Source organism: Octopus bimaculoides, chromosome 16 (assembly GCF_046866305.1).
Source record: "Octopus bimaculoides isolate indiv1 chromosome 16, ASM4686630v1, whole genome shotgun sequence".
NCBI classification, from domain to species: Eukaryota; Metazoa; Mollusca; class Cephalopoda; order Octopoda; family Octopodidae; genus Octopus; species Octopus bimaculoides.
Window position 1 is genome coordinate 24,126,281 of NC_142943.1, and position 72,089 is coordinate 24,198,369.

The following is a 72,089-nucleotide window of genomic DNA, read 5'->3' on the forward strand; positions in this document are numbered from 1 at the left end:
TTTTATTATTGCCAGTAATAAATACAAGCAATGGATATGATTGTTCACTGGTCTCTGGTTTATATGGTCAATCCTTCAATATTGATCTAATTTTTCTGTGTATTATTGCTATTGTGCAATCCTAAATCAACCTCAATCCAACCATAGCCATTCGATCCTCCTCCTCCTCGATATTGCATATCTAGGACTACCTTCTCCCCAATGTCCCTCTCTTTTCAAGATAGCAGGGTGAATTTGGCTGCTATTTCTAGCCGATCGAACACTCACAGTCTTCGCCTTTGACTCGTCTCTCTCTCTCTCTCTCTCTCTATATATATATATATATATATATATATATATATATATATATATATATATATGGCGGTTTTAATTATTTACTTATTCATGTTTAATTTATTGTAAGCTAACGTGTTGGTAATACAAATGTCTGGTGATTGAGACTGGGATGAGATCGCCAACATTGGTTTAGCTCTTTTTTTTTTTTTTAACTTCTTCCGATGTATTTTCGGTTTCTCTAACTTTCGTTTTTGCTGTATTTGATCTGTTGATGAATCTGGGTGATATGATTCATCTACAGTTCCCGCGCTTCGAATTTTCTTAAATTTACCATATAGACATTACAACCTAGCAGAAGACGTTTCTTATATCATAATAGCTACCAAGCTGCTCGCTGTTGTTTAGGTTATCTGTTAATTTATAACATACATACTAGCTATTATTATATAGGTTATTAGCCGGTATGTATTCTAAATTTTTGTTTGCTAATGTAAAAGGCCTACGTGCATCTAGACCATGCCTTCATACTATATTAGGTTCATCCCTTAAACTTCTACTATCAACCTTTACTATACACCCCTTAAGGGTAACAGTCGGCACACCAGCACAGACATTTGTGTATGAATAACAAACATATGTTAAATTCAAATTAAACACTATATATATATATATATATATATATATATATATATATATATGTCATTAATATGTGTTATTTGTATGTATGTAAATATATATAGAGAGAGAAGAGATCATTTATGTGCGTGTGTGTGTGTATTTCTCAGTTATTCGTAAGTCTGGAAAAGTTCACCCAACACGAGAAAGCGAGAGGTTATATTTGTATACCGCTGAGCTGTATATTACTAGTTATGATATATAACTGATCAGAATGTTACCATTAATTTCATATCAACTACTGCACTTCACAACAGCTGGAAGCGCTTCTGGCCAATATGTCTGAAGAATTGTCGATATTGCAAAGTGCAGTAGTTGACATGAAACCAACAGTAACATTGTGACTAGTTATATACCATAAACAGTAATATACTGATCAACTATATATTTGGTTTTTATTGACTCTAAACTTTAAGCACTCTAACAAGTAACTAGCTTCAGCCTGTCCCTTGCACATAAACACTTGTTAGTAGATACTCGACACTTCAATGTAGCTCGACACGAACTCGCAACAAAATAGGTATTTTGTGTGTTTGGGATCACCCTGAGAATGGAGAATCAAAATGAACATTATGAACACCTCGTGCTTTTTTTTAATTTTTAAAAAGGCAGGAAAGCAGTGGAAACCTGCAGGAAGATATGAACTGTGTATGGAGAGGATGCTGTTATTGATGTGGTTTTCAAGATTTTGATTGGGAAGTTTTTCAGTTCAAGATGCACCTCATTTTGGTCAGCCGAGATTAACAGTGGTACCATTATACAACTAGGATAATCACAGATATTCCCTAAATATCGATATCAAGCGTTGAAAACCATCTGTATCAACTTGGTTATGTCAGCAGGCTCAACGTTTGGATCCCACATTAATGAATTGCAGAAACATGAATAAAACAATCCTTTTTTAAAGTAAATGGTGACGGGATGAAAAATGGATCATCTATAACAATGCAAAACACAAACAAACGATCATGGAGGAAGTGCTGTGAACCACTACAAACAACCTCCACAGCAGGATATCACCTGAAGAAGGTTATACTTTCAATTTGGTGGTATTGGAAAGGTGTTGTCTGTTATGAGCTTTTTGCCATGAACCATCAATTCAGGTGTATTGTGTACTGTGACCAGCTGAACAAATTAAACACAGCAATCTACCAGAAGCATCTATTACTTGCTAATCATAAGAGCATTGTCTTTCATCACAACCATTTACCACTCACTCTATTTGATTTATCCTATTATCTTTCTATTATTTCTTTTCTTGCTTATCTCCCCCCTCTGAAATTTCAAGGGAACTTCACTGATCTATGGTTTTCCCTAAGTTTTTCTCCTTGAATTATAATTAGCTGAAATTTCATTGATTAGAACTAATACTCTATTAGTTCTTCAATAGTTAATCAGAGTACTTTTATCAAGATTAATTAATCAAGTGAATAATACAGGAATTTATTAACCATGACAATCCTTAGTGTAGTTAACTCTCTAATGCAATATAACACTGTAAATGTCTTCTTTTTTTTTTTTTTTTTTTTAGATTAAAGTCTGCAGCTATTCTTTGACATGTTTCAACAGAGTTAGATGTCATGCTTAGTGCTTACCATCCACTGATATACAAGCATGTTCTGCCACTACTAGCCTTGATGAATGAGGTTGCTAAGTCTAATGACATTTTTGGAATAGAAATACTTTTAAGCCTTTAACTGTTCTTCATATACATTCTCATTCTGCTCTCCACCATCATTGAAGTGACAGATTGTAGTCCCACCCACTTTATATTTTTTAAATGTTGGTTATTCAGATTAGAAATTTCATTTATTAATAATCTGTTGATTAATCCAACATGTCACAGCTCACTTGTTTGTTTGGTTAGCCTGATGAGTTGAGAGTTGCACAACACATGTAATGGATGTTGTGCATATTGCACAGCTGACTGTATTATGTTTATGTTTCAATACAGACTCTTAATGAAACAATTGTAAAATACCACATAACTCATTTGTCTGTTTTTATTATGCTTTTATGCCACACTTAAGGTTTCATTCAGCATGGTATACTTTTGGATACTATTGGAGCTGTGGATTACCTAACAGCAATGAACTTCCCTTTATCAAATGCATCACATGTTATGATGATGGATTAATTAACTGTCTGTTTTGCATCATTCTGTCCAACCAATTCATGGTATGCATAGTTTTGATTTCAGGGGATTCATAAAGTATCGAGGCACATTAATCCAACAGGTCACAGTTCATGTGTTTGTTTGGTTAGCCCGATGAGATGAGAGTTGCATAACATATATAATCTTATGGATGTTGCACATATTGCAGAGCTGACTGTACTATGTTTATGTTTCAATACAGACTGTTGATGAAACTATTTCAAAATACCACATAACTCATTTGTCTGTTTTTATTACAAAACCATATACTTTGCATGAAGCATTGTCTGATTTAGATAAAATGATTTTGATTTTTTTTTTTAAGCCAAAACAATGCAAGTTATAAGAAATAATACAAATTAATGGTTTGTACTTTTACCTTGTATTTCAATATTTTGGGGTTAAGATCCCTCTTCAGAAAATCATTAGAAGTATGATGCTGTAAGCTGACTTCTCAGAACAGTATTATTTGGGTGGAGTGGGTTCATAAGTCACAGAAAAAAAAGCACATTCAGTATAAAGTAATAGCAGAATAATGTTCAGTCAAGCAGAGTTAATCACATGAAATCCTGTTTCTCTAAGCAGAAAGTATGATTAAACAACTACCAATCATGGTTGCCTGAAAAAGTTGTTCTGGCTGTTTAGAGAAACAGGATTTCACTTTGCTTAACTGAACATGGCCCTTAATTTTATAATACTGTATTAAAATCACATTCACTGATATTAAAACTGGGTGTTTCCTCTACCGAGGTCAATTAAAGGTCTTCTATAACAGAATGTTGAAACCAATTTCAAAAGACATCATTCTAGCTTGACATCCAGCATGGACTTTACACTGCTCAGTTGACTAGTTTGTCAACAAATGCCACAATGATTTAAGTATTCTTGATTTGAAAAAGTGGCGCAGGAGATTAAAGTATTCTCCATTAGAACTTAACACTACCTGGAAACTCTGTAACTGGGATGTTATCATTATCAAACTGAATGACATCATAATGGTTTGCTGGACCAACATTTTCAAGTAAGAAGCAGTCCACCAACCCTCTCTTCTACAACAAGCTTCCTAAGGACATTAACTGCCACAATAAGAAGCACGCTCCACAACCATATATAAATAAATTTCTTCTGTCAACCTAACCACACCCAACATTTCCACCATTTACATCCTCCCCCAAATCCACAATCCCGCCACTCTCTTATGTCCACTTGTAACTGTCTCACTGAACTGCTCTCATGGTGCCTCAACAAATGCTATCATTACTCATCTCTGCCTTACTAACACACATTAAGGACAGCAACCATACTCTAAATTCTTCAGCTTGTGTTTTTTTTTCTCCAGGACATTCCAAACTTATATTCACTCCCTCATGGCACTGCCTCATAGTAACAGACTATTTGTCTTTAAGCACTTCCTAAACCACCACCGTCAATACATACCCTCCTCTACTACTCTAAATTCATCTTCACATCCAATTGGTTCACTTATTCAAGTGAAGCTTTAGACATGAGTCAATGAAATTGCTATAAGTATTAAGAAGGAACCAAATTATGCAAGTATCTTTGCAAGCCACATTGCGGCATAGTCGGGTGGGGGGTGAGTGCCAGCAGGTTGATTCCAGCTATTCGTGTGTGAATAATGTTATTGACAAAATTCTTGCTGCTGGCCAGCAAAGAAATGAAATAAACAGTTTCTGCCTTAACCTTATCAATATTCCTTCCCTTCCTTCTCATTCTAATCCTTTCTTTCTTATGTCCTTCTTATTTTCTCTCTGCTTCCAAATTCTCCTCCTCTTACTCTCTCCTATAACTCTTCTCTCTCTTGCCACTTTCCTCCTCTGCATGCAGAACAGCTAATTTTCAGCTATTTCCCAGTTCTTCCCCCCTCTATATTGATGCTCTCATGGATTTAGGACAAGCAAAAACTTTCCTTACACTCTGACAAAGGAATTTGTCTAAAATATCAGCACACAAACTTAAGTAACTTTGCACTCACCAGTAAATACAAAATATCACTTAATACAAAACATCACTCATCTTCCTGGAACAGGGTTTTTGTTATATATTTGTTTTTACACACATCCTCATCAGCTTGGAGGAAGCCTTTCACTGAGTCATTTACTTTGTGGTTTGGTGGCATATGAAGAAGCTAAGGGGTAGATGTACAGGGATGTTGCAGTAAGGTGAGAGTAAGCCACAAGTGCAGCAATGAATTTAGAGTGCAGGTAGGAGTTCACAAGGGATTGGTTCTCAGTCCCCCCTTGTTCATCATAGTCCTCCGGGCTCTAACAATAGATGTGCATGCATGTGTGTAATTGGTCAATTGCAGAGTCATTAGAGTACTGGTAAATTAATTGCAAACTTTCTTCCAACTCTCTGCACACTGAGTTCAAACTCCACCAAGGTCAAGTTTACCTTTCATCCTTTGGGGTTGTACTGGCTTAATGCTGGTATATTTTCCTTTCATGTCTTATATCCTGGATGTTCTACTGAGCTAAAAGCAGAGGGATTGAGAAGATGTCTATGTTTGCTTGGGACTATATGAGCACTGTAACTATGATGATGATATGATGTGTGTGTGTGTGTGTGTGTTGGTATATTACAGTGTCCACATCTGTTTTTATGTTTAATACTGTCTGAAAACATGTCGTCTGGGTTATGTCTCATTACTTACCAATATGATAAAAAGAAAGTTCCTAACTTAAAATAAGGTCTGGGTGTCAATGTAATTAACTAAAACCCAGCATAGCTACAGCCCAAACATCTATCATTGCTCCATTGACCTCATTAAGGCCTTTAATTCATTGAACTGTGTTGCATTATGGGAAATTCTCAGCAAAGTTAGTTATCCTGACAAATTTTTAAGTACAATAACAGACCGAATATCCTGCAAGCTAGGGACCAGAAGTGACAAGGAATTTTGCATTTTCCCGTTTCTTGAAGACATCTTAAGTATATACTTAAAATATAAAATTAGCTATGAAATGTAAAGAACTAAATTGTATTTATTTATTTTTTTTATATATACCCAGGCCTATTCCCCATTTTCTTTAGGAGTGGGTAGCCACAACAAGATACACACCAAGCATTCCATTCATTTCCCAGCTCAAAGAGGTAAGCCCTGTTCTATGCTTAGGCCAAGGCATAGAACGCACCCCCAATATCAGCAGTGGGGCCCAACAGCATATGCTGGTTTACTTCCGCCACATCATGCTGGTTCCATACCCTTTTGAACAACATCAAATTCACTCATCCATCCACAAACACTCCAAGTTTTCCTATCATTTATAAACTCTCTTGTCTCTCTCACTCCAACACCTCTAACTACCAAAGCTTTCCTCACTCTACCCATCAACACAAACCGAGGTTTGTCTCTAATTCTGCTGCCCACTACTTCAGCCTTCATCATCCACCTTACCATCCGCTCCTCATCTATCCCTTCCATCTATTAAATTGTATTTAATAGATTCAAATTAATACTCCTCTAAAGCAGTATCTGCTTGATATTTACTAATCCACTTAAATTCTTAAAATATATCATACTGTATCGTGTATACAGTGTAATGTTTATAGAGTGAAAATTAGATGAAAAATAGTAAAGAACATGATTTCATTTAACAGATAGGCACAGCTGTGTGGTAAGAAACTTGTTTCCCAACCATATTGTTCTGGGTTCAGTCCCACAGCTGACAAGTGTCTTCTACTATACCCTTCGGCTGACCAAAGCCTTGTGAGTGGATGTGGTAGATGAAAACTGAAAGAAATCTGTCGTGTATATGTGTGTGTGTATAACAACAAAAATTTGGATAGAGAAAATCACATCTTTAATTGTAAAATTCACCATATAAAGCCAACAATCTCTATCCACATATTTGTTGTCTAATAGTCTGAATTTCTAGAAATGCTTCTAAACGATATTTGAATCTACTTGTCATACATGAGGCATTACCTTGGATGTGTTTTCTACTTGCATTTATTGGTGTCTGGTTGTTGGATATAGTTAACCAAATTCATTTAAAACTGAGTGCTTTATAGATATCTGCCTGAATTTTTTAGTCTCTTTTTTTCTTCTTATATACATATGTGTATGTGTGTCTGTCTTTGTCTCCCATCACCACTTGACAACTGGTGTTGGTGTGTTTACATCCCAGTAACTTAGTGGTTTGGCAAAAGTGACTGATAGAATAAGTACCAGGCTTAAAAAAGTCCTTGAGTCAATTTATTCAGGGCAGTGCCCCAGCATGGCTGCTGTCAAATAACTGAAACAAGTAAAAGATAAAAGATACATGCACAAATTAATTTTAAAGCAGAGTATTTTTAATCTTTATCAATTTATACAAAAAAAGTAAAGAACAAAATTATCTTAACACACTGTATGCAAATTAACCAACATCAAAAACAGGGTTTATTTACTCAATACAGGGTACAGTATATATTGAATGATATTGCTCAGTATTCTTGAATTTCTGGAAGCCTGATAAGAGGTCTGGTACTTTTCCTGATGCGATGAAAGTATGTGTTGCAGATGGTAGTGAATGTTCAGGCTCATTTTCCAATAGTGGTGGTGGCATAAGCAGTTTATATAACAGTCTCAAGTAAAACTTGGAAAATATATTTTCCTTTAAATATTTTGGTAGCATATTGAACACACATGCAAATGTTAGTGATGAAATTGCTCATGGAATTCAGAAGTTACTAGACCACCTGTTACCCGTTGGGTCACCTGGAAAGTCTGAGTTTCCTAGCAACAGAATTTTGATTCGTGGGTTTTTTCTTCTTTTCCAGGTTATTTCTCATGCTTTCAACAAATGTGACATTGAAATCATGCGTAAACGGCTCCTTTCCCCAGAAAAGGAAAGATTTGGCTGCTATTTATTTCTTGCATGCCCTGCTACCACATAACAGGTATTTCAGGTCCTTTATTGCAAATAGCTGTTACCTGGTAGCAGGGCGTGTAAGAAATAGCAGCCAAATCTTTGGAGCTGAGATACATTGAATGCACTTGAAAAATTCATTGTTATGGTATTACCTTGAGGCGATCTTTTGCTCTGACTCTCAGAACTGTCATCCGGATCAGCTGGTTTTATTTGTTAATTTCCATAAAAAATTTTTTACTTATTTACTTTTGTTTTAAAGTGAAAGATGTATGAATGTGTATATGAAATGGACGTGTGTGTGTGTGAGAGAGAGAGAGTGCCACTTACACGTACATGAGAACACACACATTCACTCACTCTCTCTCTCTCTCTTACACATGCACACATACATACAAAAAAGATGTACGCATATGTATTGATGTATGTACGTATATGACAACACACCCCTTCACTCACACTCTCTCTTTTCCTCTCTTCCTCTCTCTCTCTTTCACACACACGTCCATTTCATATACATGTACATACATCTTTCACTTTCTCCTCTCTTTCACAAAAGTAAATAAATAAGAATTTTTGTCGGAAATTAGCGAACTCCAGATGATAAGCAACAGATCACCATTCACTTGAAAATTTTTTTTTTTTAATTTAATTATTGTCTGTTTAAAGAAAGCTAAAATATAAATACTTACTGTACAAATAACATTTTTGAAATCACATTCAGTTAAAAATATTTCTAAATGATAACAAATGTTGTGTACGTCAAAAAGTCAAGGTTTTTTTTTTCTTAGTGACACGAAGACTATGTGTGTGTATATGTCACAGATAGCAGACGTGTGTTTGTGTTGATTGACATGCCATGACATTCATTATATGTACATGTGTTGACGTCACGGCAGTGAAGTTTGTTTTCTTCATCAAGAAATAACTAACAAAAATTGTGTTTAATCATTTTCCTTAATAAATAGAATCCCAAATATCACAAAAATTTGTACTGCACTACCAAAGGTAAGTATGAAAATAAATATGCAAAAATAAATTGAGATAAAAAATACTATTTCTGAAATATTTCAGGTACACACAAACATCTCTAGAGTTTTAGTATTATCAAGATGAATATCTTTCGAAAATTATAATCTTCATTATGGTTTTAACAATATCTAAAAACAAATAACACTAAAATATCTATTTTCAAAACATGCATTTAGTTTATTTTCTTTTGTGTCTCTGCAACATGGATGCTATACTGAAAACATGTTGTTAAAGAGTTGGAGTCTTTTCAACAAAAGTGTTTTTAACAAATTTTGCTTATATCTTGGTGAAAAAGTCGGTAAGGAAAATGAAAGGATTCTAGAAAGAAGTATGTTCTCAGAAAACAACCCTTCTCTCAAACCAAAGTTAAGGAAGTAAAAACAGCTTAAAATCTAATCTAAAAAAATTGGTAATATTTGAGTGAAAAGTTGGGAAACAAATGCAATAGATTATGATGGAGAAAAAAAATTCAATGCATCCATACAGAGAATCACATTGAACATACAAAACATGTTGGTTTCAAATTTTGGCACAAAGCCAGCAAGTTTGAAAGGACAAAAGGCAAAGCTGACCTTGGTAGAATTTGAACTCTGAATGTAAGGATGAACGAAAAGCCACTGAGCACTTCACCCAGTGTGCTAACGATTCTGCCAGCTCACCACCTTAAATGCGCAAAAGTTATTAACAATCAGTATAAGTGTTCAGCTTGCAAGTAAGTTTGCTTTTCTAAGGCTTGTTTTGTTAGCCACCCAATGTTAAATGAAAAAAAGCTAATTAACAACATAATAAGCAGTGATTTGGTCACCACTGCTGGCCTACCAATGGGAGGGTGTTATGGTTCAGGGTTGAAAACACCCAATGGTCGCTGGATACCATTTGATGATATCAATTCCTCCTGGCCAAAGCTCCATTCACTTTGGTTAGTGGAAAAATAGAATTTTCTTCTACATGTTATCAATGATAATTATCAGAAAAGGCAGTGAGCAGACAGAATCGTTAGTATGCTGTGCAAAAAACGCTTAGCAACATTTCATCCATCTTCACATTTTGTGTTCAAATTCCACTGAGGTCAACTTTGCCTTTCATCCTTTTGGGGTTGATAAAATAAGTACCAGTTGAGCGCTGGGGTTTGATGCTAATCCACTTAGCCCCCCTCCCCGAACTTGCTGGCCTTGTGCCAAAATTTGAAAACAATAATAATCCTCACCATCTGAAAGTGCATATGTCTGCTAATTGAGTAACAAATATTGTCTTTCTATTGGTCATCTGAAAACTCACATCTCTACATAATACCTGTTGTCGTGACTCTGCATTGCTTTTAAATGAAAAGAGATATTTATCTAATAGTTATAGTAAAAGCTGCAGGTGATTAGGATCACTATAATGAAATCATTTATTTTTATTAAAAATATATTATAGTTTTACTTTGGGTAAACAATGGGTAGGCCTTATCTAACTAGAGGACATGTTCTTCATGTGTGTGTGTGTGTGTGCTCTTTATGTATCAAGTTCTTCCTCTTTGTAAAAAACAAACTCACATATGCATATATGTATGTATATTAATAGTTATCGCCAAGCCAACATGGCAGTCCAAAATATAGGACGAATGCTTTACAAAGAGGAAGAACTTGATACATAAAGAGCACACACACACACACATGAAGAACATGTCCTCTAGTTAGATAAGGCCTACCCATTGTCTACCCATTATGTAACACACAAACCTGTGTCCTTTATAACCATTGACAAGGGGCAATACCCCGAAACTAGTCTGTACATGCCAGACCAGCAAGGTGAAGCGGCTGACCTCCCCTGTTCGAAGGTTATAATGGACACAGGTTCGTGTGTCACATAGCTAGCCAGAGGCAATGGCCTCTTGGAGCTAATCAACGGCAGCATTCGTCCTATCTTTTAGACTGCCATGTTGGCTTGGCGATAACTATTAATATCCAGTACCACTGCCGTAGTCTCCTTTAGAGAGACTTAGAAATATTAATATCTTTATGTATGTATATGAATATATATGTATATGTATGACTGAATAGATACACACATAAGCATATATATATATATATATATATATATATATATATATATATATATATATATATATATATATATATATATATATATATATATATATATATATGGTATAGTATAGTACATAGCATATGTATGTAGCAGATATACTCAGGAGAATAAATACTAACAATGTACAGGAAATAAACATTCTCAAATGCTCAGGAAGTTCTTTAGAGGTGGTAGATAGCTCCTATTACCTAATTAGCAATGGAAGAGAACATTCTGAAAGAACAAGAACAAGCTGGAGAAAGTCCAGAGAACTTTAACCTCTATTGGTAACAAAAAGTCTCTCACTCAGAGTGAAAGGTAGTTTGCATGATGTTTGTGTATGAACTGCAATGCTACATGATACTAGAACGTGGGCTGTGAACATAAAGGGCTTGTGAAAACTAAAAAGAAATAAAGCTAGCACAAAATGCATGCATGCTTGGACAACAAAGTACAAACATGTCGAGAGAAAAATTGTGCATAAGAGGAATCAGATATAGTGTGCAAGAAAGAATGTTGGCATAGTCTTCTTTCTTGTGCTGGGACACAATGTGTTGTCCTTTTTTGGTTTTTTTTTTTAGACATTATGATGTAGTTTCAAACATGAAGCAGGTATTGAACAGAGTGAGAGTCAAGATACAACCCTGATGGACCACAGATCTGACAGGGAAAAAGTCAGATGCTGAGCCACAAATTTAAACTACATTAATTGTCCTAGCGTACAAGGCCATCATCAGCCTGATCAGTTGAGAAGGTATACCTTGCAGCTCCAGAATCCTCAAAGTACATCCCTGTCCACCAAGTCAAACATTTTGTGGAGGTCAACAGAGACTGCAAGCAGCTCTTGCTGAAAGCTCTGCTTGCATACAATGAGTAAACAAAGAGCCAGGATCCTATTGGTAGTTGACCTCTTTGGTGTGAACCTTGACTGCTCCAGCCACTGATGATCTCCAAGTGAGACCCTTCTTACCATGTTCACTTCACTGAGGATCCAGTTGACAATTCATATTGGTTGATCACATGCCACATGGTCACAACAGATAGGGAGATATCTTGTGGAGATGGGGACTGACTATGATTCTGCTTGACAGATGACCTGTGAGGACCTGGGAATATACCAACAAATGGTGAATGCAGCAATCTGCTGCAATAGCACATATTCCCATTACTAACCTAACCAGATTGTGTAGTTTAAGGAAGATTTAGCTGCAATTTCTTGCAGGACATAAAACCATGCAAAGGTTTTGAGTGTGCTACTCTCATAGGGACAAACAGTCACAACTTTCAGTATATTCAGCCATCCTCGCTTGCAATTCTATATTTAAGAGATGAGGAATTATTTACATTATTTACATTTGACGGATATTTGTCCTCATCTTGTTTGTTGTTAACACGTTTCGGCTGATATACCCTCCAGCCTTCATCAGATGTCTTGGGGAAATTTCGAACCTGGGTTCTCATTCCTAAGGTATTTTTTGATGTTGTTATTATTATTATTATTATTATTATTATTATTATTCAGGTCACTGCCTGGAATAGAACTTGGAATCTTGGGGTAATAATAATAATAATAATAATAATAATAATAGTAATATCAAAAAATACCTTAGGAATAAGAACCCAGGTTCGAAATTTCTCCAAGACACCTGATGAAGGCTGAAGGGTATATCAGCCGAAATGTTGTGTTAACAACAAACAAGATGAGAACAAATATCCGTCAAATGTAAATAATATCACAACTTTGATTGCCTAAAATCATATAGTTTTAAATGCTTGTAACTATTCTATTATTAATTTCCTGAGAAAATGAATATGATCTTCATCAGCCAGCAAAACTACATTAGAACTACATTTTTTGAAAATAATCTGGTGAAAATTTGAAGAAATTTGGAAGAAATCTGACAAGATCCAGGAAGTCAATTACATAGATCCCAGTGCTCAACAGCTACTTATTTTATCAATCCCAAAAGAGAAAAGGCAACGTTGACCTCAGTGGCATTTGAAGCCAAAAGAAATACTGCTAAGCATTATGCCTAGCATGATAATGATTCTAAAACTAATAATGGTCATTTTTTCTACACAGGTACAAAGCCTGAAATTTTGGTGATAGCAATAATAATAATGTTTCTAATATAGAAAGAAGGCCTGAGATTTGAAAGAGAATAATTGAGATTAAGTATATTTTCTGTTGCTGTCACAGATTTTGAAATTTTTAAATAAAGTGAAAATTTTAAAATTTTGTAATATTAATGTAATTTTTCATCTGATTTTGTAATTTTTTTTTTCTAGAAAAATTTTAGAAAATGGTTTCAAGTTTGATTACCCGATCAGAAAACAGAAATTTGGAAGCTGGCATTTTCACAAAGTGAAAGCAAAAACATTACGAAAAGTTTTAATAACCAAAATGAAAGCAAACATTACAGCGATGAAAGTTATTCTAATGACTTAAGTCATGTGAAACAGTTGAACAAGTAAGTAAATAATTTAAAAAGGAAAAAAAAATCCTCAATGAAATATTTTGTGAAAAATTACAAAAGCAACGGATCTTTAGGGTTTGACGGCCAACATTTTTTTATGTAGTGTTTTTGGTACCGAAACACTTTCAAACTTTGTATACTTGTATATTTTGTGGTATAGAACAGATAAAAAATTTTGTATCCGAAGTTATTTCACGTTAAAAATTGTCTTATTTCGATAATTTCAACTAATCACTGACGTCTATTCAGTTGAATACAGTTAGTGCTGTGACGGTGTATATGGTATTAATCCCCGTTAGTTCTGACATTTCCGATTAACTAGACTGTTCGTAAACAAAGGGGAAAAAGCCATCAAAATACTTGAATATTGCCTGCACTTGTTATTGGAGCTGGCAGAATTATTAATGCACCTCCAACAAGTGCTTCATTTCCTAGAAATAGCAGTTTTAGTTTTAGGATTACGGTTAGGGTTATGATTATTTTTGCCATAACCTTAACCCTAACCCTATAACTCATAACCATAACCCTAACCCTAACCCTAACCCTAACCCCAACCCTAACCCTAAAACCCAAACCCTAACCCTAAAACCCAAACCCTAACCCTAAAACCCTAAACCCTTACTAGGGAATAATGATATAATTAAACAGGGAATAACACACTTGACACCGAACAGCACTAACTGTATTCAGCTGAATAGACGTCAGTGATTGGTTGAAATTACAGAAATACGACAACTTTAACATGAAATAACTTGCGATGTACAATTTTTGTTAAGAAGGCTAAGAGAAGTTGTTTTGTATGACACATTCTACCAGTGTTCCAAGTTTGAAAGTGTTTCGTTAAGAAAACAAGTGTTGGCCGTCAAATCATAAAGATCCAAAGCAACAAACTGTGTTAGAATTAGTGGTAAGGGTTAGAGTTTAAGAAAAAATGTAGAGTTTTAGAGAAAATACATAAGGCTAGAAAAAAAAAGAAAAGAAAAGAAATACACATGATGTTGATGATAGTTCGGGCAGTACACAACAGCTCGTTACTATGGAAATAAGCACCTATGCGTCTGTGACTTTCAATTGGCTAAAATTACCCAAAATTTGCTAATTTATGGCAAAAATGAATTTCAATTTCATAATTAACATACAAAACTAAATCGGTACACCAAATTTCAAAACAATTGGAACAATTTTTTTAAAGAATTGAAAGCTGTAATGGCAACAGAAAAGATCTCATATCTATTCCCCCTCCTCCACACAAAAAAAGTGTACTCTAATTTTATACATGAGAGCATGGATAGGATATTTTAAATTGAGGGAGTGGTCATTCCTAAATCATTATCTGCACTATATCGTATCCACACGGAAATCTCTTTATTATCAATAAATATGTCTACCTAGTTATTTTTATATATAAGGCTAGAGATGAGAATGGTGATTTCCCTTCGGACACAGTTTGTCGTTAGCCAGCTGGTGGAGATGTCTTCCTGGGGCTATAAACAACAGTAGCATCGTCCCCTATGGGCCTGCCACATTTTGGTGGCAAATATACTTTACGATCCCGTGCTGCTATTATTTACTTCTCGGTCATAGATTTTATCATTGTTTGTCAAACACTGATTATTTAATTTACATTAGCGAACGATTTATTCTATATATTGCTGTTACCTAAATCTAAGAAAACATGCTTTCTTCTAACTAGAACAAAACTAACGAAATCCAATTAATACAAAATAAGAACCTTCCACTGTTACATTTACATCTCTCGAACTAGCAGTCTTCACACAGCAGCCTGTCAAATTTTCTTCAAATCACATCCTACTGTCTTAAAAAAAACATAATAAATAGCATAGTCATAGATATACCATGTCAAGATAAGACGCTGATTAGTTAGTATCCTCTAATAAAGCTAACCTGTGGTCGAACATGTTCTCTATCGTTTTCAAACAAGGATAGAAATACTTCCTTATAGAGAACAACACACACACGCATTATCTATCTATCTATATGTGTGTGTGTGCATGTATATATATATATATATATATATATACATATATATTGTTGTCTTGGGGAGAGTCATTCTCTTTTAGTGTCTTATAATTTAACTTTTACCGGTGAGTGTTTTAAATTATAAGGCACTAAAAGAGAATGACTCCCCAGGCACAACAGAATATGCTTCAACACACGAACTCAAAGAATCATGCAAACCAAATCCAAAAACGAAATATACATATATATATATATATATATATATATATATATATATATATATATATATATATATATATATATACACACACACACACACATATATATATATATATATATATATATATATATATATATATATATATATATATATATATATATATATATATATATATATATATATATATATATATATATATGTGTGTGTGTGTGTGTGTTTGTATATATATATATCGATTTTATTGAATGATACCAACATTTCTGAATCATACTGATATTAAGCCAACTTTCTCTTTCAGCTTTCCTTCCACAATAAGCCGTGGTGCTTACATGACAAATGACAAAAGTGTAGAAACTATAACATGGCGACGTCATTTCCGCATCCATGTTTTAACAGTCGATAATAAGAGTCACACTATTCTTTTCCTTGCAGCCGTGAATAACCTTGTAATTACATGAATATTTTCGATAAAGAAGGAAGACAGTAAAATGGGAAATTAAAATAAACATTTAAAAAAACGAAGGGAAGAGAATAATGATATACAACTGGTGAAAGAGGAAGCTTTTATTTTGACTGCGCTTACTAATGGCTAGCAGTGCATGTTCATTCACGCCGGTATCGGAAATATTTCTGTCGTTAATCAGACATGTACATAATGAAATTAATATTCGTTTGTAGACAATTTTCGTGATTAAAGTACAAGATTTTAAAAAAATAGATGAGGTTTTAATTAATTATAGAAGTCAAGAAAGGTAAACTAATTTGAGTTTAAATATGTCTGAAAGAAGACTGTCGTTTCTGTTTTTATTGTTTAATAGGAAGAAAAGTTAATAGGTATCTGATAAGTGAGAAGATTTATGGAGGTTGATGTGTTAGTATTTAAATTGAAATATCAGCGTTCACAAGCCTTGTCTGTTATGAGAGCCCTGTTTGAGTAATACTGATGTAGATGTGAAAATTACAGTGAGCCGGTTTCGATTTGCCAGTTCACGTTCTCTTTACACGCTATTGAAAAGGAAATAAATCATGCAATCCCATATTCCTTCCACCATTCCGTTCAAATGCTCAAAACCGAATGTTCTCAATATTTCTGTAGGAAACGTATGCTTTCAATCAGATAATAAGGAAGCGGGAATATTCCGCTTGACGCGTTTGTAGGATTTTTTTCTTTTTTTTTTTAGTACCATCGAGGTTCATAAATCCCGGTCAATTATCATTCAGTTCCAATTTCATTTAGACGTTTCTTCTTTCTGTTAGCTAATTTGCGCAGACCTGCAAATTTATAAGTTATTTATATACACACACAATTTAATAGAGAATTTTACAAAATGCATTCCAGAAGTTTTGAAACTTTTTCAGGAGAGATATTAATTAATTTCAAAGAATACAAAACTCTAATCTCCTTCAAATTAGGATCCTCTCACTTCAATGCACATATTGTAGCACTCCAGTCACTTCAGGAAGTCCTCTAAAGTGAAGGTGTTTAGGATACTTGTCACAATTTCCTTATCTTCTTCACCTTTGGGGAACAACCAAAAGTCACTGGGAGCAAGGTCTAAGGAGGGTGAGAGAGTTTTGACGATCATCTTTACCAAGTAGTTCGTTACAAGGATAGAATTGTGGACTGGGCCATTTTCCTGATGTAGGTATCTGGCCTATTGTGACAAAATCCCTTCCTCAAAACCTCCACAAAGTACTATTTATTGACTGTCTGTTCAGAGGGAACCCATTAGATGTAGTTGATGCCCCTGCTGTTCAAAAAGTGGAACATCGTGAGCTTCCCAGTGGACTTGTTTTCCTAGTGGACTCTTGTGCCAGCAAAAAAAAAAAAAAAAAAAAAAAATTCTCATGTGTGGTAAGTACCTTGCTTACCAACCACATGGTTCCGGGTTCAGTCCCACTGCGTGGCACCTTGGGCAAGTGTCTTCTACTATAGCCTCGGGCCAACCAAAGCCTTGTGAGTGGATTTGGTAGATGGAAACTGAAAGAAGCCTGTCGTAAATGTGTATGTATATATATATATATATATGTTTGTGTGTCTGTGTTTGTCCCCCCACCATCGCTTGACAACTGATGCTGGTGTGTTTACGTCCCCGTAACTTAGCGGTTCGGCAAAAAGTGACCGATAGAATGAGTACTAGGCTTCTAAAGAATAAGTCCTGGGGTCGATTTTCTCGACTAAAGGCAGTGCTCCAGCATGGCCGCAGTCATAAATGACTGAAACAAGTAAAAGAGAGCTCATACAAGTTAATGCCATAAGGAGTCTGAAGTTTCTTCCAAATTATCTTCACATCATGATTGAATTCTGCAAACTAGTCAGCTAAGACAAGTAGTGTTTAGTAGGGTGTGTTTAAAGTATTGTTGCAACTGTCTCCTTCAATTTGGAATAACAAAAGTTGGCAGGTCAGCTTATTAAATGTATAGTAATGATATACTGAAATTACAATAATCTAAGACAGTTGGAATGGTTTTTCCTAAAAAACAGTTCCAAAACTTCTAGAAATAAACTTGTACATAATTTACATTTATTAATTCATATAAGCATGCCATATGCATTTACATGCTTTGTGTACATTTCACACATTTTTGTATGTCACATGCATTTTGTGAGCAAATACAGCAATGCCTACATATCTATGTAGATGTTTAGAAATGATATACATACATACGTAGTAGATAGGTTGTGGGTGTATACACACTCATATATATATATATATATATATATATATATATATATATATATATATATATATATCATTATCAACATCATCATCGTTTAACGTCCGCTTTCCATGCTAGCATGGGTTGGACAATTTGACTGAGGACTGGTGAAACCAGATGGCTACACCAGGCTCCAATCTGATTTGGCAGAATTTCTACAGCTGGATGCCCTTCCTAACGCCAACCACTCCGAGAGTGTAGTGGGTGCTTTTACGTGCCACCAGCACGAAGGCCAGTCAGGCGGTACTAGCAACGGCCATGCTCAAAATGGTGTATTTTACATGCCACCCGCACAAGAGCCAGTCCAGGGGCACTGGCAACAATCTCGCTTGAAAGTCCTTACACATGCTACGGGCACAAGTGCCAATATATATATATATATATATATATATATATATATATACATGTATGTATGTATGTTCATTCACGCCGGTATCAGAAATATTTTTGTCATTAATCAGACATGTACATGATGTAATTAATATTCATTTGTAGACAATTTTCATGATTAAAATACAAGATTTAAAAAAAATAGATGAGGTTTTAATGAATTATAGAGGTCAAGAAAGGTAAACTAATTTTGAGTTTAAATTTATGTCTGAAAGAAGACTGTCATTTCTATTTTTATTGTTTAGCTTTTAAGCTAGCTCCTGTACAACATTGGAAGACATTTATAGATTGTAAATTTATTCTGTCCAGTTACCTATCGGTATAGTTGTCATTTGCAAACTCCAGAGGTGACACTTTCATTTCCCCTTAGCCCTCACGTCACACAGTTGTTAATGTTTCAGTTGGGTCTCGCTTTTCCAATTGCTATAGATTCATATTGCATCTTACGGCTGTGCCTGTCACCTGTATGGTGAGGAATCTTACACTGGGGAGTATTAACGACTAGGGTAGGGTAGCTGACTGCGTATTGTGATCATTCGTCTTTTGGTTTCCTGTAGCTTTGCTTTCTTTTACAAACCCAGTGAACATACATATATTTCCTATCTCAAACAAATTCGAACAATACATATATGCCCCAACTTAAAAAGATTCTCAACAATTCAACTTCTCTGGTTGACATTAAGACACCCACCCCCAATAGGGGCCTTAACTCCCACATTTTAGAGCTCCATGACCTCCATTTTTCAGGAGCAAAATCTTTTAAAAGGTTCCATAAGATTGGAATTTTGGAATCTACACATAAAGATCAGTAGTATGTGTCATGATTAGAATTTTTTTAGGGTGTGTAAAGAGGGAAAGAACCCTCATCTGCAATTTTGATGAAATTCGAATCATAAGTATTCCAGTTCATTAGAGAAAATATAACAGAAAAGTCTAATTCTTCAATTGCATGTAACATGGGCAATGCCGGGTATCTCTGCTAGTATATATATATATATATATATATATATATATATATATATATATATATATATATATACACATACATATACATACATACATAAATATATATATATATATTAACGTTAGCGTCTTATGAATCTAAATATATAAGTTCTAAAATTGCAGAAGAATTCGTTGCTGGGCAGTTTAGTTTAATGGTAAAACATTTGGCACGTAATCACAGAGATGTGAGTTCGAGTCTCATGGCTGGCCAGTAACGTATTTTTCTGCAATATATGGATATATATATATATATAGTTCAAAAAAACAATAACAAAAAAACAACAAAGTGAGGACGTGATATGGATAGTATTATTGGACGCTCAGGAAAGGAAAGAGAGAGTGTATGACGTTTCGGGCGTAGCCCTTCGTCGGAAAGATGGAAAGTTCGGAGAATGGAAGAACGGAGAAAGAGGAAAATGGTACCTATGCCCACGAGGTTACATTATGAAAAGACCGGAAGAGGAGGTGGTGGGGGAAAAGTTCTTTCTAAGATAGGAGAGTGAAAAAGGGAGATGAATATCGGTGCGCGTGCGAAAGTCTGCGAGTGTGTGTGTGATAACAGAACGTGTGTGTGCGTATGTATGTGTGTGTGTGTGTGTGTGTGCATGGTTTGGTGGTTTATCTGTTAGTGTGTTTGTGTGTGTGTGTGTGTGTGTGTGTGTGTGTGTATGACGTAGTGGAAGAAATTAGTAGCAGGACTGGTTAGTGGACGCTGTAGACAGTGTAGGTAGAAGGTCAACAGGTGGTTATTTGGGTGTGTGTGGGGTTGTCGGTGTTAGGTACGTGTACGTGTGTGTGTGTATTTTGTATGTGCGCGTGTGTGTATGTGTATGTTTTCTGTGTGTGCGTGTGTGTTTGTGTGTATGTCTATGTTGTGTGTATGTGCGTTGCTGTGTACGTGTGTGTGCGTGCGTTTGCTATTGTATATGCGTGTGTTGTTTATGCCCATGTGTGTATGATTGTATGCGTGTCTGTGTGAGTGTGTAGTGTTGGTGAGAAGTGTGTGTGTATGTGGGTGTGTGCGTGTGTGTGTATATGTGTGGATGTGCGTGTGTGTGTGGGATTGTGAGTGTTAGGTACGGGTGTGTGTGTGTTTATGTGTTTCCGTGTGCGCGTGTGTGTATATTTTTTGTGCGTGCGTGTATGTGTATATTGTGTATGTTTTCGTGCGTGCGTATGTGTTATGTATATGAGTGAGTATTGTGTATGTGAGAGGTGTGTGTGCATGTGTGTATATGTGTATGTGTGCATGTGCGTATATGTGTATGTGTGTCGTGTATGTGTGTGTGTGTGTGTGTGTGGTTTTATGTATGTGAGGGGTGTGTATGTGTGTGTTTATGTGTATGCGTGCGTATGTGTGCCAGGTATGTGTGTTATTTTGTGTGTGCACTCCTGTGTGTATGTGTGTGCATGTGTATGCGGCTGTGTATGTAGGCGTGCGCGTATATATGGGTGTGTGTGTGTATATATGTGCGTTTGGATATATATATATATATATATATATATATATATATATATATATATATAGGTTATGAGAGATAATGGTGTCAAGAAGACCCAAAGGTGTCAGATAATGCTTAGTAAGTGCTATAGACAAACTACAGTTAAGCTCCAGGTTCGGTGATTATGTGAATGAAGAGTCCAACGTAGGTCATATATCAGCATGTGTATATATATATAAAAATTAACAGAATGAGATAAAAATCCACGGCTATGAAAGATTTCAGAACATTTATAAATAGAAGGTCTTACAGCCGTTTCCGGGATATTTTATATATCTCTTCATCGGAGATGGATGAAGGAAAATATAAAATATCCCAGAAACAGCTGCACCTTCTATTTATAAATGTTCTGAAATCTTTCATAGCCTTGGATTTTTATCTCATTCTGTTAATTTTATATGTATATATATATATATATATATATAAAAGATAATAAGAGTGAAAAAACTACAGAAGGCTTGTGTTACATGGTTAAAGTATATATTTAAATTATGTCAGAAAAATGTTAGAAAAATGTTAGAAAATCTTTTTGGTATATAAACATTGTATTTTGAGAAATAACTGGTTTCGTGTTGTCTTTTCAAATTTCTCTACTTCATTGTAACGTGTTTGCTCCAGTCTGAGATAGTTGGAATTTACAAGAAAACAAAAGATAAAGACAGGTGTATAAACAACAAACAGGTGTATTAGTTTAAAGCTCAGGAAGGTGAGTAAGTCTTTTATATTTTGAGCCTATACACTTCAACAGAAAGGAGCGTGAGAAAATAAACAGAGAGAGAATAAAAAAAGCTTTAGTGGCTATATACACACACACACACACACACACATATATATGCGAAGGCACATGGCTCAGTGTTTAGAACATCGAGCTTATGATCGTTAGGTTGTGAGTTCAATTCCCGGACCGGGCTGCGTGTTGTGTTCTTGAGCAAGACATTTTATTTCACGTTGCTCCAGTTAACTCAGCTGTAGAAATGAGTTGCAGCATCATTGGTGCCAAGTTGTATCGGCCTTTGCCTTTCCCTTGGATAACATCAGTGGTGTGGAGAGGGGAGGCTGGTATGCATGGGCGACTGCTGGCCTTCCATAAACAACCTTGTCCGGACTTGTGCCTCAGAGGGTAACTTTCTAGGTGCAATCCCATGGTCATTCATGACCGAAGGGGGTCTCCTCCTCATATATATATATGTATATATATATATATATATATATATGTATATATATATATATATATTTATATATATATGTATGTATGTATATATATATATTTCGTTTTTGGATTTGGTTTGCAAGATTCTTTATGTGAGTTTGTGTGTTGAAACATATTCTGTTGTGTCTGGGGAGAGTCATTCTCTTTTAGTGCCTTATAATTTAAATCACTCACCGGTAAAATTTCCACGTATTTCTTATTTATTAAAAAAATTTTTGTTGTATCTTGCAGCCGTTTCAATAGTTTTGACTCTGTCCGTTATTCACACTGCGTTCCTTTTTTTTATATTGCGCATGTTGTGGGTTAGTGTGTGCGTGTACCTACACATGCATGTATGTGTGTGTGCATATGTATAGATGTATGTATGTGTGTATATTTGTATGTATGTATTCTGCATATTCATGAAATTGCGTGTCCATGTTTGTATGTTTTTATGTATGTATTTGTATACGTGTGTGTGTACCTTTGTCTCCTTGTGTGTGCATGTCTGAGTGTGTGTGTGTGTGTTTGTGTGTGTGTGTGTGTGTGTGTGTGTGTGTGTGTGTTTTGCAACTATGTACCATGTTTGTATGTATGGATGTGCATCTCCATATGTGTGGATGTGTGTCTCCATATGTGTCCTTGAGTGAAGTATAGTGTGTGTGTATATATGGTCATGTGTTTCAGTCTCTATTTGTGTATGTGTGCTTGTCTGTTCATATAACCTATGTACCTATCACTCTGTATGTTGATCTATTTACTTTCATATCCATATGCTTATATACATGTGCATATGCATATATATACATACACCCACACACTCACTTATACATACACCTATCTACATAACAGCCCACTAATTATTCTACTCTACCTGTGTAAACTGTGGGTATGGGGGTATGATATCTACTATGTACATTTCCTATTTAGTATTGGGGAAGTCTCATTTATGAGGATGTACTCATATGTAGTGAAATTTGGCAATCAAGGATCGAATCCACGCTCTGCCTGCATGAAGCCACTACAAATACGTTGTGGAATAAAAATTTATCTACTGTCATGGAAAAAGTGTAACCCATACCACCTGCAGATTTTAGCGAAGTGACCAAATTTCTTATTCTTTACTTTACTAGAAGTAATAGTTTGTCCTATACTTTTCCAGGTGTAATAACTTGTCCTGTACTTTTCCAGGTTTATAATCTTAAGAATATTACTTTTCATACTCACATTTTTCCATGTAATCTGTGATTTTTCCAGGCATTGCTGTTATAAGATAATTAATATTGTGTCAATTAATAATTTAAGATTTTAACTTATAAAATACTGAAAGATAATATTTCAATTTTTCCATGTAAGTGATGATAATATTTCAATTTTTTTCATGTTTAATTTAAATATATATTGTGATTGAATTATTTGATATTACCCATCCACACCAAATTAATGGCAGAGAATTTTACCATCTTGTTGGTTGCACCATGCTCACCATCAGTTACCAGGCTCACCTTAAGTAACCTAGATTTTGAGTTGGTGATAATAGCACTGACTGCTGCTTATCTAGATCTATCGATAATTATTCAATACAACAGTAATTATAAAAGCATATCAGATATGCACAAGTTAAAATTACCATTAATATAAATTTGATTTATGAAAAATCCCTTTTAATTAATTTTGAAATTTAAAAAGTAAATCTAGAATATAAGCACTTTTAACCAATGCCTTTTCTGGACAGCCTTACTACATGCCTTCAGGTTTGCCCATAGAGACACAACCAAAAAACAACTATATTCCTGCCCCAATAAATTTAGATGCACATATCTGAAGCATATAACATATTAATGAACTAGCTTGATTAAATAATTAACTAAAAAGAAAAGGAAAGTAACTAAAAAGGAAAAACAAAAAAAAAAGCAGAAAGCAAATTAATTAGAGCTGAAAGAGAAAATTAATAATAAAAGTTAAACTTACTCTAATTCAACAGCATATTAAAAATAACTTTATTAAATACTTAATTAAAAAAATAAAATATACAAAAGGTAAAGTCAACCTTGGTGGAATTTGAACTCAGAACAAAAAAACAGACAAAATACCACCAAGCATTTCATCCAAAATTTCTGCCAGATTGCCATGTTAGAATGTAAGCATTCATTTTAGTAATATATTCTTATCTTAACATTATTGCTTGCTGCGTTATTTACTTCCTCACGTACTGACATGAAATTTCATGACATTTCACTTCATAACTTTTATCTACTAATTTTTGCTCAATGCGACTAACGATTCTGAATCCTTCATGCATTATTCTATCATTTAAGCCTAAGAAAAGTATACTTTTATTTTAGAATTAAAAAGTTAATGTTAATTGAAGACGAATATCTGCCTTACTGCCCCCCTTTAGACCTCATATATTTTGATGTAACTTTTTTTCTAGTGAACCAAATCTCAAACTATTTATGCCAAAGTATAGCTGAGGAGGTGTCCTCTTTAAAACTATTAACAGTTTGCAATTTAGTTGAGAACTGAATTAGTGGTGAAGCTTGGAAGCTGCTGCGATTGACAAAATGGTGGACTTAAAAATATATTCAACCACTACCGTGGTTGAATGATATATACATACATATATATATATATACATACACACACACACATACATATATATATACAGAGAGAGAGAGGCAATTATGCAGATAAACAAATTAGATACATTAAATATATTGAATATAATAGTTTGGGTATGAAATACAAAATATATATATATGTATACATATATGAAGCATCAGATGTGGTGTACAAAGAGATGACTGCACTGGTATGGTCATGTGTTGCGTATGGATGAAGAAGTATCACACCCTAACAGTGGAGGGAACCTGTGGAAGAGGTAGACCCAGGAAGACATGGGATGTGGTGATGAAGCACAGCTTTAGAACATTAGGCCTCACAGAGGTAATGACAAGTGACCGAGACCTTTGGAGATATGCTGTGCTTGAGAAGACCCTGCAAGCTAAGTGAGATTGTAGCTGTGGCCAATGCCAGTGTCTGGCCCATTTAAAAGCACCCTTCAATTGTTGAGCAACACACAGTGCTTGTGAAGACCTGTTGAACCAAGTGAAATCAGTCATAGCCGATGCCAGTGCTGCCTGACTGGCACCCATGCTGGTGGCACATAAAAAGCACCATTCAAGTGTGGCCAATGCTAGTACTACCTGACTGGCTCTCATGCTGGTGGCACGTAAATAGCACCCACTACACTCTTGGAGTGGCTGGTGTTAGAAAGGGCATCCAGCTGTAGAAACCTTGCCAAATCAGATTGGAGCCTGGTATAGCCACCCAGCTTGTCAGTCCTCAGTCAAACCATCCAGCCCATTCCAGCATGGAAAATGGACATATGATGATGATGTTATATACATATTTTATATTTCATACCCAAAATATTATCTATCTATCTATCTATCTATCTATATATATATATATATATATATATATATATATAAAATCCTATGTATCTCTGTCTGTTCCCAATGCATTCTCAAACGTCTCTAACAAATCAAATCGGATTTCTGTTGATTGTTTTCAACCATCACCATTACCAGTACCACCACCATCACCACTACAATTCCCATACACACACCATTCAGACTTCTGACACCACCACCAATACCTTTGACTTTGTTGCCTTGCCCTCCACCACCATCATCACCATCACCTCCACTTCTATCACATTTACAACATGAGCAATAGTAGGAGTGTCAATGAATAGTGAGAGAGGGGGCTAAAGTATGACACACTGACAAAGAAATTAGTTTTCACATTTATTATATTAGATATATGTACACACACACACACACACATATATGTATATGTATTTATGTACATATATATATGTATGTATATATATGTGTGTGTGTGTTTGTGTATGTATATATATATATATATATATATATATATATATATATACATACACTATAGCCTCAGGCTGACCAAAGCTTTATGAGTGGATTTTGTACATGGAAACTGAAAGAAGACTGTCGTATATGTTTAGATTTGTGTGTGTGTGTGTGTGTGTGTGTGTGTGTGTGTCTGTGTGTGTGTCTGTATTTGTACCCGCAGCATCGCTTGACAACTGATGTTGCTGTTTTTCCATTCCCGTAACTTAGCAGTTCGCTAAAAGGCACTAACAATATAAGTACTAAGCTTACAAAGAATAATTCCTGGGGTCGATTTGTTCCATTAACAGCAGTGCTCCAGCATGGCCACAGTTACATGACAGAAAAAAGTAAAACAATAAAAATCTATGCCATTTTAATACCGAGCAATTTGATATATCTAATGTATCTAATTTGTTTATCCACATAATTGCCGTAAGATGCATTACGGATCTATAGCAATTGGAAGGTTGTGACCGAACTCAAATAAACATTAACAACTGTGTGATGTGAGCGCTAAGGGGAAATGAAAGTGTCACCTCTGGAGTTTGCAAATGACCACTATACCGATAGGTAACTGGATAGAATAAATTTACAATCTATAAATGTCTTTCAATGACCAGTCACTCATCTGGAAAGGCCTTGAAATCAATGTTGCCATTGGGGGACTATGTGTGACCCAGTGATAATAAAAAGATTGAAAGGAGGTCTGCAACCAAATAACTTTACTCAACTCTTTGCAACTGAATCAGTGGAGGCAAAGATGCCTCTCATTTACTTGACATTTTATGCACCACATTGCAGAAATCATAATCTAAATATATCTCAAAGCAAACTCTTACAGTGTTGTACCATTGAATTACAAATAACACTGATCTTTTATGCTCGGGCGACCCTACAGCTTCCAAGAGTACAACTGTATTCATCTTTGTTTAGATAAAATAACTAAATTGTGGGTGTTAAGTCCCCATGAAGGGGTCTTTCTAACTTCTAAGAAGATGGAATTTTAGAAATATTACTTCATTTGTGTCTAATATCTATGGTTAAAATTTCATCAACAGCCAAAATATATGAATTTTCATGGAGGTTATGGCCCTTATGCATAGAATATAATTTCCAAATTTCATAAAGATCCATTCAATATTTTTGACCTAGTTTTGGATAATAAAAAATGACTAAAATTTGAGACTTAAGGCCCCCATTAGGGGATCTTAGAATCTTCATGAGAAGTGGAAAGTTTGAGAATACTTCTTGATGTATGTCAATTACCTATGGTTGAAACTTCATCAACATCGAAATTTTATGAATTTTCATGGGGGTTCTGCCCTCCTTTAAGCCATCTCAAATTCAAGCCAAACATATTGCATTATACCCGTAATATGATTGGTTTATCCAAATATCATAAGGATCCATTCAGTAATTTTGCTCCATGAAATTGTATGAAGCACACAGTATTACCCTTCTCCCTAGGCTTGGATTTTGTGTTCTAAATTTCATTAAGATCGGTGCAGTAGTTTTTGAATGTATAACTAACACACGAACACACATAAAGACATTGACTTTTATATAATAGATATGAATATGCACATATACATACATGTGTGTGTGTGTGTGTGTGTAATCTATATATAAAGATGAGAATGTGTGTCTGTCTGTCTGTCTGTCTGTGTGAATCCCTAAAACTTGAGAACTACACAACCAATTTCATTTAAATTTTACACATGCCTTACTTAGGGTCCATGTAGTGTCATAGGCCAAAAAACTTTTTTAACTTCTTGCCTAGTGCGAGCCCAGAGCAATATCATATCTCCTCCACTATTCCAGTACTAGGTATCAAAAGTGAAACAATAACATTTCTCTATTGTAATGTCAGATATTTTCACTTTAATAGTTTCACTTTAATACTGAAACTATTAAAGTGAAACTATTATCTCACATATATACAGGCATACATACATATATACAAGTATATCCGGCGTTGCTCCTGTTACATGCAATTGAGGAATTAGACTTTTGTGTTATATTTTCTGTAATGAACTGGAATACCTATGATTCAAATTTCATCAAAATTGCAGATGAGGGTTCTTTCCCTCTTTACACACCCTAAAAAAATTCTAATCATGACACATGTATCCCATACTACTGATCTTTATGTGTAGATTCCAAAATTCCAGACTTATGGAACATTTTAAAAGATTTTGCTCCTGATTTGAAAGAGAAGAAACTTATAGAATAAGTGCAAGGCTTATGAAAATTTAAAAAAAGTACTAGGCAGTGTCTCATACTTTTCTTTGCCCACTCAGTTGAATCTATCTTTTTGTGTGTGTATGTGTATATATATATATATATATATATATATATATATATATATATATATATATATATATATATATATTACACACACACACACAAAAACACATTTATACATGTATATATGTGCATATTCATATCTATTATATAAAAGTCATTGTGTTTATGTGTTGTGTTTTGGAACCAAGTTTCTTACCACACAGCCACACCTGCACATATGTATATAAGTGTGCGTGTGTGTGTTTGTGCTTGTGTGTATGTGTATAGGTGTATATAAGGATGCATGTATATATATGTGTACATATTACATGTACATCTATATATATATACATCAACACAAATGTATACATATACATGTATATCTATATATATACATGTATATATACATGTATATATAAATATATATATATATAGATGTATGTATATATATATATATATATATATGTATGTATATATATATATATATATATATATATATATATATATATATATATATATATATATATATATATATATATATATATATGTATGTATATATATATATATATATATATATATATATATATATATATATATATATATATATATATATATATATATATATATATATATATATATATATATATATATATATATATATATATACATATATATATATATTATATATGTGTATGCCTGTATATATGTGAGATAATAGCTTCACTTTAATAGTTTCAGTATTAAAGTGAAACTATTAAAGTGAAACTATTAAAGTGAAACTATTAAAGTGAAACTATTAAAGTGAAAATATCTGACATTACAATAGAGAGATGTTCTTGTTTCACTTTTGACAGGTAATACTGAAATAGTGGAGGAGATGATATTGCTCTTGGCTTACACTATGAAGCAGTTCAAACCTTTTGGGGCTATGACACTACATGGAGCCTAAGTAAGGCATGTGTAAAATTTGAATGAAATCGATTGTGTAGTTCTCAAGTTTTAGGGATTTACACAGGCACACAGACAGACAGACACACATTCTCATCTGTATATATATATAGATTAGAGGAAATCAAAACCAAAGCAGAATGAGTATCTCAAGTCAGTTACATTTATTTTATTAGGGTAAGGTGAATTTGAAGTCTCACAGCTGTTTTTTGGATAACCCAAGTGGTTGGTTAGCATGTCCATGCACTGGGCATTCTGTCATCAGAGACAAGACAAGACAAGGTATGAATATTTTACCTTGTGTCTGTTGACAGAATACCCAGTGCATGGATATGCTAACCAGCCACTTGGGTTATCCCAGAAACAGCTGTAAGACTTCAAATTCACCTCAACCTTATTAAATTTATCTAAATGTCTTGAGATACTCGTTCTGCCTTGGTTTCAATTTTTCCTCCAATATAATGAATATGTATATACATATATATATATACACACACACACACACACATATATATATATATATATATATATATATATATGTGTGTAGGGATTAATCTTCTCTCTTCCCTCCTTTGCTCCACATGGGCTCAACTATCCTCTCCTCTTCATCTAACCTCCTCCCCTTGCCTTTTTGCCTCTCTCCCCCTCCCTCCTACTTCTTTTCACCCCTACTCTCTTTCTCTCTTCTCTCTCTCTTTCTCCCTTCTCTCTTACTCTCTTCTCACATACCCCCCTTCCCCTTCCCCTTCATCATCAACTTTCCCTCATAAGCCCACCCCACCCTACACCCTCTACCTACCCACATAACCCACCTACCCAACCTCTGCCCACCCACATACCCCCCACTCTCAGCCTAACCCACACCCTACCCGTGCTTTCCCCACTCTCACCTCCCCCACCTCCCAATACCATCACACCACACCACGCTACACCATACCACACAACACATCACATCCCAACACACCACCATGCACACACCAGCACTGACCAATTCCCATCCCCACATTTTCGCACCTATACATACACACATGCACATGTCAAAATCACCAGCACTCTCTTACACACGCGCACCTTCGTTTTGAGATCACTACTACTTTGTTATCTCCCTTTCTTCTTAACTCTCCTTTGTGACCCTTCTGTCTGGCATTCGCCATGATAGATTGCTAACCACTACACACATTTTTTTCTCTCCTTGTTTCTTTCTGTGGAAGAGCATAGGCTCGAAAGGTTAAAGACTTTTTCAATTCCCAAGCGTTATACTAATACATCTGTTTGTTTTCTACACCACCTGCCTTTGTCTGTTGTTTTTTTGTGAATTCTCCCAATATATATATATATATATATATATATATATATATATATATATATATATATATATATATAAAATATAATGTGTCTTGAATGGCACAGCAATGCCAGGCCAAGTTTGCAACCGTTAGGGATTATACTGCATTGCTGTGCCATTCAAGACACATTATATTTTACAAACAATACACAATGCTCCAAGCAAACTACAATACTCTCCTATATATATATGTATGTATGTATGTATTGGTTCAATCCATAAATAATGCGGTTTTTTATACTTCTAATTTTCAAGATTAAGATAAACAAAATTCTTTTTTAATCATTTTCTACAATGCTCATCCAGCTATCTCGTAAACTTGCAAGGTCCTTCTTCCAAAATTCACTTGTCCATGACGAAAAATACTCCTCCAGTACTGTTCTGACTTCGTCTACAGAATTCATATTTTTTCCATACAAATGATTTTGAAGACTGTGAAATAAATGATAATCAGATGGGGCAATGTCCAGTGAATATGGTGGGTGGGGCATCGTTTCCCATTCAAACTGCTCCAGCCTTTGGAATGTCATCTTCATTGTATGTGGCCAAGCATTATCCTGATGGAATAACACCTTTCATCTTGAAACCAAAGATGGTCACTTTTTGATCTTGCACTGACTTAAGCTTTGTTACCATTTGGTTTGTAACCCTTTGTTATTGTTTGGTTTATGTTTAAAAGTTTAAAGTGGACTAAACCTTTCATATCCCATCAAACAGACAACAACACCTTACGTAGATGTTTTAGCCTGGAGTGCTGGTGTTTCTCTTTTCCCTACCCACTGTCTTTGGTGCTTGACATTTTTATAGAGAACCCATTTCTTGCCACCAGTCACTATTCAGTCCAAAACAGGTTCATTTGTGGGACATGACAGCAAAGAAGAGCACACATTCACTCTCTGTGTGATTAGACTTGAAAAGTTCATGAGGAACCCATTGACCCAATTTGCTGACTTTTCTGATGGCATTCAGGTATCGATGAATGGTTGAATGACCAAATCCAAGCTTCAACAGTTACAACAGGATTTTGTTCCACCAGGGTTTGCAGGACATCCTCATCGAGCTCTACAGATCATCCAGATGAGGCTCGTCTTCTAGGTTGTAGTTTCTGGGTTGGAATTACTGGAACCACCATTGACATTGGTTTATGCTTATTGTCCTATCCCCATATACTGCAGTAATATTCCTCACACTTTCCATTGCGTCATTGACTTTATTGAACTCATAAAGCAAAATATGCTGGATATACTCCCTTGTTACTTCCATGATAGCTTTGAAAAAATAGCTGCTAAAATCGAACTGCACTCTTCAAAACTTGTACTAAGAATAAGGACAAAATTAAAATTTCTACCTGCTTTTATAGCAAGTTGATGCAGGTAGTTTATCCTGTCCTCCTCTGACTTTTAGTTCATGCAGCTGAAAAAACTGCATTATTTGAGATGACCTAATATATATTATGCCCAGGAGACCCTCTTGAGGTTGTAGATAGTTTCTGCTACCTAGGTGACCAAATTAGCAGAAGTCATGCATAGACTAGAGAGAAATGAAGGCAGTATGTGCCATTGGATGTGCCACATCAGTATACATGTATGACAAAGCGCAAACATATTCATAAAAAAGTTGGGCATAAGAGTACTGTGTTCCACCTACATGTAACAAGAAAACTTTTTACACATCCTGCCCCAACAAACCAAACTATATCTTCTCTTTTCCTCACATTTCCTCTTTCAAGCATTATCCTTATTTCTCACTCCTCAGTCCTGTTCTCACAGCTCTGCTCACTGTATCATTGCTATCAAGTAGCCTTCCACCCTCTCTATATACCCAGGTTTTCACCACTCACTGCATCCCCCACCCCCACTCTCTACTCATGCTTCTTTGGCAATACCCTGCCATCTATATTATGACCACCATACCTCCAGGGTATGCCCTGGCACTTGCCACCATCTATCTTTTGCTTCTTTTACTCTACCATCCCATTTATATTCTGATCCCCATACCTTGTGAGTATGCCCAGCACTTTGCCACCATCTCTCTCCTGCACTCTTATCTACTCCCACTCTCTCACTCCTCCTTCTCTTCCCTCAGGCTGGGTAATCACACATCTCCTTTACAACAGCACACCTGTTTTTGTCCCCCCCCACTCTCTCTCCCATGGCCAGGTAACCATGTACTTCCTCTACAACAAGACACCTATTTCTGCCTCTCTGTCTCACTATAACCTTTCATTATCTGACATAAGACCACCTCCTTCAATGTTCCCCTCCCTTCTCAAAGGATCTTTGTTTTGCAAGTTACTTGGTGACCCTACCAGTGCTGATGCCACGTAAAAAGCATCCATTCTATACTGTAAAGTGTTTGGCATTTGGAAGGGCATCCAGCTGTAAAAACCATGCCAAAACTGACCTTGCCTGTGCTTGTGCCATGTAAAAAGCACTCAGTCCATGGTGATTGGTATTAGGAAGGGCATCCAGCCATTAAAACCATACCAAAACAGACACAGAAGTCTGGTGCAGGAAAGAAAGATCCTGGTCTATTAGGAATTACCACTAAGATGTCTTAAATATCTAGTGGTGACAAGGATCTGGCATATAAGCATGATAGTTGTAAATGAGTGTCACAGTAATGCAAGCAGTGTCCTTCGTTCCCAGAATTCTTAGAAAGCATGTTTGGTCATGAAGAAATATTACTTTATCTGGAAACAAGTGAAGGTTGGCAACAGAAAGGGAAACCAACCATAAAGATATGCCTTAACAAATTCTGAACAACCCATGCAAACATGTAAAAGGGGACATTCAAACAATTAATGTCAGTCTTAGCATACGTAGGACAATTAGATAAGCAATAGGATTGTATTGAGCTCCAATGTCTGCTTTTGCATTGTTTCTATGGCTGGGTGCCTTTCCTTATGCCAATCTCTTTGCAGAGTGTACTGGGTGTTTTTTCATGGCATCGGAGCTAATGAAGTCACTATGTAACTTGTAAGATTTAAAAAATGGCTCCTAGACCAAATAGGTGTGTAGTTGAGAATGGGGTGTCTTTATGCCAAGTTTTATGGAGCTACATTATGACAGAGGGACAGAAATAGGTATCTTGCCGTAGGCAAGATACATAGTTACCCTGCATTATATAAAGATGAGTGGAAAAAGCTGGAAATAGCTGGAAAAAGCTGGAAATGGCTTTGACTGTCTTCCATTTTGTCTTAGCATTCCATTTACAAAAGTATTTTCTATGCACTCAATAAATGGCAATGCATTTTTAGGTGCACTTTTTTTTTCAAGCATTGCAGTCCTATTGGTACAACAGCAACTGGCAGAAAAGCCAAAGCATTCACTTTTTGACAGAATAAAGAAAAGTCTATATCATTATTATAAAAATTTACAAGTCCCAATTGCTGAATTTTTCTCCCAAGTCAATTGGCAGAAATGGAAAAAAACAGAAATGCACAGCACTGTCACCAAAAACATGTAAAAATGCATTTTGAACTGCCAGTTCAAAGTCTATGCTCACCTCAGTTATGTCATTTTCAATTCCATGAACTTCCATCCCTTCAACAAGAGCATATAACATTTTAACATAAATTTCTTCCGACTTCCCTGGTAGCAATACAAAAACAAGAGGATGTATTTCACTGTGGATTTTGGCATGAATTGTATATATTTGGGAAAAGATGTTGGGACATGTTTCAAAAATTCCATCACCAAACCAGTGTTTTGATGAACCTAGCTTTTGCAAGGATGGTGGTGCTGCAAAAAATCAAAATTCTTTCTTGATCATCTTCTCCAGTATCATGTACTGGCCAATTTTCTCCTCTCATGGTTATCCTAAATCTGCCTTGAACATCTACATCAGCCAATGATGTTGGAAGCTTGGGCAGCTGTTTATTTCTTACTTTTCGAATATTTTGAGTGATGCAAGCACTGGTAGGAAGCAGTGGTTGGGAACCTTTTGGAACCTCACTAATTGCATCAAATTATTCCTGCAGGTTTTTCTGATGTTGTAAGAGCTTTTTCATTAATTTTGTTTAATGCTTGGAACACATGCACTTTTTCACTACCACCCACATGGTTGTGTTCTGAAGTCTTCATAACTTTATGATTTCTGCTTAAGATAAAATGGGTGGGACACTTTCGATCTGCACATCACCAATAAGTAGCACTTTTAGCTGAGTTATTCTTCATATAATAGTAGCCATTATAGCAAAGTTTATCTTTTCCCTGAGTTGTTTTCATGAAATGTATAGTACTTTCCATGTTGGGGTTTAATCTGTAACTAAAATACAAAGAATGAATAATAAGCTTTACAACTCAAAAATAGAAATATATCTAAAAGACTTAAAGAGGAAACTGAAATCTATGTAGTTAGTGTCATAAAACAAAGAAGTCATTATGCCAAAATAATCATCAGGTGATAGTTCTTTGTACAAAAAGGATTATTAGGAAACTGAAATTTATCCAGTTAGTGTCATAAAACAAACAAGTCATTATACCAAAATAATCATTAGGTGATAGTTCTTTGTACAAAAAGGATTATTAGAATATAGTTATTTAGAGCTTTTTACATTTTTTTTTTTTTGAGATTCTATAAGCAAAATAGTTATTAGACCAAAGTGAGTTTAGACATAAATGTATTTATACTAAAGGGCATTTAGACAAAAATGCCTTTAGACACAAAAATCACTTTAGACCAAAGTTCTTTAGACCATAGCGCATTAGACCGAAGTGTTTTAGATGAAAAGTCCTAGATCCATATATATATATATATATATATATATATATATAAGCAATGTTAATTCTCTAAATGAAGTATTAACAGTAACTGCACGATAAAGTGTAGTATATTGCCACTTAAGTGTGGCTGACCCCTAGGGGTGGATGTTACTGTTGCTTTTAGCCCCAGGAGGACATCTCCTCCAGCTGGCTCATCGACACACGACTGTGTCCTGTTTGCCAAGGGAGTTATCCCTCTCACCTCGACCAGCAGCACGAACGTATCCGGATTTCAGGGTTATTTCCCTTCGTCGGCGTTCGACAGCTGATGACCTTGGTGAGAGAGACGAAAACCTGGCAAACCTTATATCTTCTTTTCCAGTGACATTCTTCACTGATATTGAAAAGGTGAAAACAAGCAATGTTAATTCTCTAAATGAAGTATTAACAGTAACTGCACGATAAAGTGTAGTATATTGCCACTTAAGTGTGGCTGACCCCTAGGGGTGGATGTTACTGTTGCTTTTAGCCCCAGGAGGACATCTCCTCCAGCTGGCTCATCGACACACGACTGTGTCCTGTTTGCCAAGGGAGTTATCCCTCTCACCTCGACCAGCAGCACGAACGTATCCCTTGGCAAACAGGACACAGTCGTGTGTCTATGAGCCAGCTGGAGGAGATGTCCTCCTGGGGCTAAAAGCAACAGTAACATCCACCCCTAGGGGTCAGCCACACTTAAGTGGCAATATACTACACTTTATATATATATATATATATATATAATACACATAAACACACAAGAGATAAGTACAAGACAAAATACCAAACAAATACATATTAAATGTACATATACGCATATATAATATATATGTGATATGTAATATATAATCTTTTATTTGTTTTTGTTTTTTAATTGTTTCAGTCATTAGAATGTGGCCATGCCGGGGCACTGCCATGAAGAATTTTATTCTATTAGTCTCTTCTGCTGAGCCTCTAAGTTATGAGGATGCAAACACACCAACACTAGTTGTCAAGCAGTGGTGGAAGAATAAACGCAAACATGCACATGCACACACACATACACACACACACACATACACACACAAACACACACACACTCACACCCATACACACACACGTGCGCCGGGCTTCTTTTAGTTTCTGTCTACCAAATCCACACACAAGGCTTTGGTTGGCCTGAGGCTATAGTAGTAAACACTTGCCCTAGGTGCCATGCAGTGGGAGTGAACCTGGAATCATGTAAATGGGACAAGAAAAAACAGGGAGATGTCATTCAGAGTTTTCTTTCATCAGTCGAGTTCCAGATTATCTTTGCAGGAACTCGACTGACGAAAGAAAATTCTGAATGACCCGTCCCTGTTTCTTCTTGTCCCTTTTTGTATCATCTAACTGTCTGGATGTCTTGTTGTTGCCTGTTGCATTCTTGTCCCATTTTTTGTATTCTTTTTTATATACATATAGCGGTGTACGTACACTTTGGTCTCTAATATATATATATCATCATCATCATCATTTAACATCTGTTTTCTATGCTGGTATGGGTTGGACAGTTTGACAGGAGCACACCAGCCCAGACTCCATGTCTGTTTTAGCACAGTTTCTATGGCTGGATGCTCTTCCTAACACCAACCATATTATAGAGTTCTTCTAGGGTGCTTCTATGCAGCACTGGCATACATGGGTATGGGTGCTTTTTATGTGGCACCAGCACCTATTAGCCTGCAAGATTAGGAATGCTCAGCTGGAGAGGGATGCAGTGGACAATCCTGTAAAACATTTAAGAATGGAGTTCATAATATTCTTTTTCTTACATTGCTAACAATTGTTTCATCAACTCACATTTTAACCAATCTTGTGTCATTTTGTTAACATGTCAGCAATTATTGATTTATTCTCTGTCACTGTGTAAATCTTCTTTCACTGCACTCATTGTAAGTGATTCCTCAGAACTTCACAAAAAGTAATATGCTGACTGATTAGCCAATCTCGCTAGTAAGTACTCTCATACCATTCTGAAGTGGGCAGTTCCTACTAAACATGTACATTCAAGGCAAATATAGGAAGAGAGAGAAGAAAATTGATGGAGGAGAATTAGTAGGATTTGACAAGGTAATTAGCTTCATTTTGGCTTGACCATTTGGTTTATCAGTACAAGAATGTATTACATTGTGTAACCATTTGTAAAGATGCTTGGCAGCTGACTGTGACGATCGAGTATTTTCCAGTCATCGCAGATATAAATTGTCACTTGATCAGCAAAGTTATTGTCTGAATATCAAAGGGCAAATTTTCAATGTTTCCGATAACCTAGATGAGGCTATCCAAGAAAAAAAAATTAATTACATCCATTTTCATGCACATATATTCTTACACAAGCACACGTATATTGTGATAAGTATTTTATATATGCACAGACACTTGTGCTATTTTCTTTACACTCATATTTAATTATACATACATAGTCACATTTTTACAACCCTAAATACATGAATAGATTCTTATCTGCACACAAGTATGTGTGTATATATATATATATATATATATATATATATATATATATTCTCACGGTGGTGCACCAGCATGACCGCAGCCACTTGGCTGAAACACATAAATAAATAAATATATATATATATATATATATATATACATACATGTATATATATATATATATATATGTGTGCCCGTGTGTGTGTGTATATATATATATATATATATACACATGCACACATACACACACACACATACACATATATGTAGATATGTAAGTATGTATGAATCTGTATGCATAAATATGTAGAGGAGTAGAAGAACAAACACCAAAATATTGAAATTTATGTGTCAAGCGAGAGCAAGATGACTAGTACTAAGTTGACTGCAGGTTTTATATCAGAGTATCCTCTCCTAGGCTTTTCCTCAAAAGGAGACTGCAAGCCAGCAGTGGTAGATCAATTTGAATTCGGAGTTTTATTCTCCTATACTGGTTGTCCTAACCACGACCTCAAAAAAAAAAAAAAAAAAAAAAAGCCCAGTCTGACTGCACCCAATGGAAAAAGGGGCTTCATTCCCAGAACCAGGACTACATCTACAAAAAGTTATGTTCTAGGATATGACTCTATCATGAAGTATTGAATTATCAAGAAGTATTAAACCAAAATGCAACAGTTAATGCAGATAAGTAGTGTTGTCATTTGAAAGCATTGCACAAACATTTACAGAAAAAGTGCCCATGACGAGTCATTTGTAAAAAGCTGTTGTTCTTACATAGCAATGAAAGACCACATATTACTCAAGTCCTTCAAGAAATGATTATGGCATTAAATTTGGAAGTTTTGCCTCATCCACCTAATTCTATTACTTTTCAGATCATTGCAACATTATTTTGAAGGAAAACAGTTTGTCAAGAGGTTAAAAATGATATTGAGTGTTTCTTTGGCTCCAAATTTGAAACAACAATTTGCCAAATATATGGGATTACGTAATCAATAATGAGAAGAAATATTATCTTGATTAAACATATTAAGACCAAAGAAGCATTTGTTTCTTACCCAACTGATATAAGGGTGTAGTGAATAAACTGTCGTCTAAATTACAAAAAAATGAAAATAACACACACATCTCATTTTAACAGGTATATTTACCAAAATTACATAAAAATATCTTGAAATATTAAAGAGTAAATTTATTCAATAAAATCGCCACTGGCTTCAACCATGGCCTCTAGACGACTTTGGAATATAATCCTTGCCTTCAGTTCATCTTTGGTGTTACAAGGAGTTTTCTTGGTTTCTCGCTCAACTGTGCCCCAGCACCATCTGATTGTGGTCGATGCCAGCTCCTCTGGCTCCTGTGCCGGTGGCACGTAAAAAGTACTCACTACACTCTTGGAATGGTTGGCATTAGGAAGCATGCAACACTATGTCCAGAGACAATAAACAGCTGTAGAAGCACTGCCAGATCAGATTGGGGCCTTGTGCAGCCTCCTGGCTTCCCAGACTCCAGTCGAACCGTCCAGCCCATGCCAGCATGGAAAACGGATGTCAAATGATGATGATGATGATGTTGCAGTCTGGAGTTAGCTGGCCAGATGTTAGGGGTGATGTGGCTGCAGAAATTGTCTGACAGCCATGACTAGGTTCTCCTGTTTGTGTGGCATGGTGCAGAATCCTGTTGCCAAATATAGAGTGTTCCAGCAGCCACCCTCTTGACCCAGGGCAGCAGTACCTCCTCCAGGCTCTTGATGTAGGCCTCCATGTTGAATCTGAGGCCACGTGGGAAGATGAAGGGAGGCATAATGTTGCCATCACTAATGATCATTCCAAACACCATGACTTTGACTGGATGTTTGGTTTTTATCACTCTTAGTACATGTCCTCAGATTGACATCTGAACACTCTGAAATGTTCATATTGGAGCTTCGGGCACAAATTCCAAGCAGTACAGCATGTCATTTCCAAATTTCTGGCAGAGTGAATTGTGTCATGGTGCTGTTTTTCTCACAGGCAGTGCCCAACTGACCCTACTATACTGTGTAGTCAACAAAATCAAAAACAAACATTAAAGCATTATAGAATTTTTAGTATTACTGAAGTTATGATGAAAACATTTTTTAAACAGATAACACTAATGGGGATTTCTTATTGTCTTATTTCTTATTTTCCAGATGCTATGAAGTGTGGAATTCCATTGTTTTGGTTCAGAGATGGTGGCATGCATGGAAAGGTAGGCATCCAACACTATGTCCGGAGACAATAAAAAGTTGTCATGCAAAGCTGATGACCATGGGCTCTGTGAACGAGGCAAGAAGTGGCCATCCAACCACATTGTGATCAGCAGAGATCATGGCAACAGTGCAGAAAATGTTTAATCGCAGCCCACAAAAATCAACACATCAAGCAGCTTGTGGAAGTGTACTAACACAATACGTACGGTGTTGCATAAAGAATGGAATATGGAATGGTTTCTAAGAAGTCCAAATCTCACACCATGTGACTTTTACCTGCGAGGTTACACAAAAGAAGAGGTGTACAACACAAAACCTCACACACTGGAGGACTAGGAAACACGGATTCAGGAGGTTCTCAGTGATATCCCAGATGACAAAGGTTGTTCATTCCATCCCTGGTCGTTTGAAGAAACTGGTTGACGCCGCCGGTTCTTACGTTGAAATATGAAGATTTACCTTCATTTTCCAATGTAATATAGAACATGTATCATTTGTTTCAATAAATTTGTAAAAGAAATATGGATTTTATTACCAATTACTTACTTTTCACCCACCCTGTATTATCTTTGCAAATTATTTTTTCTCATGAATTATTTGCTCCATATATATACACACATATACATATATATATACATACATATGTATGTATGTATCTATGTCAGGTCGCTCTTATAAGTATTCCTGAGCGCTACTGGTAACATGTAATCCAGTACAACCTGTCTCATGGTCGGGTCGTCGGTGACTAAACTGGCAACCCCACCAAGCTCGCTTGGTGAGGAGGGTTGGCATCCTGCGGGATGTAAAATAAGACTCGTCGAAAGGATGTAAGAACTACTGTGTAGTAACGTCCACCCAACAATGTTTGTTTCTGTGTGTGTGTTTAAATTCTGTGTGCGCGTGTTGTTGTGCTGTGCTGTGTGTGTGTATATTTTTGTATGCATTTCTTTTTATATATATATATATTTTTTTTAATTTTTACTTTTTATATATATTTTATATTTCATATGTATCTCCATTGCATTTACTTTTCTCCTTTCATATCTACATCTTTTATATTGACTTTTCTATGTATTTTCTATGTACTTATTATATTCTGTTTTTTTTTTTTTTTTCTAATATGTGGGGTAGATGAGGCCCATTAGCCAAGTGAAGGCAACTCTTCTAGGAGAAGGACACTCTGACATAAAACCAGGTCCATGATTTCTGTGGGAGCAGACTGGGCTTTTTTTTTTTTTTTTTTTTTTTTTTGAGGTCGTGGTTAGGACAACCAGTATAGGAGAATAAAACTCCGAATTCAAATTGATCTACCACTGCTGGCTTGCAGTCTCCTTTTGAGGAAAAGCCTAGGAGAGGATACTCTGATATAAAACCTGCAGTCAACTTAGTACTAGTCATCTTGCTCTCGCTTGTCACTGGATTATACTATTTTGACCCAGAGAGTGGCAAAGGTGTTGTACAAGCGTTTGTCACTAAAATCCAATGAAGTACAGATGTCCCCAACAAGACAAAACACTGTCAAATCACAGTCATCTTAGTATGACCCCAGAAAAAATTAGGGAAAAGAAAGAGAGAGAGGAGGGGGAAGAAAAAAGGAGTGAGAAGGGCAAGAGAGGAGAGGAAGAAAGAAGAAAGGAGGAGAGAAAAGTCCTGTGGTGATGGAGGAGTGGCGACGTATACAGACTTGACCAGTTGGAAGCATACAGTTACAAATCTGCACATAAGGCGGCAGGGTTCTTATCTTAACATCGCTAACATGTCTTCATGGACAGGGGCTGTTTTCGGTGGAGAATCCTGTGTCTGAGCAGCCCTTTTAAGGAGAACACTGCTCACCTGGATATACTGGGAAGGTGCTAGAAAAGGTGCATTAAAAATTGTCTGTCCGCACTCTGCTGGTTAGATTACTGCGGCTAACGGTGGTTCAATATAGCAGGAACGAACAAAGAAATATAAGCAATAATAAAAAGGATACGAGGAAAAAGGTTTTACTTAACTTGGCATGCTGGAATGTGAGAACTCTCTTGGATCGAGCGGATAGGCCTGAAAGAAGCACAGCTCTAGTAATTAAGGAGCTGAGACGTCTTAATGTTGATATTGCAGCTCTATCTGAAACAAGATGTTCAGGTGAAGATCATCTTGTTGAAAGAGCAACCGGCTTCACAGTGTTCTGGGTTGGGAGGCCAAAGGGAGAGAAAAGGGAGGGTGGTGTTGGGTTTGCAATTAGAAGTAATTTACTGAAAGACCTAGAACAACCACAAAGTATAAATGACCGCATGATGAAACTCCGGATCCCTCTCTCTTGTGGACGCTTTGTGACTGTTTTCTCCATCTATGCTCCCACACTCTCAGCAAATGAAGAAAATATCCATGTTAAAAGTAGTATCCTCTCAGTCCCTCTGAATGAGAAGTTGGTTGTGCTCGGAGACTTCAATGCACGTGTTGGCAGGGACAATAATGCTTGGAATGTACTTGGGCGGTATGGAATAGGTAAGGTGAACAAAAATGGTTTACACCTGCTACAAATGTGCTCTGAACTAGGGTTGGCTGTTGGGAAAACATTTTTTCACCATAAGCTGAAACATAAAGTCACCTGGATTCATCCAAGATCAAAGCAAGGTCACATGATTGACCTTGGATTAACTCGGAAATCTGACCTACAGGATTTGTGTAGTCTCAGAGTATTGCGAGGAGCTGATTGTGATACTGATCACAAAATGGTTAGGGCTAAGTTCAAATTCAGGGTTCATACAAGAAAGCGCAGTGCAGGTGTGCGAGTCCCCCAAAAAATTGATGTAGGACAACTTAAACAGCCACAGGTCTCACAGCTATTTCGGGATAGATGCAGTAATATTTATTTTGAAGGTTCATGGCAATCTTTTCGAGAAGGATTATATAAGGCTGAGTGGATGTGCTGGGTTTTAAGAGGAGACAACATAGAGATTGGTTTAACTCCAATGATGCAATGGTAAATGAGCTACTGGCAACAAAGAGGTCTACTTATGAAAAACTTCTTAACCCAAACATTAAGGGCAAAGAAAAACTAGAAAAGGTATACAGAGCGCAGAAAGCAGAACTGCAAAAGGAATTAAGGAGGCTCAAAGATACCTGGTGGAGTAATTTGTCTGAGGAAATACAGGCATCTTATGAAAGGAAAGACATTAAAAACTTGTACGGCTTATTGCGACAAGCTTTTGGACCGCAGTCCTCAACGTATGTTCCCTTGAAATCAAAAGACGGAAATGAGGTTATTAAGGATCCTCCTGGAATAATGAGCAGATGGAGGGAGCATTTTGCGGAACTTTTTCATAATCCATCTGTAGTGAACATGGCTGTCATAAATAATATCCCCCAAAGAGTGATAATGCAACACATGGACGATGCGCCTTCCATTGAAGAAGTAAAACTGGCAATATGGAAACTGAGATCCAGCAAAGCTCCTGGGCTGGATAGTATTCCAGCTGAAATTCTGAAAGCAGGTGGAGATCACATCTCCTCCGAAATTCATAGCCTGTTGTGTCAAGTTTGGACTGAGTCCTCTGTGCCACAGGAATGGATAAACGGCATTCTAATCCCTATATACAAAGGTAAGGGACCCAAATCAGTGTGTGGTAATTCCAGAGGAATAACTCTCCTGGCACATACTGGGAAGATACTTTCGAGGATCATGTTAGAACGTCTCGTGGAGAATGTGTGTCCACATGTGATTCCTGAGGAACAGTGTGGTTTCAGACCCGAGCTGGGAACGATGGATATGATATTTTCTGCAAGGCAGGTTCAGGAGAAATGTTTAGAGGAACAAATGCCACTATACCAGGTTTTTATAGATCTAACTAAGGCATTTGACACGGTAAACAGGGACGCACAGTGGATTGTTTTGTGCAAACTTGGTTGCCCAACACATTTTGTGGGCCTCTTCGAGAAATTGCACAGCAACATGAAAGCTCAGGTAGTTTTTAATGGTAATCTATCTGATGAATTTTCAGTGGACAACGGTGTAAAACAGGGAGATATTCCTGCCCCTACACTTTTCTCTATATATTTTGCCACATTGCTTTGGTATGCATTTGAGGATTGTAACAGGGGAATCGGAATCAGATTCCGGACATCTGGTAGCATATTTAATCTGACCAGGTTTAACTGTAAGGCAAAGGTTTTCAGAGTACTTGTCAGAGAATTGCTCTATGCTGATGATGCTGACTTGCTGGCACACACAGAGGAAGATATGCAACATTTAATGGACAGATTTTCCACTGCATGTACATATTTTGGACTCACAGTAAGTCTGAGAAAAACCAAGGTAATGTTTACCCCCACACCTGGACAAATATATACTGAACCAAACATCTTTGTGAACGGAACAAGATTAGAAGTCATTGACACCTTTGTTTACCTTGGAACCACACTGTCAAGGGATGGTGGTCTTGATGCAGAAATATACCATCGAATAGCGAAGGGAAGTGCTGCATTTGGAAAGCTTGAAAAGCGAGTATGGGCTGATAGAGATATCTCCCTGCAGACAAAAATCAGCATCTACAAAGCGTGTGTATTGACTGCACTTCTTTATTCAGGTGAAACATGGACCACTTACAAGCGTCATGTAAAGATGCTAGAAAGGTTTCATCAAAAGTGTCTAAGACGCATCCTAGGAGTAAAATGGAAGAGTTTCGTAGCAGATACAGAGGTTTTGCGCAGGGCGCACTGTAGCTCAATTGAAAAACATATTATCCTGGCCCAAATGAGATGGACTGGGCATGTAATTAGAATGAAGGATGATCGTTTGCCGAAGCACTTATTTTATGGTGAGCTCAGCTCTGGTGAGCGATCGCGGCAGAAACCGAGAAAGAGGTATAAAGATTGCATTAAACAAAACCTAAAAAAACTAGATATGTATGAAAGTGATTGGGAAGGAGATGTTCTGGATCGAAGCAAGTGGAGAGCTGTTGTCAGGACGAGCTGTGATGTCTGGGAGGAAAAGATGTTTCAGCAACTTGAGCTTAAGCGGGCCTGTCGAAAGGGAAAAATTGTAAACAATGGAGAGTATAGGATGTGTATTGTGTGTGATCGCATTCTTCTGTCAAAAGCAGGATATGTGAATCACATGAAAACACATGAGGGTAGAAATTCCAGACACCCTAAATACCAACCGCCTTCTGCGACCTGTGGCATATGTCACAAGGTTTGTAAAACAATACCCGGACTTAAGAGACATATGCTGGTTCACAGAAGCGTTTCCTTAGAATCAGATACCAGTGGGCAAGGATCGAGAGGCCTGAACATTTGTCATCTGTGCTGTAGACCTTGTCGCTCAGCAGCCGGATTTCAAAGTCACTTGATGATATGTGTGGATTGTTGAGGGGATGGCTATCGTCTGTCAAGATGGAGCAGTCGTCATGTATGTATGTATACATATATATATATATATATTATACAAGAATAAGGGCAGGGAATCGTCAATTAATAATAGAATTAATAATTAACAATTTTGCCAAGTAGTTCAGTATGAAAAAACCTTTATCGGTAAAACCATTTATCATCATAAATATACAGGGATTAGCATTGAGTTGCTTCTCCAACGTACTGAAAATTTTGAAATAGCAGTCAAAGAACTACTGATTCTAAACTACAAATTTTTCTCTAAACGGATGGCGATATTTATGGCACACATAGAACAAAAAACCGGAGGGAGAAGCATAAACAAAACAAGTCTTTAGTTAATCAGATACGATCGTTTCATGGTTAAGAGAATGAAAATTTCTCTATTCCAAATCTTCAGTCCGATATTCTGATAAATTTGAAAGTGTCTCTAAAAAAATTCACGGTAATTTTTGGCCATGCGACACCAAAAATCAACGATAAGAAAGGCACTTACGAATTCATCGGCTAGTGAGTTCAGGCATCTCACCTATATATCTATATATATATATAGATTTCTTTGAGGTGAGATGCCTGAACTCACTAGCCGATGAATTCATAAGTGCCTTTCTTATCGTTGATTTTTGGTGTCGCATGGCCAAAAATTATATATATATATATATATATATATATATGTATGTATGTATGTATGTATATATATATATATATATGTATATATATATATATATATATATATATATATATATATATATATATATATACAGGCACATTCTCTATGTTGGCTGGACCTCAAAACTTCCAGACACACAGATTCTGAGGACTACTGATATCTTGAGTATTGAGGCGATGGTGCACAAGCACCGGTTACGTTGGACTGGACACCTTATTAGAATGAAGGATAGCAGGATTCCTAAGCAGATGCTATATGGAGAATTTGTGAATGGAAGGAGACTCCAGCAGAAACCAAGGCTGCACTTTAAGGACTATGTCAAGTCCTCATTAAAGGCCTGTGATATGCAGGACACTGACTGGGAGAACAATGCCTGTCATCGCCACGGATGGAGGAAGCAGGTTAAGGAGGGGATTGACACTTTTGAGAGAGCACGTATCCAGCATGAAGAACTTAACCGAGCTGCGCGAAAGCGCATGGCTCATATAGTGAATGGGGAAAGCTTAATCTGCAATGTTTACAGTCGTGTATGCTTGTCAAGCGCAGGGCTCATTAGGCACCAATGGAGCTGCAAATGCAAAATATAAGTTAGTCCTAGAGCGCACAATGTTCCTGAAGGTCGGCAATGGTCTTCCTCGGTCACGAGTGGACGGCCATCATATATATATATATATATATATATATATATATATATATATAAGAGCATTGTAGTTCACTTGAAGCATTGTAGTACAGAAGTAGAAAATGAAAGAAAAGGGAAATAAAGCTTTTAACAATGCAGAAAATTTTACAAAAAATCTTTATATTTCAAGGCTTATCTTCAGAAGGAAGCAGTCCATGAAATGTGTATTTACATTGATCTTGCTGTAATTGAATTTTAAACTGCTTGGTGTTTGGGTTTGCAGCAGCAGCAACAACTCACTAATTGTTGCTGCAAACAACTCTTCAACTCATAGTCATGGACGGTATGACGTATTTTTATGTGGTGATGGTGGTGGGAGATGATGTTGGTCATAATCAGTGATGCATTGCTTGCACCAACAGCTGGAGAGTTGCTGCTGCTGCTAATGCAAGTATCAAGCAGTTTAAAATTAAATTACAAGCTTGATGTGAGTACACACTTCTTGGATTGCTCCCTTCAGAAGATAGGTTTTTGTACCTGAGATATAAAGGTTTTGTGAAAAACTTCTTGCATTGTTAGAAGCTTTCTTTATTTCCCTTCTCAGCAGAAATGCTTTATAGTATATCCTCTAGCTATCTAATATTCCAGGTTCAAATCCCACCTGCCAGGAGATGGCAATGGGAAACCACTCCAGTATTCACCTCTAGTCTAGTCATAGTAGCCTAAGTTCCAGTAATTTACTTAATGGTAGCAGAGGAGGGTATAGACCTACCCAGGTCATGTAGCGAGTGCTGGAGAAGGTTCCATGCACAGGACCTGATCAAAACCAGACTACACTAGACTAGATATATACATACTCATCTGTGAAACTATGCTCATTTTTTTCTCTCTTTGTTTTGTTCCCTCTTAATCCTTTCTGTCAAAGAGCATAGGCTCAAAGCGTAAAAGACTTCTCCATTCTTCCTGAGTGTTAAACTAATACACTTACTTGTTGTTCCTACACCTGTCTTCATCTTGTTTTCTGTAAATTTGGACTATACATACACACACACATATATATATATATAATATTAGATATGTGGAGTTTTCACTCAGGTGACTCAAACTAATAGGCGTATGTTCTGAGTACTCAAATAGGTAAAAATTAGAGAATAGCGTAGATAAAGAGTCCAGGCTACATATATTTCACAGCTAGTGGAACCTCAGTAAAAGGTAGACAGCATACTTCAAGCCAAGGATACCTTGATTATATGAAGTTTACATTGTCATTAGGAGATCCCATGTTAACTTGTTGGAGATTTGATCGAAATGTGGAAAAAATTCACAACCTTTTGTTCATGAAAGTTGTTTTTTATATCTTCGACGGATTTCTTGAAGCTCACTAACTTCCTACACCTTGATCCTTGGATCTTACCTTTACATATTTGTCTATCTATGTGTGTGTGTCATATATTTACAAAAGCATATACATGTGTATATGCATGTGTTTATAAACATACACATAAATTCATATAATTGATGTAAATATATATATATATATATATATATAAACATTTGTAAATATGTATCCATATGTATGTTTACATACGCACACATATATATAGATGCACACAAACATATCTATACATGTATATTCGTTGTACTTATATTTACATATACATATGTATACTATCCCTCCCCCTCTCTATATTTTATGAAATCTCGTTGGCTCGTTATTTAGTGTATTCACTTCCCAGAAGGCCATTGGGGAAGAGACGCCATAGTGCTTTCCTGTGTGCGGTGTATGCTAGAGTGAACGAGAAAATCTGAAGGGAGTGAGAGTGTGCTTTGCTCTGATATATTATTTCATTCTTGGGCCTTTTGTTAAACACCTCCTTTCAAAATAACAATTCTCGTTTACTTCGTTTATTTTCTGTAGATTATTGCTCAGTATTTAACCTATTTCTAGCCTTTTTTCCCCTAGATACACGACTCTATTTTTCCGTTACCCCATTATTTCTGAAAGCATGAGTCAATACATCCAAGTTGCTGAGGACGAGAATTCGGAGCTGATAGAAATTCCCATCGAGTTAGATGGTACTTTGTTACTGAGCACCCTCTCTGCCCAGTTTCCTGGCGCTTGTGGTCTTAAGTACCGCAACCCTAACACATGTGCAGTGCGCGGTATTCGCCTCAGCCTGGGACAGTTATATCCTCCCGAAGACGGATGGGAAGATCGGGTTTACTACAGTGTCTTTCCGAAAGGTAAGTTTACATTTTAAACTAGTTTATCATACCTCATTGCATACGTTTTAAATGCTGGAAATTGTTGGTAGCATACTCGAATATTTCCTTAGATTTTCAATGCGCCTTAATGATCATTTTTATATTAAAATGGCAATGTTGCTCCTTTTTACCTATAAATTACTTTTTATGATCTTGTACGTAAGTTAATTGTAATTTTGTTTTAAAGTATTCAGATTGATATTTGCCTATCTATATATCCTCTGTTACATAAAAATAGTTTCAATTTACTTTTGTGAATATTCATGTACTAATTTTTATTCGCCCTTTTCATTCCTCATCTTTTTGCAAGTATTCTCTGCTGTTATTTTGATGCACTCTTTCTGATTGTATGAACCGTCGCATTTTCCTTTAATCTCTGACTTTAAAACGGTAGCCTTTTATTTGGCTTTTATCACCTGGAAACCTAAAAAAAACAAAACCTGTTGCTAGTCCGTTGATAACCGTGAAATAGTTTTGTATGTTGTTTATTACATATAAAGAGTAAACAGCTTTCTGTTTCCATATCGCTGGCTTGTGATGAAAATTTTGTAAAAAAGGGGCGAGAATAAATTTTAAGCTGTTCTTTTTAAAAACGCTTTTCTCGAAATCACCATCGCATAGTGAAAGTATGTTATCCTGTGGTACGTTATAAGAGGAGGACAAGGATTAATGTTAATGCCCTTAAAAGGGTATCATCTTTCTTAAAGATGAAAGTATTCACTTAAAACTGAGAATTGGGTCGCTGTGTATGATATTGAAGGCAGCCACAGTCACTTCACCACAAAGGGAAATAACAGATCCGCCATATTGCTGTTATATGTTTGGCACTAAACAGGATTTTTTGTCTCCTGACTTACCAGTCATCCAGTATCTTTGTATTTAGTTTAGTCAGTTCGTTCGTATCATAACCCATTCCTTTATTATACATGTATATAATGAGTGTACGCATGTAAAATTCACAAAATGCCAGAAATAATCCCCTGACAATTGACCTGTATTGCTAATTGCTGTCGGTGACTCTCCCACCCCCACATGCGCGCGCACATATCAGCAAATACAATTTCTAGATAATTGCTACCCACTCCGTTTCTGTCAGTGTTGTTTTGTTGAAAGTTTTGTGTTGTTGTGTTGCCATGGAGTATTTTCCTTTCAAGACTGACAAGTATGAATTGTTGTGTACAGATAACAAGAGGAAGAGTGATGATGGCATGGACAGCGGAGCCATCAAAGCTAAAAGAGTCAACAAAAAGTGTAGCGACCTTATTGTATTGGGCCTACCTTGGAAAAGTACTGAAGAAGATTTGAGGCAATATTTTTCACAGTTTGGTGAACTGTTAATGGTGCAGGTAAAGTTAATCTCTTCCTTTACATTTAATCTCCGCAATGTAGTCGGGCTATAAGTGAACTTTAATAAATTGCTTAATTATTGATCCCGGGAAGAAAAATGTGTATATAATAAAATAGAAATACCAGAATTTTAACCTTTTTTCTTTGTTTCACGCCTTGCAGAGGTGTGGCGTTCTACTTTGGAACAATAGTGAGGTTTTTTTAAAACGGGAGATAGTGTTTGTCACTTCGAGGATTTGACCTAGCTCACTTACTGACCAGTATGATCCTCTACTCATATTCAGAAGACCGGTATTTTTAACTGCTTAGTTTCGAGAACGCTGTCAAGTGAGATGATTATGAAGTCCATTTCTTGCTGTCTTCCAGAATGTGACTCGGACACGAGTTAGCTGTTTTGTTGATGCACTCATTTTAATGAGTGTTGTCGACACGAACATTCAGAGACTTATGGAGTACTGTTGGCTGTAACTATCCACTATTTTTATTCATATGGGCTGGGATGACGAGTGGGTTTGTCTAAATATTTATCTTAAGACATTACGTCTTTCAGAAAGTAGACGAATTCAATCATGGAAATGATTTTCTTATGCAAATCCAGTTTTTAAAACTCCTGTTGGTGGTGTCCACGTTCCCACTCTACCAATAGTAACAAATAAATAAATGGGGCAAGTGGTGATCCTTTTCTGTGAAAGAGAATAGTTTTGGGGTTAAGAAATAATTAACTTTGAGTTCTGAAAGTTGTTAGTTTCAAATGTTGTATTTTTTAATATATAGATTTCTTTTCTTATCTCTTCGTATAATTTACAGGTCAAAAAAGATTTGAAAACTGGGCAGTCAAAGGGCTTTGGTTTTGTTCGATTCCAAGATTATGAATCCCAATTAAAATGTATCAACCAAAGACACATGATTGACGGGCGTTGGTGTGATGTGAGGATTCCAAACTCCAGGGTAAAATGTTCCTTCTCACTAAAAACTTTGTTTCACATTTCTTTGTACTTCCATCTTGTCAGCTCTCCTCTCTCTCTTTCTAGTTTGTTAGCCAATATCACCACTCGATATTTTATTAAAGATAGGGCTTGGTTTTGGTGTGAAAGTATTTCTTTTAAAATATTGTAATGGCAATCCATGTTTATAATGGAAAGAAAGTCTTGACTATTAATATCTGCCAATAAGAGCATTAAAACTTATCTGCACCTAGACACGAGATATTCTTCCTTAAAAATGTTTAGCATTAAAAATTTGATCTTGTCTTTAGTTTATTTTAACTTTTATTTATACTATACTGCTGTTGTGTTCACTTGTATTTATGTGCATCATTTCATTTTCTGTTTCTAGGATGGTAGTCAACAGCAAGTAAACAGTAAAGTGTTTGTTGGCCGGTGTACAGAAGACATGACTGAAGATGACCTTCTCACTTACTTCTCTAAATATGGTGAAGTCATTGATGTCTTTATCCCCAAACCATTCCGGGCGTTCGCATTTGTTACATTCACTGATCCTGATGTTGCTCAAGCTTTGTGTGGCGAAGACCACATTGTGAAGAATGTCAGCGTTCATGTGAGCAGTGCACTGCCGAAACCTGCAGATAAACATAATAGCGGCAACTCTGGCAACTGGGATAGGCGTGGTCCTCAAGGCAACTATAATCAAGGTTATGGACAGGGTGGGTGGAATCAGGGAAACCGCAATAGTAATGGCAACATGAATGGACCCCCGATGAATTTTGGCAACTTTCAGATAAATCCAGCAATGTTGGCAGCTGCTCAGGCCATGCTTAGTGGGCCTGGGGGGTGGGGGCCATTAGGAATGGGACAAGGTGGAGGTGGAGAGTCTAACAGTCAAAATAGCAACCAAAGCTTTGGTAGTATTGGTAGTGGTCCCAATAACAATTATTTGGGTTGGGGTGGCCCTGCAGAAAATGGTCAAGGGCATTCAGCAAATTGGGGGGGTTCACTATCAAAATCTGGTGGATGGAATTAACGGCTGATCATTGTTTGCAATGCATTTTAATATATTTTTTCCTCCATCTTTTTGTCTTTTCTTCACTCAGTCCCATTCATACCTGATTCACTGTTCTTTAGCAGTTGTCACGTTTCTTTTTGATCTTGTCAAATTTGCCATAAGTCAAGGTCTTTTCATTTAATCACTCTCAGTCCAGTTTTCTAATTTTAAGTGTGTATGTATTATATATGTATGTTTATATATGATGTATACACACTGACATTTTATTACCTGGACTGTCATCTTTATTTTGATCCCCCCCTCTCCTTTCTTTCCCCCTCTTCATACTTTTGTTATACATGTTTGTTGAATGTTGTGAGTGATGTCATGCTTCACTTTCCCTTAACTGCCGACCAACTTTAGACAGCAGCACTTTTAGAACAGTCCCTCTACATACATCTCTATATCATGCATTTTCACTTGATTCAGTGCAATTTTGTATTGTTAAGTGAAATTTTTTGTGCAGCTTTACTTTGAAGAGAGACATTGTGAACTGTCTAAATTGTCTCCCCTTACCCTATACATTCCTTCTTCATTTCCTTCATTTTGCTCTTGGATGAGCAGCTTTCTATCATTTCATCTATTCATTTTTTTTTTCCTGCTCGGTAATGTGACTCTCCTAGAAATTCCACTAAAATATACTTTCATCTCCCCCCTCATCGTTTGATTTTTCTGCTGCTGTATTGCCTGAAAAGAATCCCTTACTGACTTTTCTTTTCCATATCTCCTATTTGTAAACATTTCCCTTTATTTTATTTTATTTTTTTTCTTTCTTTTGAATGAGTGTTAGCTTTGGTCTGGGTCAGTGAAGATCATTTTAGTTGTGTGGTGGGTGACCATTGGTAATATGTAAATAGTTGCCAGTCGTTTGGATTGCACGCACGGACTGATGCACGCATGACAGATGTGAACGAACTGAATCAACTTTGTTGAATGGGTGACGGATGTCTCCTTTTTTTGCGTGTTGAATGGGAGCTGATCTGTAGAGAAAGTAAATAAATATAAAATGCATGAAGGTCTTGTGTTTTGTGGCAGTTGAGAGAGTTTGCTCTTTGTTGCAGGGGCTGGGCAAGAATACAAAGAAAATTGTGTATTTAGTTGAATGTCTGGGACTTGTTTAAAAATGAAACAGGTTCAAGTATCGGTAAAATTGCATTTTTTTTTTTCATCCCACTCCACAGCAAACTGCCCTTTATGCTTGGCATCATAATGATTATAAGAGATGATTGCTAATTGTTTTGTGAAAATTTATAGTGTTTAGGGTAATGTTCATATTAAAATCAAATTGTTCAGATGAGTTTAAAGATAACCTGTTGGGAAATTTCAGATCCCATTTGGATTGTAGCATTTAAAAAAAAAAAGTTTCATTTTCAAGTAATGAGAAATGGGTATGAACACTAGTGATGCTGCATTATACCAATAATAGTGGAAAATTACTGACTTTCATACTTTTAGAATTCCAACTGATTACCCTCCAATATACTTTGTCATTCCAACTGAGTAATTTTCATATTGCATTTTTTTTTTTTTTTAAATATTTCAAATGACTCGACATGGGTTCTTCTCCCAGCAACAGAAGAACCCTGATTGCCATGGTTCATCAGCATTTCAATTGGTGGAGAGGGACGTATCAAGTGATACCTATTTCGACGTAATGATGACGAAACTGTTTTTCTTCACAGCGAAATTCAACAATTTCCTCCATTACGGTGTCTGTTTCTTCAGCTGCGTGCACTGCTGCCCTAAAACAGCTGCTGCTGTCTGCAACCTGTCTGTGATAACATAGTTGGCTATTTGTAAACACCTTTTTTTTATTTTTATGAAAAAAAAAGAAAAAAAACTGACATTTAATACAGTGCCATTGACTGTATCTCAGGGATAAATTTAGATGTTGGCCTTTCATATTTTTTTTTATTTATTTTAAATAGCATTTTTTAAGGTGTTGAAATTTACTTTATATATTTCTGCAATTTTTCTCCTTCCCCTATGCCTTTTGGAAGCCATACAGTGAGAAACTTCTTGTTAGTGCTTGTTTTTCTTTCAGATATATCACACTCTTGGAAAAGGTAAGTAATCAAATCCGGTTTGGTTATTTCAAACCATATTAGCTATGCCGTATATGGGGTCAATAGTATCAGTTCTTTATACTTGTACAGTTATATAGTAATGGTGTTCTCATTGCTTAATATAGTTAGGTTTGCTTTTTGCACTTGCATTAATATTAAAATTGCCACTAACTTCTATTAAATAACAATTCTGTGCATTATCAAATATCTTTTGCATACAATAGAAAGCTGTCTCCATAAATTCAATTTGTACTTTGCATTGAATTGCTATCCATCTGACATATGTATGGGTGGCAGTGTTGCATAGGTGATGACCGCTGCAGTATCCAGTTTTAACCTAATGGTTAGCATTAGAAAATGAGTTAGTAGCTAACATTTGAGTATACAACAAAATTTTAGTATAGAAGTGTGTAAATTACGAGAATTTTTGAAGAAAGCTAGAAAATGAAGTGTCATCAGCTACAAGAGATACATGATTGATTCACAATATGAATTATCAAAATGTCACACACCTAACAAGTGAATTAAAAAAAAAATGTAAAGTGCGGGAGAGCAAAAGTCTTTTTCCCTCTGTCCTGCATTATGATTTTGTTTCCGCAGTAATTGCTGCAAGCAAAGAGGAGAAATCTAGTGCTTTCATTTGCCTACACCATGACTGGTTTAGTCTCTTCCTAAAAACTAAGGAAAACAATTTTCTTATTCTTGCTACATTCGGGTGCTTTTTTTTTTTTTTTTTTTTTTCCATTCATCGCAATCATCACTTGTCGGAATTGTTTTACTTTCAGAAATTGAAATATCTGAGTCATAATCGTGCACATGGTTTATGTCCACTGTATATTTTGCTGGATGCCATCTTTTGAAAATCCTTTGGCTTCAAGCTCAATGCTTGATACTGGTATTTTCTGTCTCTTGTAAAGAAAAAAATTTTTCAAAGTGGAAAAATCTCTAGACTGGTGTCAGATACCATATAAAATACTGTTGGATAGTGTAATTTAGTTGTTTAGAGTGAAAATGCATTTCACAAGCATACTTATGACATTTGCGCTCAAATATGTCTTTGCAACATGAGCAAAATCAATTTCAATCAGTTTTGGATGGGTTGGTAACGAAAGGGTTAGGTTTCAAGGCATAGCCTGTTCATTGGAACTCTAAATATACACACTGCTTTACAAATTACGAAGGTATTATTGACTACCAGATAGAATCTCAAATACTAGATGTCTGTAACTAGGATGCAGGGAAGTGTGGTAATGGCCATGTTCTGATTAAGATCTACATTTGTTGAACATTTAAGTTACAATTTATTTCAGATTGAGTGTAAATGGTTTGTTCTGAAAGGGTGACATTTTATTGTATGTTGCAGTAAGCATTTACAAAATATGTTTAAATACTTTTAATTTGAAGTTTAAGCAAAGATCTCTTCACATGTATGGTTTTAAATACCTGGAGTAGGTCTATAACGAGTATAGCATTTGTTGATTAGTATATTCTATACTAATCATTAAGGGAGCTGAGTGTCCCACAGCTTCTACCAAAGTGATTTTGAAAAGACATTGAAATTGTATGGTTTTCAAATGGAGATGATAGAGAAAATATTTGAGTTAATAGCACTATGGTACATAATTCACTTTTATAGATCCTTGAACAAAAGTAGGATTTTTGATTTATAAGTGAGCATGGTATAAAATAGCACTAAAACAATTTTAACCCTTTCACATTCAGATTACTTTATCAAATGTAATTGCTTATTTTTAGAATGACATTGTAAGAGATGTTGGGCTGACATGGCCAGTTTGAATGCTAAAGGGTTAACACAATCAAATATTCCCATATTTAATGTAGGCATTCTACAAAAACTTGGGATTTAGTGAAAACCTTTTGTCCCAAATTTTAATTGAATCTCAAGAGGTTTCTTAAATCTTGGATGACTAAGGAGTACATATTCATCCCAGCAAGTAGTCTTTGAAAACAGTTTTTCTAAGTTCAGGTGTAGGTAACAAGTAAATGAATTTTGCAGTAAAGTTCTATTTAGATTTTTTTCCTTCTAAGTGGATTGTTAGTCAAATAGGTTGAGAAACAGGCAATGCATCAGCTTGGGTTATCTCTTAAGTTGGTGTTTAAACATGACCAAATGGTGGAAGATTTTCGTTGGCTAAATTTTTTTCAGGCTCAGAAAGGTAATTCATCTGAAATAGTAACAATACAGATGCTTGCAACATTGAACTTTGCTAAAGAAAAACCAAGGACCAAGTGATGTTAAATCAAGCAATGGATTAAGACTACTACTCGGCACCAAAATAGAAGCTACCAGTTTACACTTGCAAAATCTCACTCTCCAAACTTTTGATTAACTAAATACCTTGCCCTGTGTACGCTACAATGGAATTGAGTCCAAAACCAAGCAATTCGTCATTCAGTGGCCACATAGTAACTAAAATTTTAGAAATACTATGTTACGGGTACCTCAAGACTAATGTACTAGTAATGAGTTGATTTGATTGGGTGAGCATCTAAACTTTCCCAATCATGTCTGCTGAGGCATCTACAAAATCCATATTTTTCTGTCAATACTTTTATTTGGATAGGTGAATTCATGTAAGTAGTTCTAAGTGGTAGTGTTCTCAGGCATGTATTCACAAAATTTGAATACATTGACCTTAACATATACACAGATATTCCTCATAGAGGCTGAGATTAATGATATCTAAATTTTACAGGTTTGGAAATGCATGCGTTTTGGCATTCTTTCTCAAATTGTCCCTGAATTTCTACTGCTGCCCCTTTTATACCAGTTTCTTGCTGAATAGTGACTCAGTGGTATGTAGTAATGAGCAGAAGTTGGCATGAAAGAGATGGGTGTTGGTTGGTGCTAAGATGCAATTAGTGGTGCAGTATAATGCAAAGAATACTGAGGTATGAAGGATAGATTAAAGATATTTGTCTTTAACAATTGATAAGGAGTTAGGAAATGGGTACGCTTAGTAAAAGTCTCCTCCCTTGTGGTCCTAACTTTGCTGAAGTAATCTTTCGTGTCTTTATTATATGAAAGAATTTGATTTTGTAGAATTGCTACTATTGGATTCTTTAGCAATTCTTACATAACTATAGAGGGGACAAAGGGATTAAAAGTCGATTACATCGACCCTGAAAAGGATGAAAGGCAAAGTCGACCTTGGTGGAAATTTGAACTCAGAACATAAAGACAGAGACGAAATACCAATTTCTTTATTGCCCACTGGGGGCTAAACATAGAGATGACAAAACGTGGGACATAAAACATAGAAAATAAAATGAATGTTATAATGTATGAAGACCTGGAAATAGAACCACTCGCCCCCACTTATGAGTGGCCTCATTTTCTACTTTTTAAATCCTGAACCTTCTAACACATCGATACCTGTTTCCTCCAGCCACCTATTGTATGTAGTAAATTCTGGGAATGAGCTCCAACTGCAGTCCACCTCCCAAAAATAAAATCCAACCCCATATTCTTGTATTTTTTCCTCCTGCTTCTTGTCTGGTATTACACACGAGTGATGTTCCTCTGCATTATCATACCCCGCAGTTCCAATATACTTTGTCCTATTTCTGCTACTTTTCTTTTTTGGTTACTTCCTTTCTGCTCGCTTTTTTCTAGGCTTTGATATACATTCTGCTCTTATGTGTCCCTTCAGGCCACATTTAAAGCAGCGTGGAACTCTTCCTTCCACCCTGACAGCCATAATTATTTCTTCCGTAATCTTTAACATTGTTTCTTTTGAATCCTGGACTATCATCTCCAGTTGACGCACTCTTTTTTTTCTTGGTCTGGAGCACTACTATGTTGTCCCCATTACCATCTGCCACCCAGGCTACGTCAATCTCCGGTGGGATTCCTTCAACCGTGACCCTTGTTCTCATGCCTCTATGTGGGTAACAGCACCACTTCTTCACTCCGAATTGTCGACGCTGCTACTGCATTACAAAACCTCACCTCCACTGTTCCAAATGTTGAACCTCTAGTCAGGCATATTATGTCTTCCCAAATCTGCTTTAACGCTTTTTCTATTTGTTCTGTCGTGACAACGTCTATTCTTCCTTTATTTATGTCCCCATTACCTCACCTCCACTTCCAAATGTTGAACCTCTAGTCAGGCATATTATGTCTTCCCAAATCTGCTTTAACGCTTTTTCTATTTGTTCTGTCGTGACAACGTCTATTCTTCCTTTATTTATCGAAAAGGTTCGATAGATTATCAGCTTTTCCCTTATTCCGTTTTTAATCTCTTGCAAGGGTGACAGTTTCACTTCAAACCCATCTCAGTTCATTTCTTCTGTGTCTTCTGAATTCCCTGATATCCACTTGTTTCTTTGCAAGTTGCTACCTCAGCAAAATGCCTCCAGCAACTCCTCGGACGATGACATGTCTGAGTAACTATAACTGTCTTCAGACATTCTTTAACCAGCTTTCTCTTCTCCTATGAGAAGAGAAAGTACAAACAAACCACACACGTAAACATCCAAACCGCTGCAAAGCAGCACAAAAACTACTCAGAATCACTACGTATCAACTTCACGGAGCTGTTACACCGCTAAGCAGTTCGACCTGTGTGCTAACGTTTGTCAGCTCACCGCCTTCTAATTTGCTTCTATCTGTTAGACCTTGTCTCAAGATTCTCTTCACATTTCAACACTATCTTAGCCATGTCCTGTTACTTATAGATCTAGTTCAGTGATTCTCAACCAGTCCATATAAGATTTTGCAGTTAAAAATTATGTGCAATCAATTGGTTATACTTCTACAATACAATATACGAAGTATTTTAAGTTTTAATAAAATTCTTAATATTTAATTATAAAATATAACAGGTTTTTTTTAACCTTAAATGTCTAGAAGAGTCCATGATAAAAAGTGGTTGAGAAACACTGGTCTAGTTTGTTGCTGCAGGTACAAACCACATTCAAAATGATTCCAACTACCCTCAGGTTATTACTGGTTATGTATATTTTGTCTTGACTTATATCAGTGAACAGATAGATATTTATCAAAAGAAAATATGTTAATTTTTTTTTTTTTTTTCCTGAATTTTACCAAATTTTTATTAATTTATAGTGATATATTGTCACAAATATTAATATTGGTGATCTAAAATGTTTTAAATGCCTTTATACTGGTATGACTCGAATAGTTCTGTTGTTCAACATAGCTTGTCTTGGTTTCTATTATGGATATCCTCCATTAACAACTCATGGCACTTCTATTTGATACTCAGCTTGTGAAAGGTATCACGTCTTTATCAGTATAGTTATTTCTCCTAGACATAGTTCATTCTCTAATTTTCTCTACCTTTTGTAGATCTACAGTCAGTGTCTACTACTTCACACATTCTTCATATATATATATTCCAGAAGACCTTTTGGTTTTCTATTTCTTTAGCGATTATGAATTAACCTCAATGTAGATTTAAAAGATTCACAAATTTGAGACTGATATGATATCTTGAGTGTTAACGTAAAGGCCAAGTGTGAAGAACAGTATTTACACTTGCAAGACTTGGCTTAGTAACAGGTTCTTCAAAAATTCGTGATATCTTCAACTCTGTGAAAAGAATTTTGTATAAGAGTTGCAAATGTAAGCTTCTTAGTATGATATTGCATTCATCCTGTCAACTTTATAGGAAGATATTCTGTGAACTAATTTTGTAAATAAGAGATGTTTAACTCGCTAGTGTACTGAAATGTAAAGCAGAAATCATTTAGTGTTAGCCTACCAACAAAAGCATCTAACTATAGAAATGGATTTTGTCAGTTACGTTATTAGATCTACTCCAAGGAAGATGATCTATATCTATAACCATTTAAGGCCTACCAACACTGATGAGGTTGATGTAGGGTTAATTTAACTTTTAAGTTAACATAGAAAAATTTTGAAATATTACAATTCTGGCAAGAAAAGTTTTGTAGGATGTTCCTCACAGGATCTGATGGTTGGAAATGGAGAATCACTAGAGAAATAAATGATAGCGGATATTTTGCATGGACATTTTCTGAAACCATGGTAGGACACTGAACTGTTATTAGCCAAGTTGAATTATTGTAACTCAGTAGTGAGGAGTCCATAGCCATCTAAGCTATTGTTTGATGGGATGTCATTCAAGTCTCTTGTAAAAGTATTTTATGAATACGTTTGGTAACTTACTGACTCCCCAAAACCTGGTTCTCTACTACTTTGATAAATATTTCCGGATATTTGGAGACTCAATCTGCTTGTGATGTTGGCGAGAGTAATGTTTGCTCTAATTATAAACATTCTGTAATCCATAAACATCACAACTACGTTGGCTGAAAGTATCTTCATTTAACACCCATGTTCCATGCTGGCATGGGTTGGATGGCTTTGACCTGATATGACTGGTGCAATTTCATGCTCTGACATCTGCTTTGCAATGGTTTCTACATTTGGATACCCTTCTATACTTTAGAAATTGAATGATGTAAAACGATATATATTCAAAATGAACAATGTAAATATTATAAAAGCACAAAGTTTTAAAGATATATAAAAATGAAGAAATGCAAAAAAATTACTTTTTCCTAGGAGAATCTTGATTGACAAAAATTGTCTCTGTTTTATTTTATATTCCATACTGAAAAATATTCAGCTACCTTGGATAATGATACTTGGTGCAGCTGGAGCATTTTTTATTTTGCTATAATTACAAACTTTTGTTGCTACAAGTGCATATAAATAATGTCTGATTACACAAGGTATTTTTATTGCATAAATTTTTAAAAATGGAATTACTATCAAATTTTCCTCATACAAGCATGAATTAGATGACTGTTCTATGGAATACCATTGTTCATTTACATCCTCTTTCTTGAGGTCTTGTCTCTTAAAACATTCAGTATTTAAACTATCTTTGGATTTGGCTCACATCCTCAAGATTCATTGGTCCAAGAGGACAGCTAGAACTAAATTAGAAATGATGCCAACTGCTAGGAGTTTTCATGCTGTTATAATCAATAAAGATAAACAAGATAGAAATCTTTTTGGACAATAGTTACAACTCAGTAGTGAAATGAGGAATGTTAATTTGCTTTAGGTAGGTCATTGGTTTAGTTTTACTTCTGGCATACTAACATCACACGGGAACAATTACACCTTCCATGCATCATACACAATGTAGAAAATTGTGGTTTATGGTTTTGTTTCAAAATGTTGGACATGGGTACAGGTGTGTTAAGCTTGCTTCCCAAACATGGTTTCAGGTTCAGTTCCACTATACATTCAGGTATATTGAAGGCTGACCGAAGCCTTGTAAGTGGATTTGGTAGGCAGAAACTGAAAGATGCCCATCATGTATGTATATCAATCTGTCTGTGTCCCCTCACCATCTGATAATTGGTGTTCGTGTGCTTACATTCCCATAACTTAGAGGTTTGACAAAAGAGACCAATAGAATAAGTACCAGGTCAATTTGTTTGACCAAAACATTCTTCAAGGTGGTCTGGTGACTGAAACAAGTAAAAGGCATACATTATAGTGATAAATATGTGGCTCTTGCTACAAATATGAAATTTTTTTCAGTTGTAAGAGATATTTCTTGAAAGAAATTAGAAAAAAGATCACAAGACATTGAAGAATTTACTTCAAAGTAAACAATCTTCAGAACTCTTTTAACATTTTCGTTTTTGTCCATTTGCAATGACAATACAATACTGATTCATCTCAACAGAAGAAAGGATTTACTGCAAATAAAGCTTAGAGGAGCCCTGAAGTTGAAAGGCAAATTTTTATTCAATTGTATTGTTCTCAAGTCCAGACTAGTTTACTTGTTGATGGGATTACACATAGAAGAGATAGTGGGCAAATGTCTAACCCAAATTCTTGCAATTAAATTTAGATAAATGCATGCTACATTGTTAAGAATTTCTTAATGGAATTTGTTGTGTTGCTCCTGTTATTTTTATATATAAAGAATTAGCAAAATGAAAAAGAAAAATGGACAAATTAATATTGCTTTAAAATTTTGGCACAAGCCCAGCAATTTCAGGGAAGGGAGTAAGACAATTGCATCGACCCCAGTGTTCAACTGGTACATATTTTATCAATCCTAAAGGATGAGCCTGTGGTATTTGAACTCATAATGTAATGACATGAAATACTGATAAACATTTTGGCTGGCAAGCTAATGCTTCTGCCAGCTTGCTACCTTAGGACAAATTATATTAGTTTAAAATTTTGGCATTAGGCCAGTCATTTCAAGGGATGGGGTAAGTTGATTACATCGACTGGTACTTATTTTATTGACCTAGAAAGAATGAGAAGTAGAGTTGACTTTGACAGAATTTGAACTTAGAATGTGAAGTTGGATGAAATATTGCTAAGCATTTTGCCTGGTATGCTAGGGATTTTGTCAGCTCGATGCTGTGGAACACATTAATGTTAATTACAATGGAGGGTTATTGGTAACATAACTCGTGTTTTGCATATGGGGACTAAGCTGGCAACCACACAAATCTAGTTTGATGATTTGGGAAATCATGCAGGATGAAAAACAAGACCTGTTGAAGGGCAAATAAACTCAAAGGAGTCAATGTCAATTGATAATGTGTACATATGAATATTGAGTATCTGTGTGTCTGCTTACTAGCATGTTTTCATTCAAATGAAGCATGAAAAAATACCTTTTGTCTCCACATCTTTAACACTTTAGCATTCACATTATTCTATCAAAAGCAATGCTTAATTGTTCTCACTTTTGAATTAATCATGTACGATTTGGTATCTATGAAATTTTGATGAGGTTTGTTTTTAGAATGATATGGTGGGGTTGGTGTGAGAAACCAGATCTGGTCAGTTTGGACTTAAGACGGGCAGAATATTTTGACCAGGCATGGTCAGTTTAAATACTAAAGGGTTAAGGCTGGCAGCAGCCAATATTCTGCCATGCTGAGTTAGAAACCATGATTTATGGCAGACATCTGGTATGATAGTTTATGGTCTAGACACACCGAATTAGATGGTATTGTGTGGTCTGGAGATCTTCATTCATATGAGCAGTCTCCTAAATTCTTGTTCAAGCTCAGTTGTCTGGACTTTTTCGTGCACATGGCTCATTCTTAATACATTGTATTAATCAGAGGAATAAGACTGGGCCACATAACAGACCCTCCTCCCACAATTAATGGCTAATTAATCTTGTTGCTGGAGTATTCCACACATTGTTGACTGTGAATTATCATCATTTCTGTTGTTTCATGTGCAAGGAAGGTGTGTTGATGGCAGTAGTTGCACTTTTCTGTGTTACTACAAAATGACTGCAGCCCTCGTTGAAGCATTGTATAGTCAGCCATAGTCATAATTCTATTATGGATGACTAAAGATGGTACAACAATCAGCAGGTCTTTCATTGGGATAGTGTGTGAGTTTAGAGGGTATCACATTTGCAACAATGCACTATACATTGAAGGTGTAGTGTAAGTGTAGCAGTTGTGGTTCTTTGATTCCCTGCATGGATACATGATCACCTGTTGAGGCACCAAATTGTTGACTTCAATGATCGCCAATGTACAAAAATAACTTTTGGCAGCTTCTGTTTTCTTCTTTATTTCTTTTTCACATTTTTTATTTAAATTTCAAGAGATGTACTTATCCAACAAGGGATTTCATCTGAATCTTTGTATTAAAAGTAAAGCAATTACAGCATGGAGAGCATATAAGCCATTCAAAACTATACAAAATGTTTCCTTAAACATTATTATTTAATATCAAAATTTTCATTGCACCAGTTGTGACCTGGTCACTGACTAGGTTCTAATGTATCTATTTAGTTTTGGGAGTTACTAGGACATTATTAAATTTGAAGGACAAACTTATATATAGTTCAGATGTACAGAAAACAGTTGAAACAACAGCAAGCAGATGTATTAGTTTCATACCAAGTAGAAGTGGATAACAACGTGAATAACAAATTAAAAATATGATAACATGAATGATATCTGAAAATGATATTATGAAGAGTGTGCTACTCACCCCACACTGAGTAGCACCACTCGCTGCCTCTGAGTCCTAAGTCCTTTTTTCCTTTCAGTTCTAACCTTTTTCCTCTTTTTCCATCACTTAACGTTATTATTCTCTCCTCCATGCATTCATAACCTTTTTCACCGGGAGCAGAGTCGTCTAAATTTTGTGGTGTCTGTTCTCTCTTTTACTGTGGATGGATTTGGTGTCTGTATGGGGAGGGTGGATCTGAGTGGTCTTGGGTAGGATGGAGTTGGACTGGGGTACCACATCATACTCAGTGTTTTTCTTTTTTTCCTCTTTCTGCTTCTGCTCTCTGAATCAACCTTCCAGTCTTCCTCCTTTTTCTCCTTTCTTCCTCTCATTTCTCTTCCATCTCCACAACAGTATCTTCAACCATTGTCCTCTGTAGGGGGCAGTATGCTCTAATGTGGCCCATTTGGCCACATTTAAAACAACGTGGTTGTCTGCCCTCTACCCATACCCTCAGCACGATTTCCCCCAACGTCACCGTCTCTGCTAAGTTCTCGAGATGACCCTCCTCCGCTTGAATGATTAACTCCAGTGTCCTTCCTTTCCATCTTCCTCCTTCTGTTTCTGTGGCTTGGAGGACAGCTACCTTCTCCTCACTACCAACAAGGACAGCTGCCGCCACCCAAGCCACTTCTATATCCAGTGGAATTGCTTCTACCCTCACCTTGGAAGTCTTTCTTCTAAGGTGTATGGGCAGAAGCACTACCTCCTCTGTTTTCACCACCACATTCGCCATCCTCCTCTACTGTTCTAAATTGTACGACCATTGTGCCATATTTTCTTCCTTTCGTCATGTATATTATTTCTTTTGACTTCTCCCTTAGTGCTTTTTCCGTTTCAGCTTCCACCTGCTCAGCCTTTTTCCCTTTTAGCAAGAACACCTTATAGGTGATTGTTCTTCTTTCCATTCACTCCATAATTCTTTTGGGGGCGCGACAGCTTCACTTCCCCTCCCACCTTCTGTACCATCTTCTCATACTCCTTCAGACCGGCCAAGTCTAACTCCCTTCGCTTCATCTCCGTAACCCAAGCAAAACTCCTTGTCTTTTCCAACACTCCGTCCATCTCTATGACTGCCCTTACCAGCTCCTCTTCTGATGAAGACAACTCAGACCCGCTAAAGTTTGAGTGCATTGTCTCTATCCTCAAAGCAGCAACAAAAACCAACGTCTGACACAACCGACAAACCAAATACACTCTGGGTGACGCATGCATGGAAGCAAGCTTCTTACCACACAGCTACACCTGTGCCAGTGTCTAATGTACAAGGTGCAGTGAAGAAATTGTCGTCTAAATTATGCAAAAATGAAAATAACACTGACATGTCATTTTAACAGATATTTTTACCAAAATTACAAAAAAATGTCTTGAAATACTAAAGAGTATTCAATAAAATCACCATTGGCTTCAAGAACAGCCTCTAGACAACTTTGGAATTTCCTCCAACTCTTCTGGATGGTTTCCTTGTTTAAGTCGATGAATGCTGCCATAATCCTTGCCTTCATCTTTGGTGTTACAAGGACTTTTGTTGGTCTCTCGCTCAACTGCACCCCACACATAATAGTCAAGGGGGTTGCAGTCTGGGGAGTTAGGTGACCAGATGTTAGGGGTGATGTGGCTGCAGAAATTGTCTGACAGCCATGACTGGGTTCTCCTGCTTGTGTGGTATGGTGCAGAATCCTGTTGCTAGACATAGGGTGTTCCAACAGCCACCCTCTTGACCCAGGGCAGCACTACCTCCTCCAGGCACTTGATGTAGACCTCAGTATTGAGTCTGAGGCCATGTGGGAAGATGAATGGAGGCATAATGTCACCATCACTAGTAGTCACTACAAACAACATGATGTTGACTGGATGTTTGATTTGTATCACTCTCAGTACATGTCCTCAAATTGACACCCAAACACTGAAACGTTTGTATTGGAGATTCTAGTGTGAATGCCAAGCAGTACAGCATGTCATTTCAAAATTTCTGGCGGAGTGAATTGCATCATGGTGCTGTTTTTCTCACAAACGTTGTCCAACTTACCCTACTACACTGTGTAAACAAACAATGCACATGCGTGAAATTGAAAATATAAAACGGTAACAATCTACCCATTGCACATTGTATATGTGTGTGCGTGTGTGTGTGTATATATATATATATATATATATATATATATATTCTTTTGGGAATAATATATCTCAAAGTGCTCATGTAAAATTATAAATAATAGCATGTAAACGCTGGGTGTTTCAAGATGTATATACTATTTCAAAAAAGAATTATTTCTTGTTCCCTTGAAAGTTTATATAATTCTTATGCTGTCAACAATATATGTATATATATATATATATATATATATATATATATATATATATATATATATATATATATATATATATATATATAATATATTAGTTTGGGTATGAAATAAAAAATATGTATATCTGTATACATGAAAAAGGTGGAGACTTTCAGTTACTGAATTTTTAAGTGTAGATATATAGATATTTATAATATGTCCAGCTTACACAGAATACAAACAAGAAAGAAAATTAAATGAGTGGAAGAAAGGTGTTATAATTCTCAGAGCCATTTCTGGGGGCTCGGCGATCCATAATAATGTTGGTAGATTTAGTTCATCACAATATGTGGCTGTAATGGACACAATCAACATTGGATAAGATGAGCCGCTGTCATTAGGGCAGAGAAGATCTTATGTTTCAGATCTTAATATAGTGTAGTTAAAAGATGGAATATATGGATAATCTCTGGATCTCATCTGTGAACCATATATATATATATACACACACATACATACACAGTGGTTGGCACAGTTTCACTAATCTGCTAACAACTAATTAGCAAAGCTAACTTTTCGTTTAGCAGATTAGCATTTTCGCTAACTTTCGAAACAGTTAGCAAACCAATTAGTTTCTGTTAAATTTAGTCCCGTTAACAAAATTTATACATTTGTTCCTGTCTGTTGTGGGCATGTCTCGAAGAGTCCATCAGGCACACTATTGGCTGACTATTTGTACGCATGACAAGACATGATTGGTCAATGCAACAGCAGCTAGCTGAGCAGCATTGTGCAGTTTTGAGCTGTGTTCACTTACAACGTTGTCACATTGCTGACAGTCTTTCAATGTCAGCAACAGCAGTGTACATTATCAGCTTATCAAGTTATCACTTATCATTATGGAAGGTGAAGATATTTTTGTAGGGCCTGAGGATGAAGGGCCTGTTGAGGAGTCTGCAACAGCTGTGGGTGAGGCAGAAGCCACTCAGGTTGAGACCCAGGCATCTCAGAAGTCATGGCTCCACCTGGAGGATTACTTTTTCCTTACCTCAAGGGATAAGAAGAATGCCAAAATCCTGCCAGCCCAAGGAGACCAACATCAAGGGACAAGCGGCGAGCCTCTACAACTTACAGTCACATTTCAAGAGGAAACACCAAGCACATGCCATCTAGTTTGAGGAGAGGATCAAGGCCGGCTCTTCTCATGGGAAACATAGGCAATCTTCTGGTAGCAGTGCCAGTAGCCAGTCATCACAGCCATGAACAAAGAAATCATGCCAGCCCAGGATTGGCGAAGTGTTTGCCCAAACTGCTGGCACTGACATCCATCAGTCTATGGTGGACAGAAAGATTGTAGACCTGTTTGTTGACAACATGCTACCACTGTATGTAGTTCCCCACCACGGTCAGACTGATCAAAACACTGAACCCCAACAAGACGTCAATGTCCCGCCGCACTCTGGGCAGGATGATCTTGGCCAGCCATAAACAGTTGGAGGAGTATCATGCAAGGCATTTATAAATTAAAATTATACAAAATTGTTAAATTATTATTATGCCATACTTCATATTTTCTTAATATAATTTAATTATTTATTAAATAAATATAATAAAATGTATAATAGCCTAATTGAATTAAATGTCATAATATATAATATACAGTATATATATATTCCACTCATGATTAAGTCTGTACAGCCAAAGCAGCAACCTCCTCTCGGTTATTCATCCCCCACCAATACATCACCTATCAAGGTAGTGTCACTATTTTCAAAAGTTTAATAACAATGCTTTAAATTATAAGCAATACTTCCATGAATTTAGAACAGCCTAGTAACAGATATTAAATTACAATCTGTGTAATTTCTATAAACAAAATATTGTTATAAGATAGTATGATCGAATGTCTTGCCTCCTTCCTACCCACAAAAAATTATACAAACCACATGCTCACAAAAACCATTGCAGTTTGTGTGGAGATGCAGATGAGAGGCTAGTTTTTTTTGTTTTTTTTTTGTAGATTATACTCTGTGACAGTTTATATATAGTGACGTTGAATTATTTCCTTGTTAGTTTTAAATTGCCATTTTGTGAAATCAGTCACTGATTCCAATGGCATTCTCCATAATATTGACAGGGTGTGTTGGTCTCTACCAACTGTGATGGAGTGAGCATTACTGATGAGTATTAATTTCCTATACAAAATTAACATGCTAATCTAATGCATCTCACTCACAATGGGGAGGGTTTTATCCCCTATCCATACAAAGAGACCATGTGCTTTTGTGGCTAAGGAGTCTACGACTCCTATTTCTTGCAATGCTTGTGCTCACTGCACCCTTGTTACTCTTAGTGATTGTGAATTATTTCCTTGTTGGTTTTAAATTGCTGCTAGCCACCTTGATTATTTTATATCTATATATTTATCGTGAAGTATATTTGTTACCTAAATGTGGCTGACCCATATGAGATGATGCTACTGTAGTTTATAGCCCCAGGAAGACATCTCCAGCTGGTTAACAACACACTGTCTGTGTCCGATCCTATCTCTAGCCTTATGTGATACACACAGACCTGGGTTTCTGGATAGTGAAACTCGGGTCCGTGTGTATCACGTAAGGCTAGAGATGGGAACAATGATTTCCCTTCACAAATACTGATTGGACACTAGTTGTGCTGCTACTGCTTACATCTCGATCAGAGATTTATTATTGCTATATATACATAATTTTAGGTTTTTAACTTTACAACCTATGCCTCTTTACAGTTTAACATCTTTTAATTACAAATTGCTCAAGGATGTTCCCTGGGTGACAACCAGACAACCACCATGGACTGTTGGTCAGCCCACAACTGGTCCTACCTGGGGATGATGGCACACTGGCTGGACCCCAGGCCCCGCATGAGACAACATACCTTCCTGGCCTGCTCTTGGCTCAAAGGACATCACACCTTTGATGTTCTCAACTGGGCCATGGTGGACACCCATTACAAGTTCCATCTGCAAGACAGGTAACCAGGACTATGATGGACAATGGCAAAAACTTTGTTAAGACATATATGCAGATTGGTACAGAAGTTGAACTCTTGCCAAACATTCCTGAAGCTGTTGATGATCCAGACATAGAGGGTGTTGAAGATGTGGACCTGGACGTGGATCATGAGGCTGGGAACGTGGACAAAATTGAGTACATCTCTGTTGATGATGCCATCCTTAACAAGTCCAGCAGCCTGTGCTCATGAAGTGCGCAGCCCATACCTTCAACTTGCTAACCAGCATGGATGCCAACAAGGCTCTTGACAGTGCTTCATTCAAGTCAGCCTACAGGAAAACCACGTCCAAGGTACAGTGGCTGTTGAATCTGCAGAGCTGCTGCACGGTGGCGACAGATAGCATTCTGGACATGTTGAAGAGGAGGCTGGTGGTCCCCAACAGTAGCAGATGGAACTCTACCTATGAGACTCTGTTGTTGTCCTCAACAACTTGTTGGAGAAGAATAGGGGAGTTGTCCACAGGGGGATGATATAGCTGAAGCTGCAGACCTTCACTGATTCTGATGTTGGCTTCCTGGCAGAGTCCATGTAGATGGTGGTTAATGTTGCAACATTACTTGGTTCCAGAGCAGAAGCCCCACGTCATTGAAATACAAGGTGCAGAACTTGGTGAAGACCTAGCTGGAGGCCATCTTGAAGGAGGTCCTGACTGAAGTTGTTTTTTGTTCACCAAGTATAACACTGCTGTACCGTCCAGTGCTGCAGTTGAGCACCTATTCTCTATAGGCAAAGATATTTTGAGGGATAAGAGAGCTACCCTGTTTGATGGTAACCTTGAGAGGCTGATGTTTATGAAGGGCAATCAGTATCACATTGAGGTGATGGAGAAGGCCCAGCCAGAGTGGTACACCATGATCATCATCTCATCTTAGCATGACACTATGCCATATGCCCATGGGCATATGGCATAGTGGTTAAGACTGCGGGCTACTAACCCCAAGATTCCGAGTTCGATTCCAAGCAGTGACCTGAATAATAATAATAATAGTAATAATAACATCGAAAAATACCTTAGGAATGAGAACCCAAATTCGAAATTTCCCTAAGATATCTGAGGAATACTGGAGGGTATATCAGCCGAAACGTGTTAACAACAAAGATGAGGATAAATATCCATCAAATGTAAATAATGTACATAATTCCTCATCTCTTAAATATAGAAGTGTATTAACTAATATATATATATACATATATATATATATACTAACTATATATATATATATATATATATATATATATATATATATATATAGATGTATATATAATATATATATACATAAAACTCTGCTTGCAAAGACCTGTTGGGACAAGTGAAATCGAAATCGTAATTGAACCATATTCGATGACTGGCACCTGTGCCAGTGGAGCACTAACAGCACTGTTTGAGCGTGATCATTGCCAGAATTGTTGTCTAAATTACGCAAAAATGGAAATAACACTGACATCTCATTTTAACAGATATATTTACCAAAATTACATAAAAATATCTTGAAATACTAAAGAGTAAATTTATTCAGTAAAATCGCCATTGGCTTCAACCATGGCCTCCAGACGACTTCAGAATCTTCTGCAACTCTTCTGAATGGTCTCCTTGTTTAAGTTGGTGAATACTACCATAATCTTTGCCTTCAGTTCATCTTTGGTGTTACACGGACTTTTGTTGGTCTCTGAGTGGACTGGGGTAACATGAAATAAAGTGTCTTGCTTAAGGACACAACACATTGCTGGGAATTGAACTCATGACCTTACAATTGCGAGCCAAATTTCAGCATGGAAGTCTTTGGACCCTGCTTATGCTTCAGGAGATTCCTACTGAAGTCCTGGTATCCACAAGCTGACTGGGTCG

General features: G+C 36.4%; 3 protein-coding genes and 1 pseudogene across 3 annotated transcripts in view; 3 read left to right on the forward strand and 1 right to left on the reverse strand.

Annotated features, from left to right (window-relative positions):
- Positions 1-3,646, reverse strand: part of LOC106871118 (alkyldihydroxyacetonephosphate synthase, peroxisomal) — an 89,682-nt gene extending 86,036 nt beyond the window's left edge. The window contains exon 1 of the mRNA XM_089364267.1: positions 3,486-3,646. The gene's annotated coding sequence lies outside the window, so the exon portion shown is untranslated. The remainder of the gene's footprint in view (positions 1-3,485) is intronic.
- Positions 3,647-11,298: 7,652 nt separating this feature from the next.
- On the forward strand, positions 11,299-40,763 carry LOC149132305 (uncharacterized). The gene is made up of 4 exons (XM_089364897.1): positions 11,299-11,366; positions 11,675-11,753; positions 13,411-13,550; positions 40,459-40,763. The coding sequence occupies exons 1-4, from the start codon at positions 11,299-11,301 to the stop codon at positions 40,622-40,624; spliced, it is 453 nt and encodes a 150-aa protein (XP_089221023.1). The 3' UTR covers positions 40,625-40,763.
- Positions 40,764-48,925: 8,162 nt separating this feature from the next.
- Positions 48,926-53,807, forward strand: LOC106871120 (TAR DNA-binding protein 43). Its single transcript, XM_014917431.3, has 4 exons — positions 48,926-49,427; positions 50,631-50,794; positions 51,603-51,743; positions 52,131-53,807. Exons 1-4 carry the CDS (start codon positions 49,190-49,192, stop codon positions 52,773-52,775), a joined length of 1,188 nt encoding a protein of 395 aa, XP_014772917.1. The 5' UTR covers positions 48,926-49,189; the 3' UTR covers positions 52,776-53,807.
- A 16,356-nt stretch (positions 53,808-70,163) lies between these two features.
- On the forward strand, positions 70,164-70,911 carry LOC149132306 (uncharacterized; annotated as a pseudogene).
- Positions 70,912-72,089: the final 1,178 nt, after the last annotated feature.

Coding starts and splice junctions, on each gene's coding strand:
- LOC149132305 (XM_089364897.1), top strand. CDS start 11,299: ATGGAAGAGAACATTCTGAAAGAACAAGAACAAGCTGGAGAAAGTCCA. Junction 11,754..13,410: donor ACAGATCTGACAGGGAAAAA/GTCAGATGCTGA, acceptor TTACCCGATCAG/AAAACAGAAATTTGGAAGCT. Junction 13,551..40,458: donor CATGTGAAACAGTTGAACAA/GTAAGTAAATAA, acceptor CTTATTTTCCAG/ATGCTATGAAGTGTGGAATT.
- LOC106871120 (XM_014917431.3), top strand. CDS start 49,190: ATGAGTCAATACATCCAAGTTGCTGAGGACGAGAATTCGGAGCTGATA. Junction 49,428..50,630: donor CTACAGTGTCTTTCCGAAAG/GTAAGTTTACAT, acceptor TGTTGTGTACAG/ATAACAAGAGGAAGAGTGAT. Junction 50,795..51,602: donor GTGAACTGTTAATGGTGCAG/GTAAAGTTAATC, acceptor TATAATTTACAG/GTCAAAAAAGATTTGAAAAC.